This window comes from Oppia nitens, unplaced genomic scaffold (genome assembly GCF_028296485.1).
Source record: "Oppia nitens isolate AA-2021 unplaced genomic scaffold, nextdenovo-longstitch-racon4-pilon3 scaffold3_pilon_pilon_pilon, whole genome shotgun sequence".
NCBI lineage: Eukaryota > Metazoa > Arthropoda > Arachnida > Sarcoptiformes > Oppiidae > Oppia > Oppia nitens.
The window spans coordinates 4,805,723-4,871,385 of record NW_026533221.1 but is presented as its reverse complement, the minus strand read 5'-3'; the positions used below and the strand labels follow the sequence as shown (position 1 = coordinate 4,871,385).

At 27.0% G+C, this 65,663-nt stretch overlaps 14 protein-coding genes across 15 annotated transcripts; 5 read left to right on the top strand and 9 right to left on the bottom strand.

The window, feature by feature from the left end:
- Positions 1-8,841: 8,841 nt before the first annotated feature.
- LOC128958382 (cell adhesion molecule 1-like) lies at positions 8,842-13,888 on the bottom strand. The gene is made up of 7 exons (XM_054304230.1): positions 13,806-13,888; positions 13,476-13,750; positions 13,134-13,281; positions 12,739-12,781; positions 12,276-12,298; positions 10,377-10,682; positions 8,842-9,150 (listed from the first exon to the last, which is right to left on the bottom strand). Exons 1-7 carry the CDS (start codon positions 13,840-13,842, stop codon positions 8,936-8,938), a joined length of 1,047 nt encoding a protein of 348 aa, XP_054160205.1. The 5' UTR covers positions 13,843-13,888; the 3' UTR covers positions 8,842-8,935.
- Positions 13,889-24,348: 10,460 nt separating this feature from the next.
- LOC128958376 (serine--tRNA ligase-like) lies at positions 24,349-25,974 on the top strand. The gene has a single exon (XM_054304223.1). It carries the CDS (start codon positions 24,508-24,510, stop codon positions 25,942-25,944), a length of 1,437 nt encoding a protein of 478 aa, XP_054160198.1. The 5' UTR covers positions 24,349-24,507; the 3' UTR covers positions 25,945-25,974.
- LOC128958372 (ATP synthase subunit alpha, mitochondrial-like) lies at positions 25,960-28,363 on the bottom strand. The gene is made up of 7 exons (XM_054304218.1): positions 28,253-28,363; positions 28,035-28,133; positions 27,719-27,970; positions 26,846-27,655; positions 26,618-26,782; positions 26,377-26,521; positions 25,960-26,317 (listed from the first exon to the last, which is right to left on the bottom strand). The coding sequence occupies exons 2-7, from the start codon at positions 28,110-28,112 to the stop codon at positions 26,085-26,087; spliced, it is 1,683 nt and encodes a 560-aa protein (XP_054160193.1). The 5' UTR covers positions 28,113-28,133; positions 28,253-28,363; the 3' UTR covers positions 25,960-26,084.
- A 109-nt stretch (positions 28,364-28,472) lies between these two features.
- LOC128958391 (FGFR1 oncogene partner 2 homolog) lies at positions 28,473-29,260 on the top strand. Its single transcript, XM_054304238.1, has 2 exons — positions 28,473-28,691; positions 28,751-29,260. Exons 1-2 carry the CDS (start codon positions 28,557-28,559, stop codon positions 29,204-29,206), a joined length of 591 nt encoding a protein of 196 aa, XP_054160213.1. The 5' UTR covers positions 28,473-28,556; the 3' UTR covers positions 29,207-29,260.
- Positions 29,261-29,335: 75 nt separating this feature from the next.
- LOC128958380 (stomatin-like protein 2, mitochondrial) lies at positions 29,336-30,831 on the bottom strand. The gene is made up of 4 exons (XM_054304227.1): positions 30,457-30,831; positions 29,848-30,393; positions 29,569-29,777; positions 29,336-29,509 (listed from the first exon to the last, which is right to left on the bottom strand). The coding sequence occupies exons 1-4, from the start codon at positions 30,659-30,661 to the stop codon at positions 29,369-29,371; spliced, it is 1,101 nt and encodes a 366-aa protein (XP_054160202.1). The 5' UTR covers positions 30,662-30,831; the 3' UTR covers positions 29,336-29,368.
- A 305-nt stretch (positions 30,832-31,136) lies between these two features.
- Positions 31,137-34,337, bottom strand: LOC128958366 (ankyrin repeat domain-containing protein 50-like). The gene has a single exon (XM_054304212.1). It carries the CDS (start codon positions 34,261-34,263, stop codon positions 31,282-31,284), a length of 2,982 nt encoding a protein of 993 aa, XP_054160187.1. The 5' UTR covers positions 34,264-34,337; the 3' UTR covers positions 31,137-31,281.
- A 3-nt stretch (positions 34,338-34,340) lies between these two features.
- Positions 34,341-35,223, bottom strand: LOC128958393 (protein Dr1-like). Its single transcript, XM_054304241.1, has one exon. The coding sequence runs from the start codon at positions 34,888-34,890 to the stop codon at positions 34,399-34,401; it is 492 nt and encodes a 163-aa protein (XP_054160216.1). The 5' UTR covers positions 34,891-35,223; the 3' UTR covers positions 34,341-34,398.
- A 189-nt stretch (positions 35,224-35,412) lies between these two features.
- Positions 35,413-40,333, bottom strand: LOC128958361 (DNA-directed RNA polymerase III subunit RPC1-like). Of its 2 annotated transcripts, none has more exons than XM_054304206.1 (7): positions 40,050-40,333; positions 38,882-39,986; positions 38,676-38,817; positions 38,124-38,601; positions 37,868-38,032; positions 35,758-37,598; positions 35,413-35,699 (listed from the first exon to the last, which is right to left on the bottom strand). In XM_054304206.1, exons 1-7 carry the CDS (start codon positions 40,234-40,236, stop codon positions 35,442-35,444), a joined length of 4,176 nt encoding a protein of 1,391 aa, XP_054160181.1. In that variant the 5' UTR covers positions 40,237-40,333; the 3' UTR covers positions 35,413-35,441. The 2 variants fall into 2 exon arrangements, with proteins under 2 accessions (XP_054160181.1, XP_054160182.1); XM_054304207.1 differs by lacking the exon at positions 40,050-40,333 and having other exon boundaries at positions 38,882-39,382; positions 39,595-39,644.
- Positions 40,334-40,620: 287 nt separating this feature from the next.
- LOC128957894 (O-glucosyltransferase rumi homolog) lies at positions 40,621-41,754 on the top strand. Its single transcript, XM_054303708.1, has one exon. The coding sequence runs from the start codon at positions 40,621-40,623 to the stop codon at positions 41,752-41,754; it is 1,134 nt and encodes a 377-aa protein (XP_054159683.1).
- A 36-nt stretch (positions 41,755-41,790) lies between these two features.
- Positions 41,791-42,603, bottom strand: LOC128958390 (uncharacterized). Its single transcript, XM_054304237.1, has 2 exons — positions 42,047-42,603; positions 41,791-41,981 (listed from the first exon to the last, which is right to left on the bottom strand). Exons 1-2 carry the CDS (start codon positions 42,499-42,501, stop codon positions 41,825-41,827), a joined length of 612 nt encoding a protein of 203 aa, XP_054160212.1. The 5' UTR covers positions 42,502-42,603; the 3' UTR covers positions 41,791-41,824.
- Positions 42,376-43,733, top strand: LOC128958394 (uncharacterized). The gene is made up of 3 exons (XM_054304242.1): positions 42,376-42,410; positions 42,982-43,408; positions 43,491-43,733. Exons 2-3 carry the CDS (start codon positions 43,158-43,160, stop codon positions 43,720-43,722), a joined length of 483 nt encoding a protein of 160 aa, XP_054160217.1. The 5' UTR covers positions 42,376-42,410; positions 42,982-43,157; the 3' UTR covers positions 43,723-43,733.
- On the bottom strand, positions 43,733-46,375 carry LOC128958368 (small G protein signaling modulator 3 homolog). The gene is made up of 2 exons (XM_054304214.1): positions 43,959-46,375; positions 43,733-43,885 (listed from the first exon to the last, which is right to left on the bottom strand). Exons 1-2 carry the CDS (start codon positions 46,184-46,186, stop codon positions 43,750-43,752), a joined length of 2,364 nt encoding a protein of 787 aa, XP_054160189.1. The 5' UTR covers positions 46,187-46,375; the 3' UTR covers positions 43,733-43,749.
- Positions 46,376-49,637: 3,262 nt separating this feature from the next.
- Positions 49,638-61,450, top strand: LOC128957892 (lachesin-like). The gene is made up of 12 exons (XM_054303707.1): positions 49,638-50,283; positions 50,493-50,650; positions 50,926-51,133; positions 51,217-51,393; positions 51,785-51,841; positions 53,739-53,766; positions 54,523-54,566; positions 57,004-57,202; positions 59,504-59,548; positions 59,627-59,805; positions 59,879-60,067; positions 61,317-61,450. Exons 1-12 carry the CDS (start codon positions 50,181-50,183, stop codon positions 61,448-61,450), a joined length of 1,521 nt encoding a protein of 506 aa, XP_054159682.1. The 5' UTR covers positions 49,638-50,180.
- Positions 61,451-63,266: 1,816 nt separating this feature from the next.
- Positions 63,267-65,033, bottom strand: LOC128957891 (neurotrimin-like). The gene is made up of 9 exons (XM_054303706.1): positions 64,950-65,033; positions 64,765-64,808; positions 64,660-64,693; positions 64,476-64,588; positions 64,263-64,366; positions 64,052-64,158; positions 63,907-63,970; positions 63,655-63,780; positions 63,267-63,583 (listed from the first exon to the last, which is right to left on the bottom strand). The coding sequence occupies exons 1-9, from the start codon at positions 65,031-65,033 to the stop codon at positions 63,267-63,269; spliced, it is 993 nt and encodes a 330-aa protein (XP_054159681.1).
- Positions 65,034-65,663: the final 630 nt, after the last annotated feature.

The window sequence follows — 65,663 nt, the reverse complement described above, 5'->3', positions numbered from 1 at the left end:
TATTTATCATAAATATCATATAATATTAATATGATATTGTCATTTTTTGACAATTACAGTTATATTGAGATGCTATTTTTGTTTATCTAGAAACAAATTTATAAATGTTTAAATGTATAAATGCATAAAATAATAGTGTATAGATTAGTTTTGACTGATTTAAGTCATTTTATCTAAACATTGTTTTAAATATTTACAGTAAAAATAAAGAAAAAATATTTAAGGCTGTTTAAGACTAAAAGATTTAGCTAAATATTATTTTTTAAAATTTGAAATAAAACATATTTTAAATTTAATAAAAAATACTTAATTTATTAAAATTTTTTCATAAAACAAAATTCCATATTATATTATAGATTAATTATACAAATATTAACCCTAAACTATAATTACACATTTGACACATTTAGGTATTATTGCAATTCAGTAGTAAATTAATAAGTTTTACATATTGCATTAAAGATATTAATAAATTCTATGTTAATACTGTTTATATTAATTATATTTATATACTGTACTTTATATACATTACATTATTTAACAATCATTTAATAATAGTCTTTTATAGCATAAATGTGATATACTATATGTGCAAATATTTTCACTCTAAAATAATAAAATATAATACACTACTGATGAATGATAATAAAGTAAAATTTTGATTTACTGCTAATATTAACATAATATATTATTTTTTGCTATAAATACAGAATTATTTCATATAACATCAAATAGATATCTTAACAAATGTATAAACAAGTGAAGTGAAGCACAATTTTTAATTATGATTCATATGCCGTAATCATAAAGTTTTTAATAGAGTTACTAAAGATGTTATCATTTGTTTTATAAAATAGTTTCATATAAATAGTTTTATATGTAATATATATATACTGTATATAAATCTAAAATGAAAATCTAATAACAATCAAGTTTGTGATAAATCTGGTGACTATTTTTGTCATTTTTTTATGAAATATTAATATAACATTTAACATAATATTTTTGTTTTGAAGACATTCGTATGGAAGAAATGCTTTCTCCAAATGTAACACTTGTTTATAAAAACAAATGTCATTTATGTCTACTATAGTGACATCCGAACTGTGGTGTTATGTCATCCAAAAAACGACAAAAAACAACATATTGTGTTTCAGTTAATATTTATTTATATGATTGCATTGTATCACATCTCCAATGTTTAATGCATTTTTATAAATATCCTATTAATATAATGTAAATAATAAAATAAAACAATATATTTATTATTTTTAAAATTTTAATATTTCATTAAAATTGTAAATATATAATATAATATTAAAATGGGATCAATTATTTCTTAATGATATTTATATAATAAATTGATTGACTAAAAACAATCCCATTAAACGTTATATTATTATTTGACAAATAATCTAATGAGAAACTATTAAATATTATATATATATATAGACATTACAATATTTTTATTATTAATAATTAATAATTTGATAAATTTGTATTATTTAACATTATTATAAAACTTTAATCAAAGAATTATTTTATAGATTTTATAGATATTTCGTAATATAACACATATTAAAGAGTGTTTTGTTTTATAGCATTGAACCCATCGAAGTAAAGAATCAATATTTTTGCTTTATTTAAAAAAGTGTATAAACATAACAAAACAGTCAAACTTAAGACGGGATGGGTTAGGACGGGTTGGGAAAAAATTACAAAAAATCTAATGTTATTTTTATTTAACAATTTATTTGTTTGTTTTCTCTATTAGTATAACTTTTAAGATTATATTTTGCGAGTAAATCCGTGTGAATATATAGTGAAAAGCCTTTTTTGAAAATGACTTTTTTTGGTAAATCTATAAACAATACATACAATAAAACAAACAGTTTTCATGTCCTGTATTTGACCTCTTTATGGTCACATATCTATATGCGACAAAACTATCCATTGTTTGTTGTTTTTCTTTAAATGTCATTATATATGTAGTTTATCTAAAATGTTTCAATATATAAATAAGATTTACTCGTTTAAAAACTCAGTCAACTGTAAACCTCCACTTTAAAACTCAATTGATTTTTATTTGTTTTGTCTGTAAATATTGAATTTTAAATAGTTATTTAGTAGAAGAATGTGAACGGAGAGACAGTACCGGTATATACATACAGAATATTCTGTGACAATGAAGACCACGGTTTAGTTACAGTATATTCAAGTGATTCCAAGTCTCCATTCAATTTAGTTAATTCAAACACATAATATGTACTGTATTTTTACTCTTTTGTTGTTTATTTTTTGATATTATAAACATTACATCAATAAATTTTATATAACTACTAATAATTCAAATATTTATATTTATTAATACTTTTAATTAAGATACTCAATATTATTAAAGATGTTTTGCCATTTATTAATAATCTATAGATTAAATATATAGCTCTGATATCTTGACTACTCCTTGCATTGTGTGTGTACAGTGTAAACACATACTATTACTGTTATGTTTTATATCAACTTTGTAATTAAGTTTCATAATTGAAATGTAATTTAATAGAAAGTTTAAAAATATTGCATTTTAATTATATACGAGTTTATGTTAGCACAAAATATAAGACTAAAACATTATATAATTTAATAAAAAAGAAGAAATGTTTACATTATTTGGCCACATGTGGACTAATATAATATATTTGATATTAACACTTAGTTTTCTACTATATTGTAATCATTAACTATTCGTGAATTGATTATTGAATTAATGAATAGCTTTCTATTGAAGTTCAGTTATAGTTTGGCTTACATTATAATCAATATACTATAATATCTATAAATATAATGTCTATAAATATAATGTCTATAATGTTATAATAATGTTTATGAGGGAGAAGTGATAAGACCTGATCTGACACTCAGCTCTGACACAAGTTTCTCATGAGTTTGACTTGTCTTAAGTTAAGTTGAGTTGAGTTGTTGTGTTGTATTAAATATATAGTTATATAGTTGGATGACATGAGCTGATGGCCGGCAAAGCAAATGTATTTGAAGGCAAACAAAGCAATCTGTGGTACAATTCCTACGAAAAGAATTATAGATTTGTTTCTTTATGTACTAAAAGATATGACTCAATGATTACAAGTGAAACAGTCCTCAAAAATACGGCACAAAATACTTTTTCCTTTACTATACTATTGCTTAGAAAATGTCATATGATTTACAATACAAACAAATATTGTTTTATTTCTTAGCCATAAAACTTCTACAATATTTGTAAAATTCATTTTTCATTTCTTTGCCATTAATTGTATGACTAATAAGGAAATAGATTGAACACATTATTTAGTGGGTTATTAACATTATAATTATTATCAACCATTAAAAATGTTTTTTTTTTATATTTTCAGTCGAAAATTAATACAGATTAATATCAGTTTAGTCATGAAAATATTAAAGTTATTTAATGAAAATATAAATTGGTGTAAATAACATAAAATGATACGATAATATACACCATAAATAATAACCGGTACAATTTAATATTTTTAATAGTTATATAAAAATATTTCAACCAAAATTAGCAGTGGCTTTATGTGATTATTATTTTTAAAAAATCAATTTAATGTTTATATGTTGTAAAAATAGTTAATAAAATGTGAAACTATTTTGTAGCGAAATATTTATCTCAGTAGCAAAATAACAATCATATATAACTATTTAATTATAAATAAATATTTCAATTAGACTTCAAAATATAATAATTTACGATAAAAAAAATGTAATTAATTTAATTAACTATTATATTATTTGAAATGATTTTATCCACAAACATAATTTTCGTAAAATAAATGGATAATCTTTTCAAATAATAATATAAATTAAATAAATTCAAATCTTATCTTATAATTTTATAAATTTATAAATCACAATAATATCTTAAAATGTAAATTAGTTTTTATATAAAATACCTTAATTTTAATTGAAAAAAAACATTTTTTATTTCAATTAATTTCAATAATTTGCATTATTTATTTTGTAAATCATTAGTAATAGATTTTATTTGTAACTAATTAACTTTAATATATTTTGTTTTAACTCCTAACACAAGAATATAAATATAATTAAAACCATATACTGTACATACAGTATATACAGTATATTTGTATTATATTAATACAAATAAACATAAGCACACACACGACTGCACACAAATGAGAGTTTTTATAAAAAGAAAGGATGCTTTTTATATAATAAATATAAATTTTTTTTTATTATTTTGATGTTGAAATTAAATTTTTGTTTATATATACTAAACTAAAAAGCGAAATTCAAAACTGGAATATTTTCCACTATAGGCATAATTTGAAGACAAAATAAACATTAAAATAATAGGTTTTCATGAATTTTGACTGTTTTTATGGCATTTGTATTATACAATTCCGTCAATTATATAATGAATATTCAATCTTAAGAAAACAACAAAGTTTTTAGTGATACACCAATTACTATATTTTGTGTGTTTGAGTGCAAATGTGTTTTTATATAATTAATATACAGTATTTTTGTTTATTAGACATATCTCTGTTTAGAGTGTGAGTTATATAAATGAAATAAAAATAACAGATTTTCAATACATAATATATACAGTATATATATATATATATATATATTTATATTGTTGATATAAGTATAAACTGTACTATTATATGATATACTGTACTCTTCTCTATCCCTTTCACACAATGATATCAATCGTGAAGTTTACTTTATGAGTGCTAAGACAAATGCAGACAACAATTGCACACAAATATCTCAACATAACATTAAATAAAAGGGAAAATGAGAAATATTTTTATCTAAAAATATATAAAAATAATAATATATATAAACCTATAAAATGTACACAAAAAATATTCTATTATTTAAAATAATATAGCGTTAAAGCATAGAAAAGAAAATTTAATATTATTATTTATAATGCTATTCTCTATAGTATATAATATATATAAATATATACTTACAAAATAAATATCAAAATAAAACTTCAAAATTAAGTCTTAGTTTATTTATTTTTTTGCTGTTTATAAAGTTGAGTCTTAGTCAACAATATAATGATTGGAGTCTACAAATGTTTCAATACAATCAGTATATTTGTGACTCCAATAAACAATTTTAAAACACAAATACTATATATTATATTTTCTTATATAACATATAAAATTTTGTTGAATTCAATTTACATTATCTTTTAGAACATTTAATAACACTGTTAGATAAATGTTTAAAAATTATAATGTTTTAAAAATAAATTACATAATTTACGACATCATATGTATATAAGTGTTGTATGAAATATATATTAGAGTACAATACATAGTTAAAAACATATTCAACATTTTTTGCTCACATTTTTGCAGTGATATAAATACAAATTAAATACTCAAAATTACGATTAAAGTTTTTAAAAAATTATTATTTATTTATAACTACTTTTATTATATTTAGTGGTATTGTTTTTATTTAATTTATTTACATTATTAAATCTATGTAATAATATATATGTATATTGATAATAATAAAGTTTGTTATCATTAAATGTAATATCAATATAAATAATTTAATTTATTAATAGTAAATAAAAATAAAAAAATGACCATAAAACACATAATAAAAAATAAATTGTAAATAATATGATATATTTTATTATAGACTGTATGCCAATGCATTAGAAAACAATCAATATTTTGAATTAATAAATAAACATTTGATAGATTGTTGTGGTCAACAATTTATATGAATTGAAAGATATTAGGAAAAAACTATTTAAATGCATTCATATGTTATATATTTATAAGTCATATATTATATTGAAATTAATGAATGATATGAATGGCAGACTATAAAAGATATGAGCGTTGGATGAGTTGCAACAAAAGCCGCATTTATTTAGTTGTGAATCCTTAGAGTTTTGACGATAATTGCATCGAATAAGAGAAATGAAGAATTCCTAACACAAATGCTTTCATATTCTTTGCCATACATTCTCTCGATATATATATTTGTTTATGTTTTCGATATACTTACGTATAAACCATATAAATATATATATATTATATATACCAGTGCTGTACCGTATATTCCCTATAATATGGAAAAACAAAATTTATGTCACTTTCACCAAAGGTTTCTATTTTGTGTGACAATCAATAAAAATAAAATCAAATAAAAAAAAGTAGAAAATGTTTTGACAAAAGAGCTGAAGTCGAGTCTGAAAATGTTGTGAATGTGTTGTATAGGAATTAAATTACTTTTAAAACAAATTTCTCATTCAATTACATTACATAAATGTGAGATATTTTTTATACACTTCTATTACATCATTATTATTTGTCTCATTATATTAGTTTTTGAATTAATTCTATTAATATTTAAAAATAATTAAAATAACTTGATGAATTAAAATAATTTGATTAATATAACTATAATAATTATAACAAATTTAAAATTAATAAATATTATTAATAAAAAAATATCTGTTAATTTTCTTTTGTATTTAATTAATTATTAAAATATTTTGAAACAAAAATATATTTTAATTTAATTCAAAACTACAAAAAAATAATTTTCTTATAAAAATGTTTGAAAGTTTTAAATTTGATAATCATTTTAAGTAAAAATAGGCACTATTTTGTAAAAAGATGTCATTAATTGTGAGTCTTGTTTTTGAAACGCAAAACAAATGTATTATTTGAGTCGTGATTTTGGTCTAAAAAGCCGAGAGTTTGGTCTCAAATACCAATAGATTCTGCGCTTCAAATGTTACCAAAAAATATATTACTTTCTGAGAGAAGATATACTGACAACAATTACAATGAATGTTACCATAAATTGTAAGAAGAATTCTATGGCAAACAGTTCCCAAAGTTCTTGTAACACAAGTTATCATTGATTTTGGTTTCATTTTATAGCTTATATTCATCCGATTTGGTGTGAAAAGTGCGTTAACGTCAATCTATACCCCAAAAGAGTGCTAAATATTAAAAATTGTATGACTTTTGAAAGACAAATAACCAATGAAAAAGTTAGGGAATGGGAGCTCTGTTTGTAATATATTTAAGTGAAAACATCAAAACATGTGAACATAGTTTCAAAATTTAATTTAACTTTAATATTATGTCTACAATGGATTAGTGTAGTTATGAGCCTAAAAGCCAATTGACAAATGCATTCATTCACTGCAAACAGAGACCCCTTAGTTCTACAGTATTGTACAGCTATTCAGTATAATATTATATAACATAACAGTGCTTAGAGTAGTGCCGCTGAGCTCATTGCGATTCACACTTTCCCTCTTTGCCTGTCTTTACTTTATATTATATGTTAGAACTATAGGTATGGATAATGAGCCCAACAAATGCATATTTGGCACGAATTTAATGCATTTTCACTAAATGACACAATAATAACATTTTTACATTCATTTCATTCAATTTACTTTAATCATCAAAAATGTAATCAATATTCAAATCTATGAATATTATATGAAATCGTTTAAAAATAACTATTTTCCACAATCTATTTAATATTAAATATAAAAACAAATAAAGATTCATAAAATTATTATAATTTGCTATATTTATAAAAATAAACCATTTCAAAACTTTTCAATTTTGTTATTAGATTCATAAAATTGATAATAAAATTAAATTAAACTTTGAATAAAACTTTAGTTTTTTTAAATGCATTTTTGGAAATCTTAAAAAACATTAGAAACATTATAATGAATAACTTATTGATTAAAATAAGTTATAAACAAACGTTTTTCTATATGTATTCTATACGTTGTTATATGTTTGAAAATAGTTGAAATCTATTTAAAGTTTCAATTTATTTGAATCATTAAAACTTGTAGTAATAGTAGTATTGAGAGTTAGTTTTAGTGACGGGAAGTAAATTAATATTAACTCCAATTTCTGTTGATTTATTATATTTAGTGTAAATCGTTTGATAACAAGTTAGGGGATTGTAAAGCAATTTACTGCTAAAACTTAATTTTAATTTATATATATTTTTTGTAAAACTAAATAATAGTAATTAACCAGTTTAAACATGCAAATTAAAAATGCGTGTACTTATATAAAACATTGATTTTTATTTAAAGATTTTAAATAACTTAATAATAATTTTATAATATATAATTCATGATCATAAAACATTTGTTCAATTATTTAAAAGATATTTATGATTAAAATTTATTATTGGAAGTAAATGATATATTCATATTAATCAATAGATAATTTTGAGATTCATTTCACACTTTTGAATATTTAATAATATGATATAAATTGCATATATTTTCCATATAACGATCAAAATTAATCTATTATTTATAAATAAGAAATCATTTATATGTATATTTTATTATATTTATAAATAAACTTAATTATAAACTAAATATATTTATATATACAAATATTTATATATACAAAGCAAATAAAAACAAGAAAATAAATTGAGTCCTCAATAATGTGTTTTATATTTACTATATATTATATACACAATAATAACTAATCAAAGATAATCAGAGAGAAAGCGAGCAAATGTTATGAACTCATATATTGTATTATATTATTATATATTATTTTACAATCAGTTATAATAAATCCAAATACAGGCAAATGTCAATTCAATTTAATGCCTCACTAGACATATGAGAGTATTATTTGCCGCTTCTTTATAATACCTTTCCAATGGAATGATACCAATATATAGATATCTATTTATATCGTATATTATATAATATAAACAAAAGTAAGTATAAGTAATATCAATGAATCCGATGATAGAGAGGATAGAGTTTGTGAGATATAATGATTTCGATGTTGAGATTAACTGTTGGTTAGACATCACATCACATGCTAGTTGTGACCACTTTTCATGTATGTCTCACTAAATTAGTTGCTGTTGTATACGGCAGTGATTGCATTGTATTGAATGCAGCCATCAATAGGCTAAACATTGTGATAGCAATAATGGTTGGTCTGAGTTGAGTGTTTGGTTGGCTTCTGGTTCTGCCAGCACTGGCATCACTAGAGGTCTGGTCGATGAATGGCTGGTCGTTCTGTATTCTACTCGATAATCGCTTCTCTCCTATGATATACCAAATATATAACAATAATTTATAATATGTATTATATAACGATATAAAACAATAAACTTGATTAATATGATTGCACACAACCATTTCGGTTCAGTTATTTGAAAAACATTTGTAAAACTAAATTATCTGCACTTAAATTGCTTTCTGTTGTCTATTATGTTTGTTATGTTTGTTTAAAAAACAGTTTACTGTTAAATGTTTTTTTTAAAATCTTTAAACGTTTATATTTCTCATCCCATCTGCTTTACCGTTTACTGGAATTAAAGAAAAGCAAATAAAAAATAAATCAATTGATTTTTATTTTGCTAAAACTAATTCCCGTTTATTTAGACTCCAATTTGCTAATCATATCATTTATATTAATAGTAATATATATTATTTAATAAAATTTAATAAACCACAAAAATACTAAAATTAAGTCTCATATTAATATGAAAAGTTTTTGTGTGATTATACAAATAACCCATCATTTTGATTATGGTTTAGTTGTTTATTATGTTTTGTTTTATTATTATTGAAAGACAAACATTTTCATTATTATAATGTCAAATAATCTGTAAATATATCGTTTGTGTGCTATTATATAACCCAATGTTAGATAATAGCAAAAGAAAGTATAATAGAGTTTATGTAAAGGGATTAATCCTATTATGACTTTGATATGTAATACGATTATAGTTTTGCAAAGCATTCACTTTATGAAAAGTTAATACAATATTAAGATACAACTCATAGATGATATTGTCTGAGATAAAAACATAACCATTAGAGACAATGTTGTATTTATTTGGCATAAATGGAAAGGGGGTTGAATTAGGGTTGAGTTAGGGTTGAGTTAGGGTTGAGTTAGGGTTGTTAGATGTCCTTAAAACAGATGATTTTCTCAAACTTAGGCTCAAATTCAATACAACATTTTAGTACATCCATCGGAAAATAATATAATGCTATGACATTTTGAAAAATTATAAAAATATTCTAGTACTATTTATTTTATTTTTATTTTAGAACTTAGCAAAAAAAATTAATATAAAATTATTTTTTTAAAATATTTTGAAATATTTGACATAATTAAAAAATTAATTAAATAAATATAAATATTTATACTCTTGTTCCTCCCATTTCTATATTAATACAATGTCCTCCTAATTGAAAATATCATTTAGCAATCCTTAAGTTGGATATATGTGTAAAAATATACATTAGTAGTGATACATACCCTGTAAAACGTGAACATATAGTGAAGTTGGCTGAGCATTACTGGCAGCACACGTATAATTGCCGCTATCGTGCAATTTGGCCGATCGTATGACAAGACGTGAGACAACTGAATCACTTTTGGACGAGTCTTTTTGGATGGTTATGTCACCCCTTCCTACTGAATCATAATTTATCATACGTTGGTTGTGATACCAGAAAACATAAGCTGGCGTTTCAGGTGAACGTGATATAACACACGTCAAGTTTATTGTGGCACCGGTACGTACAAACACATCGGGCTGACCAATCATCTCAGCCACCGGTACTATAATAAAGTATATCACATAAGATATTGTTTTATACTATATATACAGTATATTCAGTAAATAAATTATATATAACTAGTTATATATTATACAGTATATACTAAACATTAATGCACCAATTAGTTATATAATAATAAATTGCTAAATAAACATATTCTTTACTAAACATTAATCTAAGTTATATTCCTTATATTTAATACAATTCATATAAACTAAAAAATATAAAACTAATTACAATTTACTAACTAAATGATTATTTACAATATAAATACTATATATATAAATACAGAATGTTTCACTTTTTAAGTTATCTCAAATATACTGTCATCAGTAATAGTTTAGCCATTCATCTTAGACATATCAATTGAAATATGTTTGACATAAATGTTTATATGAAACAGCATATAAACATGGTTAAGCAAGGTTTTGGATTTTAGAGGGGGGTAGACCGGGGTAAAATTTACAAAATTCTCGAAAAATCTTGGGGGAGGGGGTATTGGGTGGGGTAAGATTTTTATTGCATTTTTAAACGGCATTTTTTTCAAAAATCCAAAATCAAGGGGGGGGTCAAGAGAAAATTCCCTAAAAATTCCTTAAGTTCCCGAATATTCCCATGTAAATTCAATAAAATTTCCAAAAATATAAAAAAAACTTAAAAATTAACAAAAACTTAAATTTCAACAAAAAATTAATTTTTTTTTTAAAAATTTTAAAAATTAATAAAAACTTAAATTTTAACAAAAAATAAAATAATGTATTTAAGATTTAAAAATAGTTGATAAAAGCATTAATGATACACTATGAGTTATTTTTAGTATTTTAATAATTTTTAACTTTTAACATAATTAATTTTTTAAATAATACTTAATGTTCATAGTTTATAGATATATAATTTTATTTTTTAATGTTATTTTTATATAAATAGTGACTGAATACTAATTATTAAATTCAAAATTTTAAAGATTTTTTAGTTTAATATTTTAATTAAAATTATGTTATTTTTTCATGAGTTTTAACGTTATTTTAACTATTTTATTTATTTTTAATCAATAATTAGATTCATATAAATTTTAAAAACATATAAACACCTAAAAAAACTAAAATTAAAATTTTTAAACTTCAAAAAAATTTCGGCGCCGAAATTTTAGGGGGGGTCATTTCTCCTCGTTTTTAAGCGACAATTTTTCCCATTTGGTCAAAAAGTCTGGGGGGTAAAATCCCAAAATCTCGATCCTAGGGGGGTATTTTGGCCTTACCCCCTACCCCCTTACTTAACCCTGCATATAAACTACATATCTAAATCAAGTGTAAGCCTTGGGTCACAATTATTGTTAGCTTTTGTATACTATATTTCTAACTATTGTACTGTAATTCCGTGCCATAAATCCAAATGTTTTGTGCAAAATTTGACTAATTTCCCTCAAAAAATATATTATACAGAATATGAGAATATGTTACATATTAAAGAATATTTATATACAGTATTATATATATATATATTCAACAACAAAAATATTTTGTAATAGAAAGACATGTAAATTTTAATGTTTTATAAATAACTAATAATAAGTAATTATAAATATTAAACATACCGACAACTTGTAAATTATAATACCTGAAATAGAGTGTAATAATTAGTCTTTTCATTTGAAAAATCATTATAAATAACAATTTAAAGCAAAACAATAAAAAAATATAAGTTTAATTATGGTAATAATGATGTATAGATATTTTTTAAAAACTTGATATCTGGTATGGTATGGTATGGTATGGTATGGTATGGTATGGTATGGTATGGTATGGTATATGTAATATTTTGTACGCTCTCTTAAATGCTTATCAAATCAAATGCCACTAACATTCATAAATAGGGCAAAAAATAATACTAAAAAAAATAAAAGTTGAATCATATATAATATAAGAGACAATTGAAATAAAATACAATAAACTCTACTCTCTTGTGTTGTGAACAATAATAAAGTGTATTTGCAAAATATAATACATTATTATCATATATAGCATATCATATATTATTAAATAATACGATATACTTACTGACTTCGTGGGGGATCTGAGTTGATTTGACATTCATATAGACCTATAAATTAAATATATAAATATATAAACATATAAAATATAAAATATTGTAAAATATACATTACATTTTTCTTTTAATATTTGTTTTGTTAATAAAATCAATAGTAAATTAAAATAAAACAACATATATTATTGTCTGCTCATAATTATAATAATAAGTCAGTATTAAATTATTATTATTGGCTGTTATAAGAAATAAAGTTATATTGAGAGTTATAAATATGAAGTGAAGTGACATATAATAAAACAAAAATGCAATGATTTATTGATGAAGTGTTGAGAAAATTGGGATATATTGTATATACTGTAGTGTAGTGTACTGTAATATATATCAATATTATATAAGTGTATACCTTCATCGGTGGGAACGACATGTTTGATTTGTAGGGCCCAGTCATTAGATTGTAGAGTTCCGTGTCGTATAACAAAGCGGTCGTCAGATATATAAGTGAGAAGACCTACTGTTAGCAAATGGAAATCACGTAAACGAATCCATGAGACCTAAAATTAATTGTTGAATACAGTATTTATCATTTTGTTGATACTATACAATCATTAATGAGATGAACAAATGCAAGTGATGCCAATTCATGACAATCAATGCCTAAACAAATGCATTGCTATCGTAATGCACTAGCAATTGATTGCCATTAAATGGCTCAATGAGTGTGATATATCTATAGACTAAGTCTAACCATTTTATCGCCTATGGGTTCGACAATACAGTGCAGATACACGGGATGACCGGCCTGTGCGGTCACGTTCTTGGGAACAGCTCTTTCTTCATGCATTCTTAATTGATTTAAGCTATTTAATGGTATGGAATGAGATGATGACAATGACAGTGATGATGATTGTAGTGATAATGACGATGAAGATGATGGCACCGGTAATAATGATTTTCGAGCCGAGTTGTCATTGTCGACGACAAACGGATCGTTTAGTTTTGAAACTCCATTTGGTTGTTGGCCTGCATTTGAATAATGCATTAGAAATATGCAAATAATTTTCCGTTTGACACAAACATGATATTTGTTTGCTTGAAATCAATTTATATGTCATTCTTATCTGTCATAAAATGTTCACTACTTCTATGCCTCAAAAAAAACTACACCAAAACGTCTGATACATTCAACCATAGCTCACACTGTTTTGTTATTATGTTATGTTTGCAAACGTTATATAACTTATATTGATTCAGTGAAATAGAGAGTAAGAGAGAGAGAGAGAGAGAGAGAGAGAGAGAGAGAGAGAGAGAGAGAGAGAGAGAGAGAGCTAATGTAATGTTCCAGTTCTCGCATTTATGCGCCCATTCATACCGTCATTGCTATCGCAATATAAGCTAATATCATACATAAGCCATCCTTTTATATTTAAGGCATCAAAACGACACATCGATCCAAACGACTTATAACAGGACATTGAATGTAATAATATGTGAAACAAAAGCTGATGTATGAAATGATATTTATGCTAATCCGCAATACAATTAAGTGAATGCTATTTGCTGTAACTCTATTGATGACAAACTTTCTTAACTCACGACACCTTTTATAATATCATAGCTTATAATATCAATATAAAGCATATCTTAGGATTTAATATATAATTTAACACTTAATTTCTAACATTTCTTTTAATCGATTAGTGTTTCTCTTGTTTTTTATATTAAATTGAATTTAATTTTCTAAACTTCTTATCTTACTATAGATATATTTAAGTATTTTCGACAAATATAAATGTTTAGAAAATCAATAATTAAAAGAAACTCCTAATTGTTTTGAATTAATTCATAATATAAATGTTTTTATAAGTATAGCCTCTGTCTCTCAAAACCAGTGTTTTATAATAAGAATGAAAAAACTTCTACTTTTTATTTATAAATTATATATCAATGGACTACTCGTATGCATAGCAAAGAGTATTGAAATCGCATGAATTCAATACAATGTCTGTTATTATAACATAAAATCAATAATCGTTTCTCCCGTTTCTTTCCTAACGTTTCTCATTACTCTATAATCGGGTATTGCCTACAAAAATATCAGCCCATTCTTAAAGTCAGAGATTGTATTCACACATAAAGTGTATATTTTTTGCTATTCATTTCCTAAAGATTTCATAAATCTTTTTGAAATTTGTTTAAAGTTTTATTTAAAAATTTTATTTTTATTGCATTACTAGAGATAAGAAAAAGCTCTGAAAAAATAATTGACAAAAAATATTCCAAATTTTTTCAGACAAAAATTTAAGACCTATTTTTGCAAATAAAAAACAAAATTATTTTGAATTCGAGATTAGTGACAGTCATTCATAAATTTACCAGTTATTGGAAAATCTCAATATTTTGTGATAAGTTTTCTCATTTAATCTATTATTACTTATTTGTGAATTACATAACAAACGCCTCTTAGAAAGGAAAGGGTAGAGAAAGAGACCACTCATTTGCACTGAAAGAATGTATTCATATAAGCAATTGTTTGGTTAGAAAGTGAACTCTCATCTTATAAATTGACTGAAATTGCTGTCAACTCAGTTGGTTTACCCCACACTCTATGACAGACAATAACAGACATTTATAGACAATGTTTGGATGTTTGGACATTCATTTAAAAAGCAATAAGATTCACATATTAATAGACTATTACTATAGATATAATGTAATGTTAGTATTTGTGAGTGTTTGAGTGAGTGAGTGAGTGTGTGTGTGTGTGAGTGAGTGAGTGAGTGAGTGAGTGAGTGAGTGAGTGAGTGAGTGAGTGAGTGGGTGAGTGTGTGAGTATGTGCTTTCAAAACAGTAATAAGAAATAAACTTAATATTTAGTTAAGAAATGGTATGACAAGAATGTGATTCCAGTTTTGCAATTAAACCTAAATTGTTATCTCATTCTTGTCTCTAATCAATAATCAGCTCTTAATTCCGATTCTTAGCATTCAATCACTTAATATAATTTCTTTGATTAAAGTTTTAATTTTTGTTTCTTCTCTTTGTTTATGTTTTTATTTCATTAAATTAATTGCTGATAAAAGCAATACTATTCTAATCAAATAAAGTAAAAACATTTCAATTTATTTGAAAACAATAATTGGTAAAAAATGTTGTTATATAAATTTTAAAAAGTGTTATATTGAATTTATATATCAAAAAAAAAAGTTTTATATTAATATATTATAACATAAAAATATTTAATGCTTAATATACATGTAAGTTATACTGTATAATGTAAGATATTATTATTAATACATTAAGTAATGTTAAAATTTATAAGTCAAAATGTTTAATAAAATTATTTTCTCATAGATATGCGTCAGTATTTCATTTATCACATTTGTTAAAAACTTTTTAAAATAATTACATTTTTAAACAAGGTAAAATTATATATTAATAATGAATTTGATGATTTATAAAAAATAAATGGTGTATATGTATTTGGTATGATTATAATACTCATTAACCAAACTAATACAATATAATCTATTATTACTTACAATTTTATGACCTATTAATAGTAACACTTACTAATTTATAACTTTATATAAAATTGATTAATACATTTTCTAATTATTTAAATAATTATAACAAATTTGGCTTTTTGTGTTCACTTTGAAACATAAGCGACACTTTAATATTATAGTGAATGTGTTATATTTAAATGTGTTATAGTATGACAGTAATGGTATTCAAACCAATTTGAATGATGTAAACAAAACTAAAAATTAATTTTCAACATTTACTGGTCTTTTATCTCATGAATATTCAACTGAAGCCTTCAAACCCGGGATCTAATTATCAAAATTATGATTTATAGTGTTTTAATGTTTACAGTGTTTATAAACTCAATTAAAGTCAACATTTATTGTAAACCAATTAATAAATTTCTAATTAATTTAGGAGTATTTATATAAAATAGTCTTATTTTTTATATTTATCATAAATTTAAAATCTCGATCATGAAATTTTGGTTTTCTATATTTTTAACATTAGTAAAAAAGGTTAAATATTTTTTTTAATTTTCCAAACAACAACAAACAATACAATACTTGTCTAATTAGACTAATAACAACAATAGCTACTAAAATATCATACAATGAAAGTCGTTAAAGTAATTTCAAATGATTTCTGTGTTTCGGCACTTTTGCTCAACTAATGGCTTTTTCCTTTGCAAATGACTGTCCAAACATTTATTATTGATTTTTTAATTTTATTTTTTTAATAATTCACTTAATTTAAGTTACAATATAATTTAAATTAATATCTACATATAAAGTTTACAATATATATTTTCTATATACATATTTCATTATAATAGTAGAATAAGTAAAAATACATTATTAAACTTTAATTTACAAATTAATCAAATTAAGAGAAAATTATTAATTTATTCTTATTTGTAGCTATAATTAAAAATAAAGCATTAATAAAGTAAAAACATACCTTAAAAAATAAAAATTAACATTAAATTAATATCATTCATGGAAACATAAAGATATTATTTATCTTTAATATATTTAAATAAATTATAATATAAAGAATAATGTACTATATATGTACAGTATATATACTATATATTTACCAGTATACTTAAAACTAATTTTAAATTTCAGTGCAAATTTTCACATAAACGATAATATATATATATATATTCTTTTAGATTCTCATATATACTATATTATAGTAACTATAATATTTTAAATTTAAATAAACTTAATATTATGAAAATCTAGAAAAAATATATTGAAAATGACAAAAAATTACCAAACAATTTACAAAATTTGTATTTTACTCAACACGATTAATATAACAATATTTATTTGAATATTACAATCTGACTTTATTTAAATTTATGTCTTATAACTAAGTATTATATTACATGTTTGCCAAAATAGTTTTAAGAAAATTTGAAATATTCAGAAAATAGTAATTCTGCAATAAATATGAAACTAATATAGTTATGCACACAATGTTTGCTATTAAATGCAATGTTTATGGCTTTTGAAATATAAACACACAAAAGGAATACAAATATAAAAAATATGTATTTATATGAAGTTATATTAGATAAGTATAGAATATATCATCAAATAAAGCGATGTCTTATCATTTAAATGGATATATCTATATCTTTATATAAAATTGTATTTTTCAACTATTTAAAGTTATTTTGAAGATAATTAACATTTTATCAATGCTTACAATGCAATCATATGCCACTATTTACTTAAATTCTATACTCTATCGTCAAATCGATCAAATGATGTGTATTTATTGAATAAATTGAATATAAGATGACATAAATATTTAGAGAAGTGTTGGTTAATGGAGAGCACATCAGCCTTTAGAGAGATTCATAAATTTTAATAAATTCATTTGATTATATAAAATGCATTAAAATAAAGTTATTCTCTATACTATATAAAAAACTAGTGAGAAAAGCATTCATTATTGATACGACAGTGTATTTTTACTTTATGTATACAATGTATAGTTTATAGTTCAGTACAAGTACTCTATAACTGTAGTCACTATTTTGAGAAAATTTCAACAAAAACACATCAAACACATACAAAACATTGAGAAATAAATGACAAATTATTTAAGACATAGAATATTCTGAGCACGTGTTTATCAGATTATACTTTTGTTGCAAAAATACTAATATATAAATGATATCCATTTTGAGGTAATAGGATGTGTATCAGCTATACTGTAATTTATGTGTACAATATTTCCTATATTTTCAGTAATCTATCAAATTCAACAATGAATATTAAGGTCATATTTTTTTATTTAAATATAGAGTCTATTTGTTTGTAATTTATCTGAAACTTTTAATATTATTAAAAATAATTTTATTTCAATTCAAGCATTTTATATTATTGTCATTTTCGATAGTAAATAAGTTATTCAATATTTTATGTAAATTATTTATATAAGAAAGTTCATTATCTCTAAACTATTATTATATATTTATCAATTTTTACTAATATTATTTTTATTATATTATACCGGTATATTTTAAAATTTTTTACTGATTATGTGCTGATCGTAAATAACTTTTTTATGTCAAAAAACAAATATTATTTTATATGAATATTTAAAATATTAATATAAGAGCTTTCATCTGCTTATTTCGTGAAAAACATACAAAAATGATATAAATTTAAGAATTTTATTTAAATTGTAATTTTCTGTAGTTTTTTCAACAAAAAAATCTAATTCTGAAAATTATTTAATAATAATAATATCTATATATAATTCCTGACAATTTGACTTAAATAAATATTTTTAGATTTTCCGATATTTGTTAATTTAAATTATATCTTAACAAGTAGTGATTCTCATCGATATATTTATATGTCATGGCATACAATATTGTATACAAGTATTTTTTAAAATATATATATTGATAACAAATGTTTAATTTGTTGACAAAGATGATAAAATTTGCGATATACAGTAATGTCTCTATCAAATTATCAAAAAATATATATTATATTTTTTGATTGAAATTTTTATTTAATTCAAAAATTAAATTTTTCAAAAGTTTCAAATTACAGATAATAAAAGATAAATATCACATAAAAATTTCTTTGCGAAGCGTTTAGAAAAATTGATTATACTTTTGATGGTTTAAAGCCAAAAAAATATAAAGTCTATCTCATCTCGACTTAAAAATTAGAAATTTTTTAAATTCAAAACCTTATTTTGTAAACCATTTTTCATCATAAAGTTTTCTCCAAAAAAATACACCAAATAATCTAATGAGAAATAAAAATAAGAAAACAATAACTCATATGTGCTTCGATAACAAGAATATAATATAATGACTAAATTCACTATAAAAATAAGTCATTTTTTATAGGATTTTAAAGTTTTGTTAAACTATGTTATTGATAAATCAGTACCAAATACTGTAATTGGTTATAATATATGTATTTGATATATACAGGATATTATATATATTAAATTTAAGTTAGGTTTATATATATTTTTTAATTAAATTTATTAAGGTTATGTATATTTATAGTATCAAATTTATCATAATATATATATATATTCAATTATACTATAATAAGAATAAACATTGATTATAATGATAATGATAATAATACACTACTATTAGCATATTTTGTTGTTACACTCAAATAACATATGGTAAAGTTATATAAAATAATTTGCATCCACTCAAACATCACATTATTATTTTCCTAACATACTGTACATGTACTATACATAAATATATATAACAAATAATATTAGATAAATAATAGGTGGTAATGCCATAAATACTTGATCAAAGCTAATAAAAAATTAAGTATTTATCTGAATTTGAGTAAACTTTTGTATAACTAATAAGAAAATAGTATATTTCTAAAACATAGTTTTTATAATATAATGTATAGTATAGACTGTATATATCATATATAGTATGATGAAAGGAAACGGCCATTTGATGGTTTATTATATATATATATTGGGTCTTATTTTTTCGTAAAAATGCATTTAAAGGGAATTCTTAGTGATTATCCAATACATTGAGTCAATGGGCTATCATTTCTTTGTTATATAAGTTAAATGAACCTAAATATTAAAGACACGATAAAAGCTGAAAATAAGAGAAAACAATTCATCCCTTTGAATAGCAAAAGCTTTTATGTCAATCATTTTGAACATTGATTTTCACGCAAAACCTTTTATCAAAATATTATATATAAAACACATTCACTATTGAAAAGGAAAATCTATTTTAATTGATTCAAATATTTTGTTTAAGACACGTATTGTCTTAAGTAATGTATTTAAATAACGATTGAGATTCATGTCGTAGACTTGTCATTAATTATTAGACAATAATTAAGTTGTTTTATTTGATTAAAATCATAAAAAGCTGTATTTCTATGTATCACTTAGTCATCCATTTATATACAGTACATAAAAAATATATATAATGTGATTTCTATTACATTGATTTGTATTAAAAAACATTGATTGGTTTGACATTATCTCTGTAATGGGTTGGTCTCTATCGACCCTTTAGTAACACCAAATGAAGTCAAGCGACACATTATTTCTTTAATAGTAATTTTCAATCAAAAAGTCTATTGCATGTCTTTAATCCATTGTATCCATTGTGTCAACTAATTGATAGGTCCGACCACAGTATAGAAGAGGTCATCCGATTGATGGGACCATTGAATTAAAAGATATATATTTAGTTAAGTTCTTCAAACTATTATTTTGTGAAGGAATGGCGTGAAAATGAGAGGTCATTGAAGAAAAGGACAATTAATCTACTTTTGCTTTAACTGAGAAATGATATGATTTAATATATTAATGAATTGATTATAATAAAAACAGATCTCATTTAAACGCACTTTAATACATAGATTAACTTTTCTGGCTATTTTACGTTTGTATACAAATAAATAATATTTATTGATTTTTACAATAAATAATTTTTTGCACGTATCTAACTGGAAAACCAAACTTTATGAAAACCAAATAAATAAATGAAATAAAATCAAAGCTTAATAACTTTAATAAAATCAATCAATCAAAACTCAAATACTATAAAATATAATACAATTTTTTAATTTATTTAAAAAAGTAATTCAATTTACTATATAATACAACACTAATAAGTCTATTGTTAAAAATCAATTTAAGCAATAAAAACAATAAAAATTATCCTATTTTTAAATCTCTCTCTCTATTCCTATTCACAGTATTTGCCTGTCTGTCGATTTCCTTTTGATTATTTTTTTTGCAAAACAAACTCATAAAATAAGTTAATATATATTATAAAGATCATAAAACATTAAATGGTTAAACAAATCACAAAATCATAATTCAATCACATAATAATATAAAATTAATATAATTTAAATAAAAAATAATATAGATTTGACTATTAAACTATATGAATATTACATATATATAATTATAAGGTATATTTATAACTATTTATATTAATTAGATTTTTAAATAAATTCTTAAATACTTTTGTTAGTAATTTATAACAAAATGTAAGCATTTATTAAATAGTAAAACACATACTGATATCCAGATATGGGAATTAGTCAACAATTTGATTCCCAAATGTGTTGTCATTTATTTGTATAACAGAGTACTATTGTATATAAACAATAAATTGACTATTTGTTTGCTAAGAAAGTTACAAACATATGTTATATAACAACACAATTAATATTAGATTTAAAGTCAAATTGTCGATCAAGTTATTTGTTAATTATTAAAAATATTAGACAAATACGAAAGCATTAAAAATTAGTGTTTTAGTGCTAAACAAATGCATAAAAGCAGTTCACAAATAAGTTGAGTCTAAATATAGCCGATTTGGTTAACTGTTCACTCAATCTCCCATCTCTTTCGCAAACACTGTCTTTATAACAATTTTTATGCCTATCTATTGAAGGGAACGACGTCTCCATTTAGGAGCTACTGTACTGTCCTATGAAAAAGTCATTTATGAAACTCAAAACTCACACAAAATATAGTTTTTTATAGATTTATATTATCAAATAAAAATGACTTTGAAATCATAAAAATTAAACATTTAATCGATTTTACTACACTTATTATAAATATATTTAGCAAACAAATATCAGATTTAATGAGTTTAGCAATTAATTGCTTATTTTTATTAGTAATTATATGTAAACAAATAAAAAAAATGCTTAATTTAGTTGAACTTACCGCTTGAAGTGATATGACAACATATTAAGGACATAATAATAAAAATTAAATTTTTATTTATAATGTATATATTCATAATAAAATTAGTTCACTGTAGTTGTAAATCATTATTATATTATTGTTGGCCACAAATTATTTTTTAAAAATCAAACGTTTATTGAGTTCTATAAATATTAAATAATGCAATATATATATTGTAATGATTTAAACATCAATTTTAAAGTTGGGTAACACATACATACACAGAGACACTAACTTTGTTAACACATTTAATATTGATAATGATTTTTATGGTGTTAATAGTATAGTCACTCTTCAATATTTGTAAATATATAAACTGAAAAACTTAAGTGAGAAGAGAGCGACTCTAAGAGGGATAGCATTGGATTATCAGATGATGTGATATATCTGTGGTAAAGGGCATCACATCTTACTATAAGTACATGAGTTTGTATAGCGTTTAGAGCACAGACTCGGGACTCTAGTTTCACTTTACATCACAACTCAGGCAACGCTTGCTATGTATTGAATGGCACAGACATGCTATGAGGCGACGCCACACACTATTAGCTATATATTCACTAGTATTGTATATTACAGTACACTATATGAGATAAGAGGCATCTCCAGGGACTAAATATGTGTCTCCCAGTGTGTGAGTCAGCTCAGTTAGCCTGAACTCAGGCTGACTCAGCTTAACCACAGCTTTTTTGGCTCCAAATGATAGCATTCGCCTATAATTTACTTTATATCATATCATATCATAATAAGCACTGTTTAGTTAGCATTTAAAACAAACCCCAATACAACTGTATTGTTGTGAATCAAAACATTTGGCACTTTAGAGACAAAACAACTGATGAATAAATAGTTTTTATGTTTTATTTTGATAAACAAATAATTCAATTTATAACTTAATCATATAATTATCTCATAAATTATATATTAGATTTTATTTTCTCTAAATTATTTATTTATTACAGATATAAATCTGGAGTTTGTGGTGACCACAGAATTTAATTTTTTAAAATATTGTTTCGTTTGAATTTTATTTTTTTCATACAAACAATGATAGAGGAAATGCTTTTTTGTCATAATTTAACAAACATTAAATTCAGCGAAAAAAATGTTAAACTCATGAAAAATTAGTAAAACGGATGCTATGAAAGTCTGTAGACATGAGACTAATGAAAGTCAATGAGTGTCTATACTTGTCGTCAAATATTTACTTTATAATCAAATAAATTTAACAAAACAAAAAAGTTTTTTGCACTAAAAATTTTACAGTTAACTACAGTATATGTTATAGACTTTCATTTATTTTAATCATTATTTTATTAACAATAAAAGCAGAGTTATGTGTAACTTTTGTGTGTATATAAAAACTATTAACTGTAAGTTTAATACTGTTTTATACTGTAGTTTCAAATATTTGAGTAGATTTTTTCCCTATTATTACTTACAGTTACTTAAATAAGAGAGTTAAGAGAGAGAGAGAGAGAGAGAGAGAGAGAGAGAGAGAGAGAGAGAGAGAGAGAGAGAGAGAGAGAGAGAGAGAGAGAGAGAGAGAGAGAGAGAGAGAGAGAGAGAGAGAGAGAGAGAGAGAGAGAGAGAGAGAGAGAGAGAGAGAGAGAGAGAGAGAGAGAGAGAGAGAGAGAGAGACTTATTATATGGTCTGAAAATAAAAACATTTTGCGATATAATAATAATAATGGTATTTATGTAATCCTATTATAGATATTGTGGTTTTGAATGAAACTTCAAATTAATTAATAATATTATTACTAAAGAGTATTACAAAAGAATTTGATGTAAATTATAGTCAATGTGTTAGTCATTGTCGACGACAGATGTGGACACAGATCAGTCTCAACAATGCATTACAACATTTGAGACAACATTTGAATGACTTGTTTGTCGTCACAAATCGTAATTATCGGTCATTTCGGTGACACTTCTGGACCATTCAAGTGATATTATTTGATATTATAGTGAATATCTCTTGATTCATGCATTTATTAGTCTTTAAAAGATTAGTTTCTTGTATTGGTGTTGTTAGCGGATCAGCTCACAAATTGATGACAACATTGATGAGGACAATGACAACAACTGAATACACTGACCATCAACTGAAGGATACGATAAATGATCGCATTTTTTCATATCTTTATGTCAGTCCTCGTGTCGGACACATTGTCTACAATGTATTGCAACCCAAATATGATAACAAATACTTGAATAATGTTTTACATAAATTATCTGATATTCAACACAATTGTCACCGAAGAGGACTCGATTGTCATTGGGATTACACACGTCTGGAGAATGATTTAAAGGAAATAATTGAATTGAAGACACAATTGGAGCAAAAATTACAAACAAAACTCAAATTACAGAATAAAATACAATCAAAGAAACGACAAAATAAAGTGATTTCCGATGAATTACAACAACAATACAATACTATTAGTGATGTCATGAAAGATATCTACGAAAAAATTAATGTTTTAGAAGAAGTAGTTATTAAGTTTGTTCTGCAAATACCAAATGACATCAGAAATGATGTAAAACAAGAGTATGAAGTGATCTCCAGTTATGAACCCAAAGACAAAAACATTAAATTATATAAAGTTTTGAATTACATTCAATTGTCATATATTAACAAATGTTTGTTTAATTCAATCATTGGTCCGAAATCTGTTTATTTGAATACAATTGGGACACAAATGAATGACTCGATAATTGAGTTTTTTGGTCAAAGTTTGCGTTGCAATCAATTTGTTGATATATCTGGTATTGATTTTGTTAAGACAGCAGTCATTGAAGCGACACATTATAAAGAGTTGTCTGACTATAAATCAGACAAATTGCAGATCAATGCCAAACATAAGTCAACACACAATCAACAGCTGAATCAAGGCTTGCATTTTGTCGGCAATTCGTCATTTGAGTCCATCTGTGCATTCATTAGTAAAAGACAATTCAATTGGACTCAAGATATTAATGCAATTAAACTGTTATCGATTGGACAAGAATATCAACAATGCTTTACTCAAAATAACTCATTAAATGCAACGATTATTACAAAACCTGATGAAAACTTATCAAACTATCAAATGAATGAATTGAATCAGTTATTATGGAAATGTTTGACACAATTAGACATTAAATGTCGTTCAATACGTACCGGTGCTCAACAGTTAGAAATAAGTCAATTCTCTGGTATAGACTTTCAAGTTTGGCTGAGATCTAAAAATCAATGGTTAACTGTTTGCCAAATAACCCATTATAAAGACTATATTTCTATACGATTGGGTGCTCCAGAAAGTCATATTATAAATGCTTGTTTACACTTATATCCAATTATTATATCAATCATTGAACAAAATCAAACAATTGATGGTAATGTAGAAATACCTCAAATTTTAAACAAATTCTTAATTTAAAACAAAAAGTAGAATAAAAGTTCATTTATTACTGCATTCAATGATATCAATGACTGCAAAATCGCATCTAATTATTTGAAGAACTAAAACAATTTTTATATTTAATTACATTATTATTAAATATTAATTATTGGTAGCCATTAGGCCTGAAATGTTGCCATAAAATCTATTACTATTTTCTTGAGTTTAGCGTCGGTTTCGTCACTAATTTTGCCTTCGTTTGCAATTGTATTCAACATATCCTGATGTGAAGTCTTGATGTGTTGTAAGAACTCTTTCTCGAACTGACCAATCTTTGACGGATCCATTTTATCCAAATAACCTCTTACTCCGGTGTAGATAACCGACACCTGGTCTTCGATAGGCATCGGGACTATAAAGTCAACAATTTATAAGAAATGGCTATAAATTAATTGAGATTCAGTTTCAAACCGTATTGTCCTTGTTTTAGAAGTTCTGTGAGTCGAACACCTCTATTAAGAAGTTGTTGAGTGGCGGCGTCCAAATCTGAGCCGAATTGGGCAAAAGCGGCCACTTCTCGATATTGAGCTAACTCAAGCTTCATTGAACCGGCCACCTATTAACATATATTTATATATTAATATATTAATACATTAATATATTAATACATTAATATATTAATACATTAATACATTAAACAAACTTAAAATACCTGTTTCATAGCTCTGGTCTGAGCAGCAGATCCGACACGACTGACAGATAGACCGACATTAATAGCCGGACGAATACCCTTATAGAAGAGCTCAGTTTCTAAGAAGATTTGTCCGTCGGTGATGGAGATGACATTTGTTGGAATATATGCCGACACGTCTCCGGCCTTAACACATATTTATCATCAATTTTACCACTATTTGTAAATTAAATTTATTTATATTTTTACCTGAGTTTCAATTACGGGGAGAGCTGTCAACGATCCGCCTCCGAATGAGTCATTCATTTTGGCGGCTCTTTCGAGTAATCGGGAGTGAAGATAGAATACATCTCCGGGATAAGCCTCACGACCCGGTGGTCGACGCAAAAGTAAAGACATTTGACGATAAGCTACGGCTTGTTTGGAAAGATCGTCGTAAATGATAAGCGCGTGCTTTCCGTTATCTCTGAAGAACTCTCCCATTGCACAACCAGAATATGGAGCCAAATATTGAAGAGGCGCCGCATCGGAGGCGGTGGCACAGACTACGACTGTGTACTTCATTGCATCGGAATCTGCAAGTCGTTTGACAATCTGAGCCACTGTTGATCTCTTCTGTCCGATTGCAACGTACACACAAAACAACTTCTTTTTATCATCGGTTCCATCATTGAATCGTTTTTGGTTAATAATAGTGTCGATAGCAATAGCAGTTTTACCAGTTTGTCGATCACCAATAATCAATTCTCGCTGTCCTCTACCAATCGGTACTAAGCTGTCCACAGCCTTCATACCTGTAAGCATAGGCTCTTTGACACTAATCCTGGGAATAATACCCGGAGCTTTAAGACCGACACGAGCTCTCTTTGTTGTTTTAATTGGTCCCTTGCCATCAATAGCGTTACCCAAAGCATCGACAACACGTCCCAATAACTCTATACCAATGGGTACGTCTACGATAGCACCGGTTCTCTTAACAATATCTCCTTCTTTGATAAGCTTGTCGTTACCGAAGACCACAATACCGACGTTATCGGGTTCTAAATTAAGAGCCATTCCCTTTGGTGACAAATTGTGAATATTACATATCATTCAAACTTCAAATAATTTGTCAAAACATACCTTAAGACCACTTGAAAATTCCACCATTTCTTCGGCCTGAATATTCTTAAGGCCGTAAACGCGAGCAATACCGTCACCGATGGACAATACTCGTCCGGTCTCATCTAAATTAGCTGAAGCTGTTTGTCCTAAAATTCTCTCCTCCAAAATGGACGATACTTCGGCTCCCGAGGCCTGCAGTTTGGCGGTCGTTGAAATGCACCGCAAAGTATTCATGGCATTCAAGCCAACCGGCGAATAGGCCTTTGATAGCTATTCAATAGAAAATCATTAGTTAAAACTCATATATTATAACAATATATTAATTAAATCTTACATTTTTAAGAAATGAAACCTTTGAGGTCGCACTTCGGCTCAAATTCATAGATCTGACGGCAAATGAACTCAACGCCATTTTGTTGTCCTTCTGGCAAATCTAAGGTTATAACAATTCATTTGTCTATTAATTAGTCGTTTAACAAGTAATAGGTATTTAATAATTGCAATAAATATTAAATCAATGAAATGTGTATCAAATTAAAGTATAATACCGACCAATGTTTCGGTTAATGAATTCAATTAATGGTTAAATCACTTTCAATACAACCAATGCTTACATTCATTGATTGTATGCTTAATGTGAGTCTCAATGCATTCAAAGTGTGACTGAGTCTGCGCTCAACTCAACTAAACCTCAATTAATGTGTTTTGCAATCAATTGAATGAACTATCAATTGATCACTTGATTCATGTCTTGTATTTGCTATCACTTGTGATGACCTATTAATTGATTTCATCTGTCATTTGAGGGTACATTAGACTCAAAACTGATATACTATTTATGTGATTACTAAATGAGATGGCAGTTAGTATGAATCAGCTGTTAAGTGACGCCAAGAAATTGGTGACAAAACTTAAAGAATATGATCACAAAACCGATCATTTGATGTCCAAAAGTCAAACACTTAATAATGCCGTCGAAAACATGAAACAAGTATTGATTTTATTGACTGATTGACAAAATTTATATATTTTTTTTTAATTAACGATTAGTATCACGAAGAAGTACTACAAATGAGTTCCCAATCGACGTCCAGCCAAAGGAACTCCATTATAGTAACCATTCAGAGAGAGAGCAAACAGTTACGTAAATTAGAGACCGAGAACCGGGAGCTCAAGCTTGCTCTCGAAGATTACCAATGGGTTCTGGAGCTCATTATGAGTAAATACAGACAACACACCAATCAATTGATTAAATTGGAAAAAGTTGAGACTCAATGTCTTAACAATCAAACTAATAATTCAAATGAAGTAATTACACGATTAATGAATCAAATCTGTGAAATGGCTTCAGTTATGAATGAATCGATACTAATGGATGATAAAAATTCGCTCAAAGAACAGGAACTAATCGCCAAACTAAAGACAGAAAATAAAGCTCTTCGTGAGTTACTTCAAATCGCAAGAGCTAACGGTTCCCTCAATAAGATATCAAATGAGATGTCTTAGTCATTCACTTTATGTCCATTTATTGCCTGTATATTCATATATAAAACTCATCGTTTTAATGTAAATTGTTTTTATAGTATAATTTATAAGATTTAGTAAAAGACTATTTATTATAAAAAAAAATTAAATGACTATTATATTAATAAATTAGACAAATAAATCCTATTGTCTTTTATTGTCTAAATCGCTGTAATACTCGAATTGATTCTCAACTCTAGACTTTTCTTCTGTATTTTTTTCATCAATTTTACCACCGATTATATCACTATCAGATGTTTTAAGAGTTCGAAACACTTGTAAAGCCTGTCATTTGAAGTGTAAAAAAGTTATCAATACTTAAAAGTTTTAAAAGTTAGTCATACCTGAGCTGTCATTTTGGCCACATCTGAGGCATCGTTAGATAAAATAATAGTATTGTTAGTTTTGGCCAATTGTGAGAAGGCTTTTACATATTGTTCGGCAACATTAAGTGCGGCTGCATTTTCACCCGAACTTGTTTTAATCATTTCACCGATCATTTTGATGCCACTGGCTTTTGCCTGTGCCCGAGCTATGATTGCTTTGGCCTCACCTATAGTTCAAAATTGAATTTATTTAGTTTTTGTCATAATATTTAATAATTAAATAATAATCCGTCAAACCTTCTGCACTATTGATTTGTTCCAATTTAAGCGCTTCTGAGGCCAAAATACGGGCCCTTTTGAGACCTTCAGCTATATTAATATCTGCTTCCCGTTTGCCTTCAGACTCGAGAATTGCAGCCCGTTTTTTACGTTCTGCCTCCACCTGCATCTGCATCGCCTCTGCAACTCTTGAAGGAAGAGATATGTCTCTGATCTCATACCTCATACATGTCAGACCCCATGTTTTACCGGCCGTATTGATTGACTCAACAATTGCAATGTTAAGAGATTCCCTCTCTTTAAATACTGAATCCAATGTTATTTTACCGATCTCTGACCTCATCGTCGTTTGAGCCAATTGTGTGATTGCAAACTCGGGATCTTCGACACCATAAGAAGCAGCGTATGGATCGACAACACGAAGATAGAGAACACCATCGATGTTGAGAACAACGTTATCTGCGGTAACCGCTGATTGTTGCGGGATATCAATGGCTAATTCTTTAAGACTTTGAACATAACTAATCTGATCGACGACTGGTATTAAAAAGTTAACTCCGGGATCTGATGTCAAACATACGAGACAATGGTAATCATCTGAATCATGTAATGCTTGTGTAGTATTACCTAATATCCTATGAAACCTTCCCATCCTTTCGACAATCCATGACTCCTGTTGCGGCACAAACACCACAGATGTGTTGATTCTCGCCGAATGTCGCCATCGGACTGCCATTTCTTGTGGTAATATCAACTCATGTCTTAATAACTGAAACTCATTATAAGCGCCAACTTTGGCAAACTTTTGGGTCAATCGGCGAAATGCAAACATTGTGTATAACTGTTAACGACAGCAAAAGTGATACAACAAAATGATTAATCAATTTAACAATTAATTTGGTTTAGTCTTTAGTGACAATCACTGCAAACTTATTGTCAATCAATTCAAACACATGTTATTTGTTGGACATTCAGTTGCCGTTCAATACAATTGTTTTGACACTCAATAGAGTGCTCTCATTCGTCAATAAATTCAATAAAATAATAATCGCTTTATCGCTAAGTTTGCTATTAAAAGCATATTCAGTATATAATTTAATTACCAATTTTTAAATATAATTATCAATATTTATTATTTCAATATTAATTAAATAATTAAATTGACTAATTAATCAATACTCTGTAATCAACAATCAATCTGTAAATTAAACAACTAATTAGCAATCAATCAATTACCGTAATCATTAAATGTAATCATACATATGGTTTAGGTTTATCTAATAGATGATATTATTTTTATATATTTTTTACTTATGATACATTTCAAAATATTTTTTAATTATTAGTAAATTAATATTAAACTCAAATTGAAATCTGATGTTATAATGGAGTAAGAAATAAGAAAACAAAAAAAGTTAATTAAACTAATTATGAAATTAAGTAATTGTATTATTAGTGCAACAGTTTTGTCAATTTGCTTATTGACATCACTTTCTTGTGTTTGCGTGAACTCTGACTTTTGTTGAGACAATCAGGCGATGTCTTAATCTTTGATTGGGTTGAGCTCTGCAACAAAGCCTCGATTTCAGCGATAGCCGCCGTCTCAGCGGTTGATGCATGACTTGAAAGGGTTGGACACTGTTCTTCAACTTTCGACATATAAGACTCTAACAAAATAACAATATCTCGATGACCACAATTATTGGCCACATCTTTAGCATTGCGACCATAAAAGTCTATATGTGAGACATCTGCGCCGACATTTAAAAGCATTTGACAGGTCTCGATGTGTCCCTGTTGTGCAGCTATGAGTAAAGGTGTGGCGCCCTGTGTTGTCGACACTTGATTTAGTTGAGCGCCGGCTTCTATTAGAAGAGTAATGATCTCTGTGTGTCCATTCCAGGCACACATATGTAGGGCAGTGCGACCTTCGTTGTCCAATGAGTTGACATCAGATCCAAATTCAAGAAGTATTTGCACCACATGAGTGATTCCCTGCCAGGCGGACACGTGTAAAGGAGTACGTCCTTCAAGATCTTTAATTTCAAGATCTGCACCTAATTTAATCAAATGTTGCAGAATATCGATGACCTTAAGATCATCGGCAGCACTGCTCGCAACACAATATACTGTAGTTCTTCCGTCGGCATCAATGTAGTTGACGTTTGCATTGTTTTCAATTAATAAAGTCATCAAATCTAAGTATGAATTGAGTGCCGCAAGTCTTAAAGGAGACTTGCCTTCGTGTGACAACACATTTATTGATTCATTAGTTATCAGATGTCTTGCAGTATCAATAAAGCCACCGATGGCACAATCGTGTAATGCGAGCTTCCCATCATTGTCTCTGACCATTAATAGTGTTTCACCTCCAATATCAAGAAGTACTTCTACAATATCAGTATTACCGACAGCAGCGGCCATATGAAGAGATGTTCTTCCGTTATTGTCTTTATGAAGTTCATCGCAACCAACAGCTAAAAGGAGACGAACACATTCCACACAACTCTTAATATCACTTGAGGCCAAACACAGAAGCGATGATCCATTGGCATCGATATAGTCTGTATGCGCCCCCCAAAAGAGCAACAGCTCAATGATTTTAGGCGAACAGTGCTCTAGTATTGCGTGAACTAATGGACTTCTACCCAATGTATCGGACGCATCGACATCAGAGTCATTGTCTAACAATAGTTCACACATTTCCAGTATATTTAAAGAGACGGCAATCATAAGTGGTGTTAAACCACTCTCTATATCACAAACACAGTTAATATCGACTTCAAACTCAATCAAAAGTTCAACGAGAGATATGTTGGCACTATTGATGGCCCAAAATAATGGTGTCTTTTCTTCAATTATATATTGATTTAACATATCTGTCGAGTCATTGGTCAAAATGTCCCGAACAGTAGGTATATCACACTTGAGAAGAGCTTTACTGAATTGATTCACCAAATCTTCATATTCTGTATCACTTTGTTGAGGACTTTCATCGATAACATTGAATTCATTTGAATTTTCAATATTTTCATTTGAAGTATATTTTGGAGAATTTGAATCACATATCGATAGTGATTGAGACATATAATGACTTTCATTCAAAGTATTTCTACATTTTTGTATGAAATGAATGATTGGCGAGTCTTCAATCAATTGAGTTAATGTGTGGACACTAATCGATGTATCGATTGATAACAATAGCCAAAGCGCGTAGTGATGTATTGAAAAGTTAGGAATACAAGAGTTAAAGACATGAAAGTGATGTTCATTAATATTGGGAAGACTATTACAAAGTGCTTGAATTATGTGTCCAAATGATTGGTCGCATAAGAATCTATTGGTGCAGTGCTTGACATCAGTTAACCATTCAATAAGTGTCGTATGTGTCAAACATATCTTATAATTATTATTTATCTCAAGAATAGAGTGCATACATAACTCATCAATTCTGTTGTCTAAGAACTCAATGTCCCAATTAAGACATTTTTCAAGAGCTTCTCTACTCATTGCTAAGTCTGGCGACACAATTATCAATGAGATTATGGATTTGTAGTGAAACTCATAGTCGATATTTGAATCAAATAGTTTTGAACAAAGATAAATATAAAGACCATTAAGTGTGGCACCGATAGTGTCCACTTCACTCGTCTTAATAATACCTCTTTCGAAACAATCGAGGATTAATTTAACATAAAGAAAACAACCGTTACTTTTAATGCCAATTTGATTGAGAGCTTTGCGTCCAGTGGTTCCCAATGGCCGACAATTGATACTTCGGATTCTATGCATTATAAATGCCTTCATGTCGTTAATGACATTTAATTTTCTCATATCGTCGATAACTATCTTTCGGGAACCGCTAAACATTTTAGTAAATCCTTTGCGGCGTTTCGGTCGCGCGCTTATTATTATATGCAACCATTTTGGCAGTAAATGCATGTGATTTGATATGAGTTGACATATATCTGCATTTGTATCAATTGAGTCCAACACTATTATATATCTTTGCTGATCTTTCTCCATATTTTTTGCCTCAAGTAATGGAAATAATATACACTTTTGAAACAAGTCATCGACAGTAAGTACTTCATTGACATCAGTGTTAATATTATTACTTAAATTATTTTCATTATTTAATTTATCCTTCATTTGTGACTCAACTGAATTAATAAAATTTTTAATATTTAACTCTTGAGTGCACTCAACAAATGCCAACAAATAGTCTTTAAATTTTTTAATTTCAATCAATTGTTTGAAAAGAGCTGTTTTACCACTTCCGGCACAACCAAACACTGCGGTTACACAGGTGTTGACATTAAGTTGAGTCCGGAGGTCAAGAGTCTTCTCTAATTTAGCGAAAACCCATTCGCGACCGATATATGACTGGTCATAATCGGGTGACACTATTTCACTCATTATTATAGTAGTCATGTAGTCATTTAACAATTAATATAATAAAAAGGTTTGTTTTTAATACACAAACAGTATTATAATAGTCACTGAAAATGTTTTTAAACAAAATAAAAAATAAAAATAAGACGTCTTTTTATAGAAACACTTCACAGATTAATATTCGTCGTCTTCGTTGGTATTGTTGTTAACAAATTGGTTTTGTTGAGCAATGGCTGCGTTTTGCATTTGGATCCACTCTTGCTGTTCAATAAGTGCTTGTTCTTCACGTGCTTTGGCAAACAATGCCTGTTGTTGTTTAAGAAGTTCTTCTTCAGGAATACCCAAGTGTTCCAATCGAGTGCTTTGTCGTCTTCGCTTACGTTTGCAATCATTAACCACTGATTGTGCTTCTGTTTTATAGTGAGAGAAACCCAATTTGTCTAATGCTGTCAACACGTGTTCGGCGGACATTGTCTTCTTTTGTTGCGATTCACAGATAGTGTTGGCTTCGGAGGTAATGCAATGGATGAACTCTGAACAGCACTGGAGGATGAGTTCGCGTGAATCGTTGGCCACACGAATATCGGGTAACAACTCTTTGATCAATTTATTCATTGCCGCCCTCGGGATTGTCAATTCCTCGTCCTCCTTGTCTGTCGACGCCATCTCAAGACACTACCTAATTAAACAATAGTCAATCAATTGGTCCCACTATTGGTGATACTATTAAACAAAACAAAACAGATGTCTTTTGATTAAAAGACAAAACAAATCACTGAATCAATTGATTAATTGAGTCTTAAGAGGTAAACAATCAAAACAATATAGTCGTGAAATACATGTGACATCACATTGTATTTAATGAATGATAAATAATAACTAAAATAAACAAATCGTTAATCAATGAAATTAAATGAAATGTAAATCAATTCAGTCATCAGTTTTATGAGTCAATCAAAACAAAGTCAAAACAAATCCATAAAAAGTAGTGAAAACTCATTGAATGCCAAACACAACACTAATGGTTGGACTCATACTATATGACAGCCAATCAATGCATTCAATACTAATGTTTTCAATACAAGCGCTTCAATCAAACGTTAGTATCAATCAAATCATTCAGTAGTTAATTAATTTAATTACAAATTTAATTTATAATTTAGGAAACAATAAAAAAATGTATGAACTGTTAAATATTATCACAAATTAATGGTTTACTAAGAGTCTAATTGTGGAGCAAATTGTTCGTCGATATTATAATCAAATTTTATATGAAGACTGTCGTCATCGAAGACCAACTTTCTTGTCTTTAACTCATCGATATCACTGTCTTTTGAAGACTTTTGTAATAAATCAAAGAAACCGGTTCCTAAACGCATTGGCATTCCTGATATAATAGACTCGGAAACACCTAAAATATGATCCACTTGTCCATAATATGCCGCATCAAATAAATGGTCAGCTGTTCGTTCAAACTATAAAAAATTATCATAAGATATAAAACTAATAAAAAAAATTAGAAATTATACGAACCGAAGCCAACATAAGTGATGACTCTTTCATCTTTGCTAAACCAAATCTAGTGATTCCCAACACTTCTCCCTTATAGGTCATAGTGTCTGCTAATAGTTTGAGATGTCTATCATCAATGCTGATGCCGTGGTGCTCCATTGTTGTCTTAATCTCCCTAATGATCATAGTTCTGGCCGCTTCAATGCCCAGTGTGTGCGCCACCTCTAAAATGTTATTAGAAAATGTATGTCTCGGATCAATACCATATGTCGCCATTACATCTCTAAGCCCTTCGCCTTCAATCATAAGATAATATTTATCGTCATTGACACGAATGGCCGCTCGTCTAACTTTATCGATGCCTTTAATAACAACTTTACATAAATTTTCTCTCAAAGTCCAGGTGTCGACATTGGTTGCCGACACCGTTATTATGGATTGGTCGTCGTCGACAATTGATATTTTGTTAATAGCAATTCTCAATTGTTTGGCAATAGATTCTTGTATTGTTTGGGCGTTTACTTCCAGACGAAGTAATTTAATTCTTTCCATATATAGTTTAATGAGAACAAAACAATCATCTCTTGTCACAACTTCCTCGAGATATTCACACACTTCTCCCAAAGTAGTCTTTTCGATACGCATTTTGACAGCTCTGGCCATATCTGGTTCGCTACCATTATGAAGAATAGCACTTATAATAGGCGTTGATATGGTTTTATTTGCGTTTATCAACTCCTTAATTCTAGGAACTCCTTGAGTGATATTCATTGAGGCAACACCAGCAAAATGAAAGGTTTTTAATGTCATTTGAGTGGCCGGTTCTCCAATACTTTGAGCACAGATGGCACCGACAGCTGTTCCGGGTTCAATCTTTGCTCTCAAGTATTTGTCAGCACTGGCCGCCACAAATCTCTCGAGTTGTGTTTGTGTCAATCTATTTATCTCTTTAACGACATCATTATCCACATACTTTGAATAACGTCTTTTAATTTGGTCTAATTGTTCTACAAAAACATCCAAAAATTTGCTTAAATCTTGTTTAAAATTTTCGGAAACATTTATATTCATTTCACTCATTTGTTTCTTTGAAAGTTCATAAATCTCATAACTATTTAGAGGTGATTCATCTTTACATGGATTAACTGCACAAACATGTTGAAGAAGACGATCAAAATTAATAAGTTTAGAACCGTCTTCCATATTGGATGGATCGAGACAATCGTCACCATAAATAAATTGAATGACATCACCACATGAGTTGCGAACAGATCCGTCATAATGTGATACTAAATCTTCAAGAGCTTTAACAAGTCGTCTCTGCATATAACCGGTTTCGGCTGTTTTGACGGCCGTATCCAACAACCCCTCGCGTCCGGCCATTGTATGGAAAAAGAATTCGGTTGTCGTGAGTCCCGAATAAAAACTATTTTCTACAAATCCCTTTGCGAGCGGAGACTTCTCATTGTGGTTGAAATGAGGTAATGTTCGGTCACCAAAACCGTTGGGCACTCTCTCTCCTCTAATAGTTTGCTGACCAACACATGCAACCATTTGTGAGACATTAATAAGTGATCCCTTGGAGCCACACATTGCCATCAAAAGCGGTGCGTTTTTGTTTCCCAACTCCTTAACGCACGCTTTTCCCGCGTGATCTCGAATTTCAGATAACTCTTTATTTATCATCGATTCTAACGTTTCTTCAGCCGATCGTCCGGCCATTGTTTCTAACTTTCCTTCTTTTAGTTTTCCAATATATTCGTCAACTTTTTTATATCCTTTTTCAAAAAGAGATGTCTTGGCTTCTATCAGACCCTTAGTTGGTGTTACATCTTCAATGCCCAATGAAAAGCCTCTTTGGGCTAATAATTAAAATTATAAATCAATCAAATTTTAAAATATAACCATAATATCATAATACCGGTAACTAATAATAACTTATAAATAATAATAATTATTACTATTATCATCATAACAATAGTATCGGTAATTAAAAATATATGAATACTACAGTATAATAGATATTTTGTGAATTATTACTAAAACTTATTAGTCTGACTTACCATAAATGAATACACATTTGACATATGAATTAAAAATTGTAATAAAAGTTATTTTAATTAATATTTACCGATGAAATAACTGGTCACACGAGCCAAACGCCACATAACAAGCCCGGCGTCATCGCCATTATATTCACGTAAAATACAATAAAATATATTATTCTTAGATCCCGAACCTAATGTCGTTTTCTCAACACAACCGCAGAGTAATTGACTGTTTCTTATGATGACATCTATAATAAAAAGTTTATTATAATTATCTAATTGCCAAATACTGTATAATTAATAAATTATATATTAATATTACAATAATATATCACTTACACGAGTCATTGACACATAAATCTTCATCTTTTCCGCTATAATTCTTGCCTTTAGTCTTAAGATTTACATTAACTCTACTATTTTTATTAGGTTTTAAGATCAAACTAAATATCTGTTTACCACTCCATAAAGCACACGGAACTAAAATACAAGGTTTTGGTAAATCTATTATAGTCTTCGAGTCAGATCCAGCCATAATTGATGAAATTATTTGCATAGCTTTTGCGCGATCAAAAAATATATCTTTTTGTGTAAGAAGATAAGCACCAGTAATGAAGTCTTGAATGGCAGCAATCAATGGCTCGCCATTTCTTGGAGTTATTATATTATTTTTAGTTCCCATGAGTACCGATGCCTCAGCTTTTGCTTCTTCAGTTTGTAATAAATGCAGATTCATTTCGTCGCCATCAAAGTCAGCGTTATATGGCGTACAAACACATTCATTGAATTGAAGAGTCCGGTGTTTATGTACTTTCGCCTAATAATTGTCATAAAAATCACATATAAAATTAGTAACAATATTACGGTATATACACTAAAAGTTTAACTAACTTTATGACACATTATACTCAATTTGTGTAGAGATGGCTGTCTGTTAAATAAGACAATATCACCGTCTGATAGATGCCTTTCCACGACATCCCCATTCTTGAGTTTAGACGCAACCGCCTTACGATTGCCATACTTTAAAAACCTATTTATACGACAATAATAAAAATAATTTCTCTTAATTTTTTAAAATTATAATTTATAAATACGTCTTAAGACCAGATGTCTTATCTTCAACAAAGTTAGCTCCGGGGTGTAAATCAGTTCCATTAAGAACTAATTGCCTCATAAGTTCAATGTTGGCCGGAGTGACGCGTTCGGGATATGTTAATATTTTGGCGATGTGTTCGGGAACTCCAACCTCATCGATCTGAAGATTAGGATCGGGACTAATGACACTTCGCGATGAAAAGTCTACACGTTTTCCGCTAAGATTTCCTCTAAACCTTCCGTGTTTTCCTTTTAATCGTTGAACTAATCCACGACTTGGTTTCTTTGGTCTCATATTGAATGGAATCCCTGATATCTCACTATTGATATACAGAGCTAATTGTAACTGAAGAAAATCCCAGTCTTCGACAATCATTCCCATATGTGCACCACTGGACCGACGCTTAGCTATAATGTCGTTAACAAATATTACTTCACTTAGTTTTATAGTCAGATCGTCCTCATTGGTTCCCGTTTCTAATTCACTAATTACCGATGGCCTAATACAAGATGGAGGAACTGTAACTCTGGTTAGAATAAGATCTTCGGGTTTGTGGCTATGAATGACTAGAAGTGAATAATCTTTTTCTGGTATATATTTAAGTAAATCTAAAACGCGTATCGGATCTAATAGTTCTGCTTTAGTTTTCCTTATAAACTCAACGATGTCTTCATTATTAAAAGCAATTTCATTAAAGTTGTCAATCAATACCTCATCGGATTTCTTAGACTTTGAAGTCGTATTTGGTGTACACATGTGTATGATTTTATAAAGTGCCACTTTCTTGACCTGTCCGTTATATGAGCCGCAAAACGGACAGTATTTAACTTTTTTGCATTTGTCAACAATTTCTTTGTGAATGGCTTTCTTCTCGAGAAAATTTAGGTCTGGTTTGCGAAACCTCCAGACATAACGATCTCTTAATTCAATTGGCAAAAGAACTCGCGAACACTTTTTACATATAGTTTGTAGAATAAGAAGAATAAACCGGAAGTATCCGACGTGAAACACGGGTAGAGCTAAGTCAATATAACCGAAATGGCCAACACATTCGGCTAACCCGTGGCCACACGTTTCGCATTTCAGATCCTTCTGACTCGTCCCTAAATATGTGAATAATTCTAGATATCAATAATTGTCTATTAATTTGATGACCAAATCATTACCGAGTCGTGTATCCAAAACTCCATAAAGAGCCGGCTTTCGGGTCTTTCCGGAGTTGGAGTCATAAAGAAGTTTATTAATGCATTGGATGTGACTCTGCTTCCGGAGATCAATGGCATTGGGAATACTGAATGACAACTGACTTAACTTAAGACCAACATTAGTGCCCCTATACTGCTCTTTCTCCATGTCATCGGTGGTCACTAATTATCATCACTTAATCATCAAATATATTGTAAATACCAACACATGTCTTATGTCTTATGTTTTATGCAATCAAATAATGTTTAATATATTCATAACGTTATTCATTTCATTCACTTTCATAACATTAATAGAGTTTTGATTCAAAATGTTTTGCTTTTTTTATTTGTTATTAAAGTTTACTTTGTTTTCAAAATATATTTAATGTTTTCAACCAATCCTTAAGTTTTTTAAAAAACTTTGATTAATTAAATTGATTTTATCGTTAAAATTTAAATATAAATAATAATGTTTTTAACTATAATTATAAAGTTATATATAATTTTTATATACATTTTATTTGATATAAATGGTATAAAATCGGATCAAATGAGTGAAAATCATGAAAAAGCTAAGTATTATCGAAAGACAAATGAAGATTTTGACCACAAATGGCATCACTTTTATGATGCCATTGAAAGAGCCGAAAAAGACTTTAAACACATGGATTCATACGAGTCGACAAACACTTCTTGTGATATTTTTCTTGATTTTCTTAACCAAGACATAAAACATTGGATACAATCGGGAATCACGAAGAGTAGCATTGATAATACCATTCGGCAAAAGCGCGGCGTTCACTATCAGGTCATTAATCATACACTCTATCGGGACATGGATTGTATGTTTCCCTCCCGATGTCAGGGCATCGAGTATTTCATTAAGAAAGCTATTAATCAATTACCAAACATGGATCTCATCATTAATGTCAGAGACTATCCTCAAGTGCACAACAATTGGGATGACTTACCGGTGCTTTCCTTTTCAAAAGACACGACACAATATAATGACATACTATACCCCGCGTGGACATTTTGGGCGGGAGGGCCGGCAATTGATCGATACCCTACAGGAATTGGTAGATGGGATCTAATGAGACAATCTATAACTAAGAGGAATGATGAATGGAAACACAAGTCTTCGAAAGCATTTTTCAGAGGTTCGCGTACTTCATCGTCAAGAGATACTCTAATTTTTTTAAGTCGCGATAAACCAGATCTAATTGACGCCCAATACACGGCAAACCAGGCGTGGAAGTCAGTGGCCGACACATTAGGTCAACAGCCGGTGCCTACAATTTCCTTTGAAGATCAATGCAAATATAAATACCTGATTAACATGAGAGGAGTGGCCGCTTCTTTCAGATATAAACACTTGTTTTTATGTAAATCACTTGTTTTGAATGTCAACTCTAATTGGATTGAGTTCTTTTACCCTCAACTTAAACCATGGATTCATTTTGTTCCCGTAGCTGAAGATATGAATGATTTAGAAGAGAAGATAATGTTTTTAAAATCTAACGACAAAATTGCACAAAAAATAGCCGAAAAAGGCTTTGATTTTATTTGGAAACATTTGACTTTAGAGTCGGTTCAGTGCTATTGGGATATACTTTTGGATAACTATTCAAAGCTTTTAAAATATAAACCAAATCTCAACAAAAATCTCATAATAATTGCATAAAAATAAATACATTTTTAATATTAATAAATAACTTCATAAATAAATAAATAAATAAATTGTTGATAAATGTTTAACCACCGATGGGAACGTCAAGAAAGTTGAATAAAGAAAACGGACATTCCTTATAATGTGCTTTACATCTCTGCTTTTTTGAACCACTTTTACCTATTATTTCTGCCTCTTTATATCTTTTTAATACACCAGTGCTATCAGTTAATAGAGAAGAACTGAAACAAATGAAAATAATAATATTAAAAATTGTCATTTGTTTTGAAATGATAAATATATATACCTTAAGAGCATATCAATTAGCTGTCCAATCAAACCATGTGATGCAGACATGAAAGGCACTTCGGCGACCTCACAGATAGCTCTTAGGAGACAAACTCGACCCAAACGACTGTGTGTTTTCTCTATGGCTCGATATAAGTTGGCTCTCGATGTAACTCTTGTCCGGTTCGAGTCCAACGAAGAAGACATAAAGTCAATGGTATTTCCATTATATAATGTTTGTCTAAAAGACTGAGCGAAGTCAAGAGCACTGGGAAATTGTATAGCAATGGGAAGTCGGAAACTGAATCCTGATTGTATTGAATTGGATGTAACAATTGGCATCTGAACGCTCGGGATTATCCTCAAAGATGACGCCAATGATGGTAATACTAGTCTTTGAACTTTTTCACAGTTATATATATTATATGTCATAACAATTAAGTAGCAAACAATTACCGGTATATTTGACTTCATATTGTGATATAATTAATTGATGATTTGGTTAATAATTTCATTTGAATAACTATTTCTTATATTATTTAAATGTATTTATAGTTTGATGAGAGATATTGTGAATAACAATATACTGTATATTGTAAATGTCGATCAATTATAAGGTCATTAATAATGACATTGCTTTTTGCTAACGATTAGGTCGAGAGGTTTGAATGCTGTCTCATCTATGATGGGAAGTATTTCTTAATTTTAATTTATTTTTAATGCTTTATTTGTTGAATTGCTTTGTCATATGTATAAAAAATATTATTATTTGTGATATAATATTAATAATGTTTTTATTTAATTTATATATTTTCGGTGAACTTCTTATAGTTAATAATTAGTCTATCTATAGAACAGTTGCATAGTCTATGAGTTAATCCGTATTATATAAATATATACTGTATTTTAATATGAAATCAAAATTAAAGACTTTCTTATTATATTATCTTATAGTTATCATATGTACTGTCATTGAATGTGAAGAGTCCACTGAAAGTCACCATAGAGTTCGCCGTTTTGTGCTAACAAAGAATTCAAAGATTTCCTTTGATATTGATCTAAGTATACCAGTGCCAAGTTTAGGTGGTGTTGATGTCCAACTTGATCTATCGTTCCCATTGTCTATAACAATGCTTAATGACACACTTATATTAAATCCAATTACTATTCCGTACGTTGTTATGCCAGAAGCACAGGCAGCAGCCGTTCCACTCAACTATCCGTCATTTTTGCCAAATTACTACAGTTATGATACATACTATGGGACGGCCAATGCTTCGCCATATTTTGCTACACATCAAGCAATTAAGCGAAGTCTTGACGCCGCAGCAGCACAGCATAGATATGATCTCTTCAACTCAATTGGTGACACTCTTGAAAGGTTTGTTTGATTTTAGTACTCTTTTGTTGTTGTATAGTATACTACAGTAAATTACAATACAGTATATTGTATGACAATACAGGTATGGAATCGACGGTCGGAACTGCATTTACAGAGCAATCTGTGAGTTAGCCACTACTCCATTACTTATTGAATCATCACTTCATGAGATATTAGAGCATATATTAGATGTTTCGCGATCTTATGATGAAGAAGGACTTCTTGAGGAACATCTAATGGCTCAACAATATGGCAAAGAAGGCAAAGATTGTGCTCAAAAATACAGTTCTTGTGGTTTTAGTATATTTAAATAAAAATTTAAGATTAACTGTTTGTTGTCTTTAAATATCCCACGAAAATAAGTGATGTTTTACTAACATATCTCTGACGCCATCCTTCGAGACGGGAGACTTGGGTTGAATGCTTTCCGGAAGTTCTACATTTGGGTCCAAATTGAATGAAAATTGTGTCAATAATCTGAAATACAAATATTTTTTTATTTACTTTTTATGCTTTATATTGTAATAAATGACTTTTTATTGAAACCTACTTAAGCTCTGATTTAATCATTTTCCAAACAGGACTACTAAGAAAGCTCCAGTTGTAGTACCACTTGGATATGATGTGCGGTTGATTGGCGCAAATGACAACAAACCATTCATGAAGAATACTTTGGTTTAATGCAATGCATACTAAAGATCTTAGTTTAACATCCATTGCCTCATTTTCATGGGTATGGTTTATATGAGCTATACTTCTGTATAAAAGCTCTGAAGGAGTCAAAACTCTTGCAAATTCGTCCAAATGATATGTTCGGGTCAACACTAGTCGGGAATAAACTGAATTGAAATCACTTTCAGCACAAGCCTTGGAAATGGATTCTATTATAATCCAGGGATGAGTTGTCATGAATAAAGTCCTCTTCATTCCATAAGTTAATATTGCTTTTAGAGCTAAATATAGTCGACCCCTAACTAAATCATTGATAAAAGGTATGACCCGATCGTCACCAGCTATACTATAGTCTTGATTTCTTTCATCGAGAATTTCGACAAACTTTGCGGGAAACCAACCTCTCAGACCATTCAACTCCCCGACCCAACAGTGTTCATCCCTTTCACTAATTATAGTAATGATATCATTCTTTCTGAATCCCAATTCATCGGAATCGTGTCTTTGAAAATCAATCAAAGCCTTTGCTCTCTTTAATTTCATTTGTTGTCTTCTTTTATTTATTTCTTCGTCTTCGTCATCAATAATATCGATATTTGAATAATCAATAGTTAGATTAGCCTTAAATCCCGGTTCATGAACTTCAAAGTGACGTCCAATAGCTTCGATAGCTTCGTGTAACTCTAAAATAATTGAAGTTTGTCTTATATTTTTGGTTTTTAAGTCTGAGTCAGAGGTTTCTGAATTAAATGATGGCAACTGTAATAATGAAGAATTATTGGAACTACTTTCAGACATCGCATTGCTTTGTATCTGATTTGAAGGTAAATGTTGGACTAACTGTTCACCAGAACTCCAAATTGATAATAAAGATGAATAATCTTTCAAATGTGACGGTAAATCTGATAATGCATTAAAAATATTAGCCGAGTCTTTATTATCACAAATTATGTTGTTTTGAGAAACAAGAAGTCCTAATGTCAACTGAAATATAACAATTGATCCAAAATAGAAGTAAAGATCCCATAAATGGAAGAGAGTTTTTGTGTCGGGAATGAAGGCCGCGAAGAGAGTCGAAAACCAGTGATTTGTTATAAGACTTATTTCAATGTCGTGTTGTTTAAGTATTTCATCAATTTGTGGACAATGAGTGCTAATTAATGAAATGAGTGTTTTTTGATGACTAAATGATTTCAATTCATTGATTATTGAGAGCGTTAGCCAAAAGGCATCTTCTTCTTCACAAACGAGTAACAGATATGCGGCGATAATTGAAAGGTTAACTGATTCCCGACTCATATTGTAAACAGTGGTCCCGTTTTTCTTTAACCATTTGATAACTCGTAATATTCTTCTAAGTCTTTCAATACCTACCGAATTACTTGTCATAAAACACGCGTTTGTCGGCAAAACTTTTGATATTTGTTTGTCTGAAAGGGATGGGACGTGATTGGAAAGGTCACACAATTGTGTATAACTCCAGTTACTGTTTACTTTAAGTGTCATCCCTTTTGATGTCCGCATCCAAATGGCTGATCTTAATGAAGAACAAATACCTTCTTTAATCAATTCAGTTATTACTTTTGTGTGTTTCATCTGAATGTCTACTTGAGACCATTTCATCTGTGGTATGGCTTCTTTGTTGTAATTAAACTCGAGATAACAGATCCATTTAGATCTTAGCTCATCTTCTTTGTGTTTGCAAATCGATGCAAATTTATCTTCATCCAAATCTTGTAATTGATTCTCATTGTGATGTCTTAATTTATCTATAGATTCTGTTATGAATCCATATTCATTGAAATGATGGGGTGGTTGTGAATCTTCTGGTTGTGAAAGAGCTGCTATGATATCTTCAGGCCATATGGATGGATGAAGTGACGAGAAGGGTCCGCCCATCTGTGGTTTATAGTGAGATCCTATACTAGAATTTAAGACCAATTGTGTAATAATAGTCGAGTCATTAATATATGGATTATTTTGATCATTATTTTCGTCTTCAGCATCGCTGACAGTGTCTGGTTGTATGACTTTGTTATCATACCCTTCATCATGAGGTGAACTCTTCAATGTACTCGATATGGACTTAACCAATGACTTAGCCATCGCTTTATAACAAAATTGTAATATTCTTGAGTTACGTCTAAAACATGTCAGATATGTTAACTATAATTGAAAAGAAAGTCAATTCTTGATATATCTATATCTATAAGTGAGTGTCAATGCAATGCTATAGTCATTTGTTCCCAAAATTTAACGACAGCTGTACTACAACAGTGTTAACTCATATTAACATTTCATATGATAGACAATATCCCGTATATTATATAATAGAGTAAACATTTGCTATACAGTACTGTATTATTGTATTACACAATATTCTCAGTCATATTCTGTAACACATTCTCTATGATTATATGAATAACAGTTGTGTCACAACATCTGACATCTATAGTCTTATCCACAATAGTCTCAATACAAGTGTTTTATCAAATTCTTTGCTCATCTCATCCAAAGAGGGGACCATAAGTGCTAACCTTTGAAATCAATGACATTATTTTAAATTAATTAATTAAAATTATTACTGTAATAAAAGTCATATATTATTATTATAAATATACAGTAGTCTTAAGAATAATATCATAAAAATTATTATTATAAATAAATACAAATTTTCACTAACATATTGTATCTCAATTTACTAACTGTCTGATTGTAGAAATTTTTTCAAATTCTAGTTTAAAATCAAATATTACATAAAAACATAAAAGGAATTTCAATGTAAATAACACTTTTATTTCTTAAGAAAGATGTTTTATATTCAGGGTATATATGATTAATGCATAAAAAATATTTAATTTAATATTTTGCGTTTTTAGTACAATATTATTAGATAAAACTGTAATATAACTTATATAATGACTAGTTTTTGCTTATATTTATAGTTTTTAACAAACAATAAATATACAGATAATTCTATAATATAAAAATTAGTAAAAATATTACTTTATGTAAAACTGTAAAAAAGCAATGTTAATGTTCAACAATTGAATGCAATCTATGAGTAAATAATTATATTATTTAGTTATATTAGTAGAAAACAAAATTAAAAGTGTATTTTTACTTAATTTTCTTAATTTTGATGACATTAATTTGAAATATTACATTATTATTATATTAATTGTAATTCAAATAGTTTAAAATAAATTATTAATTATATATTTCAGTTTACTGAAAAATGACAGTATTTTTTGAAAAATAAATAAATATTTTATTAAATATTTTTAATTTTTAAATAAATATTTTTTACGCAATACTATTTACATCCACTTCTACTCATGTCTTTCATCATACCGTATAATAGTAACTATTATTTTAATTACACTATTAGACAATTTGACCCCTTTTTGAACACCTTAACTACCCATAACCCCTAACCATAAATAAACAACAAAAGTTGTAACAAAATAACTATTAATTATTATTTTTATATTTTAAGCAATATTCTGGTCAGAAGTGTGTCTAGTATTGCTAGGCTTAACATTCAAAACTGGTTTGTAATAAAATTAATCTATTTATGATATCTTAGTCTATTTCTTATTGAAATTTTTTTACATATATTTATAATAATATGGATTATAAATAATTCATTAATTTGGAGTCATTTTATTATTAATAGAGTTTTAATTTTATTTTCAATATAATTTATTAATTTTTTATTATAATACATACTAAACATAAAAATATATTACAAGTGTTAACAACTTGATTAATTTGTTATTTATGATTTATTACGATTTTGTTAAAATTTACTCAGAAAATGTGGTTAAATGCAGTACATGTTAAATTAAAATAATTTTGAATATTTATAAATCTTAAAGATTATATTAGAAATAAGTTTGATGGAAATGTCAAAATTTAATAAATCTATAAAAACATTTTTAAAAATTACCAATTTTGGTGCAGCATAATTTCCTGGAAATTGATATCTAATAAACCTATAATTGTATTTTAGATGATTGAACAATATTACTGAACAGTAAATTATATTAATGTATTTTATTAATGTATGTTTAAAAAAAAATGTTTTTTTTAAGAAATTAGTTAATGTTTAGATCAACAGCTATTTTATTTTGGCTAAAAAACCTGTTAATGAATGATTACAATGTAAAGTAATTGGAAGTGAAACTTAATTTCATCCGCTTATGTAATATAAATAATAGCATATAATTTCATTGTCATTATATGTCACTTAACTGTGATATAGAGTTTAATTAGCCTTAAAACTGATGTAAAAGCAAGTGTTGACACAATAAGGATAGTAAATGACTGCAAAATCGCATCGGGAATGCATTGCATGGCATACCCGAGCCATTCAACTATTGTTTAGTTTGTCTTTTATTTTCCTTTAACAACACATGTCTTGTTATATAATGTTATATCATATAACAAAACACTATAAAACAAAACATCATAATATGTACTTTGAATTCAATGGAAATCGTGAAAAGTTTTTATAATCGTTATCATTACTGTTGGACTTTAAATTTTATTGCAAAAAGTTATTTATAAAATTAAGTCCACATTTTTTAATTAGCAAACTTTCTTTAACTAAATTATAGCTTTTGTCAATATAAACAATAGTATATAATAGTATATAATAATAATAATACTATATGAAGTTTGGCATATTAGCAAATTACAATATATTGATAAGTTTGTTGTGTACTATCACTAACACATAGTATATAATTCATAACTTATGATATGATACATAAAAGTTGTTGTGTTGTTGTTGTTGTCTATATTAGAAAGCCTTCGATTCCTATATGAATCACATTTGGCTTTCATTTATTAAAGTGAACATTAAATACGGTATAACTATAACACTAACTATACTGTTATGACTATAACCAATATATTGCTTATATATAACTTATAATATACTATAGTATAGTAACTATACGCTTAATAAACAGATAATAATTAAGGCCGACTTATCTGTATGTAATAAAATATTATTAATTTAATATTATTTTTGGTGCTTTGTATGGCTTCATATTTGTAAAACCAATAGCTTATATATTATATATACTGTATTATAGATAATATAAACTAAAGTTTGTTTTGTTCACAAACGATAAATAAAATGTGACGTGAAATGCAATTTATTTTGAGACAAACTTTTTGTTATACTTTGACTCTAATATGTTTGATATGATTGTTGTGTCGCTTGAATTTTGAGTATAAAACGGATTATCAAATCTTATTGTTTCAAACACTTTATGTAAATAAGAAATTACTGCATAAATATAATAGTCTCTCTCTCTCTCTCTCTCTCTCTCTCTCTCTCTCTCTCGCTCGCACACACAGTCACTCATTCATATGAGTCTTTCTTACAATTGATCGACAATGAGATGATTGGTGTCATATTTCAAGGGGGAAAAGTAGTTACAGTAGAAAGAGAGGCGCATTTGAGCCTAACATGACTGGCATGACTGGCACTGGTAGTGCCTGACTAGCTATGCTCTGGATGTACTACATGTTCAGTACAACTGGGATGTAGTGATGTGCACACAGAGTGAATGAGATGTATAGTTGTAAGGATAGTAAGGATAGTCAGTCACTCTTATCGATCGCATTATTGCAGAGCATTCAGTAAATGCAATCCACAGTAGATATTAGCGTAACTTAAGAAACATAGAAAACGCCAACTTATGGCACTTGTGTTCCACTCCTAACTGACTAACTGTATAACTGTATACCAGTGCCGATCAAACCGAACCAAACGTCATTCCAAGTCCTTCTGGTGTCTTAATTGTGCAAATCATCGCCACTGAGTCTAATCGTTAAACAAATCCAATCAATGGTTGGCTATTAGATGTGTTGACATACTTGAAGACCAGTTGTGCAGCTCTTTAACAAATACTAACAGATCATCGATTTCATCTATCATTTGCTACTCTTAGACCTATCACTGACTATGTGTTTCCATCATTTGACGTCTCGATCGACGCACACCACTAGACATCAGCAAACAAGCAGTGGATAAAAGTCCAGAACAGAGGAGACAAACTAATAGACATTGAGAAAGACTGCGATGAATGGAAAAGTTGGCAAAAGTCAATGCAAACCATCCTTTTCAAACATCATAGGCCTCATGCCTCACAACTATGCCCTCAAACTGTGCGCATATATAACATGTAAGTTAACTGTTTTACACAATAATACACTCAATGGTATAATATGTTACTGTCTTTGCTTGACATCACTCTCTTTTCACTAAATTTAAGCATAACTTATATAATGTAATGAATGACTCATTCAATGAGTGCATACACTGTTATGCTATTATATATAAGAGCATCTCTAAAGTTAACCATCAATCTAATCATTGAACTGCCCTTTTCAGGCACAGTTAGCCTCAGCTTAATACCAGTTATATATGCCAAAGACGTGCAGAGCGACGATTTGCCATATTTTGCAGATCAACTCAATAATATAACGGTTCCCGTCGGTAGAGATGCCACTTTCACATGCATTGTCCACAACTTAAAGAAGGAATATAAAGTAAATCTCATTTAATATAAATCTTTAAAACATTGACAAACATTGCAAATACTTATGACTTTTAACACCATTTTTTGCTGACTTTTGTGTTAAGCAATGCACTAAAGTGTCATTTAAGGACACATGACTTGCTATGAGAATTGTATGATCAAAATGAGCTATTGTTATACATATTATAATAACATTGTTTAGATGGTTATCCCTTAGATTTAGGTGATTGATGGCATGTTATGTGGTGACAGTAAACAGTATTGTGTTGTTTTTTCAATGATTAGGTGGTTTGGTTTCACAAAGACAGGCACATCCTATTAGCCATCAATGATGTTGTCATTTACCGATCCGGTCGATTGTCTGTCAGCACTCACGCGGCAAATACCTTTAATCTTCAAATACGTGATATCAGAGAAGAAGATAGTGGTGAATACATGTGCCAAATAAATACCAATCCTATGATGAGTCAGAGTGGGTTCCTGCAGATTGTTGGTTGGTCTTAGCATTGAATACATTATAAGATAATATTATTCATAACTTTTATATAATATATTATAATTGAATGTCACCACTAGTTCCGCCTCATTTTGTTCATAAGTTGACGTCTTCTGATGAAGAAGTCAGAGAAGACTCATCAGTCAGTTTAAGATGTAGTGCCAATGGCTCTCCTGAACCTCAAATCAAGTGGCGTCGTGAAGATGAACAGCCAATTGATTTATATTCATCTAACGGCACTATGAAAAGTCATAAAGGTAATAGTACTGTAATGATAACATAATAATAATAATAATAATTATAATTATTATTATTATTATTATTATTATTATTATTATTATTATTATTATTATTATTATTATTATTATTATTATTATTATTTATTGATTTTATTATTTCTAAAAATACAGTTTTATTTAGTTATATAGTTTAATTTGTTTAATAAAACTATTTATTTCTTAGTGTTTAGTATGAAAATACCGTTCATAAGAAAGTTTATATAAAAGTTTAAATAGTATTACAGTATTTTTACCATAAATTTAATTTAACTGTTGAGAGACTAATTGGAAGCTCTTTAAGGGAAATAATGTTTGCATAGATTTAAGTGTTTATACAAATTGTTGTAATACTAATGGTTTGTTTTGATAGAAACCGTCATAAATGGAGAGTTTCTCAATATAACGAAAGTTACTCGACTTCATATGGGTTCGTATGTCTTAACTATGTCTTTCCTATTCAAATAAATAAGTTGTTTTAAAACATAATTTTATGCTCTTTTATCTTCTTTTCATATATATATATATATATATTAAATATAATACTTTCTAAAAATCTAAGCTTATTTATTGTGATACACAACTTTCAAGCGGTAACTACATTACAATTTAATGTTACTGTATGTGAATCTCTGGCTTTACAAAGTTAAGCATAGTTTCAATTGAGTCATCTCTTTTTGAAAATTACTTTTTAACACATTTTAAAAGTACTTATTGATATTGATAATAAATGTGTGTATAAAATGTGTGTTTAAACGACAATATATGCAAAAATTATTGAATCGACTCATTTATATTGGCTTTACTAGCAATCGAAAACATTTTGCTAAAGCGTTAATAGATTTAGCATTTATGATATCTAACAAATAATTATTATATCAATATTATACATTAATTTATATAGTTTGCATATAAAACTCAAAAAGATATATTATGCATATTAAATAAATCATACAGTAAACACTCATTTCTTAACATAAATATTGAGAAGTTTAAATAAATAAAATAGATTAATATTTTGACTCTAAAATTAATAGTTATGATAATTTAAATTGAAAATAAATTGAAATTTTAATTATTTGTTTTATTAATATTTAAATTTTTATAAATATTATATATATATATATATAACAAATAATAAAATAAATATTTTATGATAAGATAATCGTTTAAAAATGATAAAAATTATGTTTATATATTAAAACATGGTATACTTACAGTAAAAAAAATTTATTAGAAAAAAACTTCCATTTGATTAAATTTTTACAAATGTTTTGAATAATTTTGCAATAAAACTAATCACCAGTATTATTGTGATTGAAACTCTAATAAAGTTGATAGGATGCTTATAATAAAGTTTTTAATGTTATTTTAGCAAAAAATTATTTTGTCGATATAACAAATCATATGATTACTTATATATATTAAAATGTTTTTATCAAATTACAAAATTGATGAAAATAATGATTAAGATAAGGATAAATAAATTATATTATAAATGTTTGAATAAATTAGCCTAAAATTAATTAATAGTCACAATCTCTTGCCGTTAATTTTGATTGAATACTAAATAGCGTTTTACTTAGTTCTCTGTCTATTGAATTAAATATCTCTTTTTTGGCCTCAATTCTGGTGACACTTTTGGTGAAGTGCTTTCAAATAGCAATTATTTAACATAACTTATTATTATTATTATTATTGTTGAATCTGAGAGTATATTATTATTTATGAAGACTTATAAAATATAATGTCTGTTCTCTAGTGTGGAGAACGCCTCCAATGTATGTAATGGTTATGTGAATACAGTTTACTAAAGAATAGGAGTTATAAGAGGGAAAGACATCTTATAGTATTACCAGTGCTGCAAAATCCCATCTATTTATATGTTATCCTAAATAAAAATATATTATTATATGAATTACAGTAATATTTATATTTACAGAAATATCCTTAACTTTACTTATAATAAACAATTGTTTGAGATTCTGCTCATTGTTTGCATCACTCGAATAGTGAGTCCAAACAATATATGACTCTCTATTGGGCTTAACATTCATTTTGTTCGCATCTTTGCTCTTCTTTTCATATATCATAACATACTGTACACTATATACTACAGTATAATACTATATATATATATATAACAAGTCTTAAAAATTTTCTAAATCTAATATTTCATGAAAAATATAATTGGCTTCACATGTTATGATCTCGTTTTTCGCTGAGTTATATAAAACATATATAAAAGTATTTATATTTGACAATAAAACAAACATAAATAAATTTATTATAAAATTTTTTATATAAATATAATGATTTTTTTGCAGGCGCCTACATATGCATCGCAAAAAACGGGTAAATTTTTTTTTAAATTGAATTAAATTTATATATTTAAAAATAATTTTATTAAACAATTTTCGTTAAGTAAAAAAAACTTTGATTGAATTTATACATTTAGTCTATCGAGTCTTTTATGTTTATTATTAGCAAATATTGTGTTAACAGTTTTGTTGTAATACTACTGTATTGAAGTAATTTTTTATGTATTAAGATTTAAAGGCAAATTATATGTTCATATCTGGGGTTTATTTAAGCGGACACATATTATTTGAACATTTATAACATGTAATAAATAATAGTTATATCTTTTCATTAGGTATTTAGTAATATTGTTGTATTGGTGTGAAACAAAAGGGTTGCCCATAACTGGCTATAACTCGTATGAAAACATATTCTGTGCGGACTTTTATTAATAGCATAACGATTGATAGTCATGTCAGGAGCCGGTAATGACTTAATATAATAGTGGGACATAAAAATCATTATTCAATGATAGGTTTGTTATATTTGACAAACCATTGCGATAGTGTTTCAGACAATGATAGAAAATACACAAAATAATCGATAGAGGAGTGAGAGTTGGGTAACATTAGTTGGGTATTATAGTGTATATATAATATTATATACATAACCACATAAACACAATCATCACTAATATTATGGATATATAATTTTTACGTGATTTCTATAGTAATGAATGCTTGGAATGAGAGTACTTTCATTTAAATCTAATAATGCATTGAATGTTTGATATCTTACAATAATATATAGGATACCACCGGCTGTAAGCAAACGCATCTTTTTAGGAATAAAATGTAAGTCAAATTCAATCAATCAATAAATGGTTTAATCACATAAACAGGTCAATGATATCATTCCCATTGAGACTCATTTCCTACAACTCTTAAACCAAACGAAGACCAGCAGATCAAACAAACAGATCAATAAATGACTTGAAATCTTATTTAGATATACAATCAAATTCAATACATTTTATGCGCTAAATGTCAATATTTTTTGTGAACATCACTTTTTCAAGTTAACTGTTAAATATCTTTATCTATCTCTCTATTTAGTCTCAATTTTGTTGGTCTATTTCATCAATTTGATTGAGATTACATTTTTCAAGATTATAGCAAACAAGTTGTGCTCATTTTGTACAAACATTTTCAAATACCAAACAAATGCCAAAGAGTGGCAAAATTTTTAGCACATTTTAAGTTTGAGTTACAAAATAAATAATATATACAGAATTATATATATATTGTATATAATGTACTATATTATCATATTTATTGTTTGTGTCATTTGTTGTCTTTCTCTTAACTTACATATTATTGTATTTCATTAATCATTGCTTATTGTAATATAAGGATTGAGTTAGAAATCACTTCTTAGCCAATGAATAATATGTTACAATATTTATAAAATCAACTATTTATGTATAGCTTATCTATCTATAGATATATTTCTTGCTATCAATCTATTGATCAGTTGTCTTAATAAGTCGATATTAAGTCCATATGAAAACATTAATATTTATATCAAGTTTACAATCGAAGTAATGATAGATTTGCATCACTAGACATGAAGTTTGTATTGCAGTTAAATAGTTGCGCCAAAAGCCAAAACACGGGTCAGTCTCTCATCTCCTGGTCTTTCAGTGTCAGCTTTCAGTCTCCCTCTCCATCCTCTGTCTGTCTGTCTGTCTGTCTGTCTCTCTCTCTCTCTCTCTCTCTCTCTCTCTCTCTGACTCTCTCTTCTCTTCTCTTTTCTCAGCTTTTATTAAATCTTGTTTTGCTATCTTTTAAGGCTTATTGAAGTCCCAGTGCTCAGTGAAAGGGAAGACTTTTATTATATTTCAGTCATTGTGTGAATACAACAATAGATTATTCGATATTAGATCTTATTCTCTGAGGTTTTTAGTTCACAATTTGAAGTAAACGAAAACAAAACATTATTTTGAGTTAATTCAAGCAAAAACACACCACCGATGAAAAAATATACTTAAATTGACTTTTTTAAATACACTGTATTTATGAAATATGTCATCAAATGATTAACATTTTTATTCAACAAAGTTTCCTAAAATTATAGTCAAAGCAATTCATTTTATGACAACATTATTGATGTTATTTAAGATATTTGATACCCATTTGTATAGATACTGTACTTTACTAAAGTGACACTATTTAAGATGTATTACAATACAATTTAACTATAAATATATTTCATTGACTGTTAATATAAAAATAAATATTAATTAATGAGAAAACTTAGATTCAATATGAAAATTGATTAAATATTGAAAATGTTTTGTGAATTACGGGAAAAATAGTAAAATAATCAGAAAATTAATTTAAAAGCAAAAGCTTTTACTAGTATTAAGTTTTGCCGCAAACCTACTGCTCTTACAAACCATTAACTAAACTATTGTATGACTGTGTGTGTGTCTCTCCCTCTCTCTCCTCTCTCTCCCTCTCTCTCTCTCTCTCTCTCTCTCTCTCTCTCTCTCTCTCTCTCTCTTAGAGGCAATTTATTACCAAAAAAGAGACCAATACTTAAACTCAAAACAAATGCCTATTTTTCACAATTTTCACAAAAATTGAACAAATAGTTAAAGATGTAAACACTAAGAAAACATTTCAAAACCTTTTGTTATTTTGACGTTTTATTTAATAAAAATATAATGTTATTTATATAAATTATGATCCAGGCTCAATTTTTAAATAATGACTTTAGAAAATATTGATCATTTATTAGAAACTAATAGCCAAAAAATAAATTAATTTACCACAAATCAATTTTTTCTATAAAAAAGATCAATATATTCTATCAGTTTATTTTATAACATATACAATATATCTTACTTAAAAAATTTTATTAAAATACTTTAATTTATAAATATTATAGATTTATAGGACGAAAATTTTTACTAAACAAATATATTTAAATTTTTGAAATATAAAAGTTAATAATTTTATTTAACTTATTTTCAGATATTCAGAAAAACATTAATATTATTCAAAAAAAAATTATATAAAATAAATATGAATATTAATGATAACTTAATGATACTCAATATTAAACTTGAGATATTATTCAAACAATTCAACAATAATTGTTATAGCATTATATATAGTATATAATGCTAATAAAAATTGACGGAATAATTAATTGTTAAAAATAAATAATAAATTTTAATAAAATGTCATTTATTTTATATATATTTATAAACTTTGATATAAACAGTTCCGCCATTGATTTGGCCGCCAAACCAATTGATAGGAGTGTCGGTCGGCAGTAGTGTTGTCTTGGAGTGCAATCTTGAATCACATCCGCAATCATTGACATCATGGATACGACACAGCGATCGGACTATTATACACTCAAATGCCAAATATAATACATATGTTGAGACAACAAACAGTCATTATAGGAGTGCAATGAGGTTTGGTTTCATTGAAATTTATGCCCTATTAACTCATTTTATTATTATAACATTTTTGGTTTCAAAATAAAATTATATAGTTTATATAATACTTAATATAATATGAAAATTTATAAGTTATTTATAATTACAAACTCTGTGTTAAACATTTATTATTATTTATTTTTTTGTTAACCAATTAAAGAAATTAAGTTAAACTTTTATTATATTTAATTTTTAGTTAAACATCAGTTCGTCTTATATTTGTATAAAAATTAAATATTGTTTTTAAAAGAAAATGTTTACTAAAACATTGCTAATAATAAAATCAACAATGATTTTTGTATCTAATTTTTTATACAATATTACATAAGATAGTATATGTAATTACTGGTATACATAAAAATTTACAATACATGTATATCTTACTTAAATTTTTTTATTAAAATACTTTAATTTATAAATATTATAGATATATAGGACGTTTGTAAACGTTAATAATTCTATTAATATTTAGAAGACACATAAATTATAACTAATATTTTAATCATGTTTTTTAAATAATTTATAAAACAATCGCTAATTTAGGGTTAAGTTTCTGTTGATCTCAGACAATGATATTACTATTAGAGAGATGTATAATAACAGGGTTAAGCAAGGTTTTGGATTTTAGGGGGGTAGACCGGGGTAAAATTTACAAAATTCTCGAAAAATCTTGGGGGGGGGGGGGGGGGGGGGGGGGGGGGGGGGGGGGGGGGGGGGGGGGGGGGGGGGGGGGGGGGGGGGGGGGGGGGGGGGGGGGGGGGGGGGGGGGGGGGGGGGGGGGGGGGGGGGGGGGTATTGGGTGGGGTAAGATCTTTATTGCATTTTTAAACGGCAATTTTTTCAAAAATCCAAAATCAATGGGGGGTCAAGAGAAAATTCCCTAAAAATTCCTTAAGTTCCCGAATATTCCCATGTAAATTCAATAAAATTCCCATAAGTTCCCGTATAAATTCGCGGGAAAATAGGTAAAATTTGCAAAAATATAAAAAAATGTATTTAGGATTTAAAAATAGTTGATAAAAGCATTAATGATACACTATGAGTTATTTTTAGTATTTTTATAATTTTTAACTTTTAACATAATTAATTTTTTAAATAATACTTAGTTTATAATTTGTTATATATTTTTATTTTTTAAATGTTATTTTTATACAAATACTGACTGAATACTACTTATTTAACTCAAATTTCGTTAAAGTTTAATTATATTAAGTACAAAATTAAAAATATTTTTAAATTTTTTATTTAAAATTTAAAAATTATTAATAAAAAACTTATAATATAAGTATTTATTGTTTTATTAACTCTTAAACTATCTTAAACTTATATTTAAATTGTAATATGATTAATCTTTTCAACAAATAGGTAATTTTTAATTTTTTAGTTTATTTTAATTAAAATAATGTTATTTTTTGATGAGTTTTAACGTTATTTTAAATATTTTTAATCAATAATTAGATTTTTATAAATATTAAAAACATAAAAACACTTACTAAAATAGTATCAACTAAAATTAAAATTTCTATAAATTTCAAAAAAAAATTTCGGCGGGGAAAATTTAGGGAGGGTCATTTCTCGTCGTTTTTAAGCGACAATTTTTCCAATTTGGTCAAAAAGTCTAAGGGTAAAATCCCAATATCTCGATCTTAGGGGGGTATTTTGGCCTTACCCCCTATCCCCTTACTTAAAACTAATACCGTATTATACTTTACACTTGCTTTTACTCAATAGTCTTTAGGTTAAAATCTAAAAACAATTTGAAAATACTTAAGTGAAGTGTTGAAATTTATTTAATTATATAAAAAACTATAAATATATAGAAATGTAAAAATAAACAACTATTTTGTATGATATAATTTAATTAAATTTCTGCTGAAAACTAAATATACATATTTAATAATATTGAATAAAATAGTTTTTTTTTAAATTTAATTAACAGTAAATTAGAATAATTTTTTTTGTTATTTTTTGACAATATTTGTTATTTTTTAAAAAATAACTTAATGTACATAAAAATCTTAATTTGTAATTTGGTTGTAACACTAATATTATTTTATTTTATTTACACAAATTATTTTAATAATTTTGTTAATATGTAATAACAGACATTCTATTAATTGTACACATATTTATAAAATAATGAAAAATATATATATTTTTAACAAATTATTTGTGAAACATTAATTTTCAATATACATAACTAATTTTCAAAATAACTAATGTATTTAATATTTGTTATTATTCTTAATTATAATTAGATTTCTATTTTAATAATAGATTAAAAATCAATGATATAAACCCCACAGACTTTGGTACTTTCATGTAAATACAATATTTTTTAAAAATTAATAATACAAAAATTAATTGATAATATTTTTGATTTGTTTATTATTGATACAGTTGTATGGCTAAGAATATATTGGGCGAAGTGGAGGCCAGTATTAAGTTGTTTGAAATCCCAATGTCTGAGACAAACACCGAATTACAAGCAATTGCTGTCAAAGAATCGAAAACTAAAAAGAAGATTCATTTGAAAGGCAAGAACTCTAATGGTTTAGAAGATAATAAAAGAGATTTTGGTATTAATAGAAAATTATATATTGATATCAATCCATATTAAAACCACTTATATTATTGTTTATCCATATTTAGACACAAACGCCAACAATAGAGTCATAGCTTTGACTGAGTTATTAAACAATGAGATGACTTCAGAGCAAATAACACTTGAAAATGAAGAAAGAGTCACTCTTAAGACAGACAGCGAAAGCACCGATACTTCAAAGGCATTCACTATTCAAATCATACCGACTCTTGTTTTTGTCGTTTTTTATTCAATATGTCATATATTTATTAACAGAATTTAGTTAATATATATATATATATTAGTTATTGATTTATTTACAATCTTTATAACTTTAATTATTATATAATATATTTGTTACGATTGTTTTTGTTTATTATCATTATATATATATATAATTTATATATTATTGTATATAAAAAACTGCAAATATATCACAAAATATATATGAAATAATTTTTTTTAATATATAAACTTATGTTAATTGCAACAAATTAAACAATTTAAAGAATTAATATTACCAGGGTGTGCTTTTTATAAACATTTAATATTAATTATCTACTACTAAATTGTCTTAATACGTGTCAAAATTGGTGCCAAACGTATTAAAAACTAAATTAAAAATTACAGGGCCTTTGTAAATAAATAAATAAATAATTATTATAAATAATTTAATTGAAACTAACTTGATCAATTTTTCAATTTTTCTTTATTCAAATAATAATTTTGTAAAACTTTTTATTGTTATTTTGAAATAGTGAAACACTGTTATAATTATTATTAAATCGTATGTTTATATAATCTATGAATGCAATAAAAGTTTAAATAATCTAATTTTATTTATATAATATTACAATTTATCATTAATTTTATTTTAACTAATATGTTTATTTTATATGTAAATCAAATATATAATTTTACATTTTTATTAGGTAACTTTTGGTTAGAGATGGGCAAATAAAAATTTCTAATAAATTTGCCTGAAAAAAATTCTAGTAAATTTCTCTTTTTTTGCCAACACTACTTTTAGTGTAATTAAATAAGTTATAGGCAATAAGTTATAAATTATCTAAATAGAGACATAATAAACTTTACAATCAAAATTAATTTAATTAAATCTAAGTTACAAACAATAAAATCAATTTACTTAATTATGTTAAAAACTTATATTAAAATTTGAAACTAGAAATAAAAAATGTAAGAAATAACATTTGTTTATATTATATAAAGTCATATTATATAATATTATTAATTAAATACTTTATTATTTAATACTATTAATTTGATATACAAATTGTATATCAAATTGATATTAGTAATGTTAATTTATTTTATATTAAAAATTATTTTAGCAAATAAATAATTAATTAATTTAATAACCATATGTGTATTTATTTATAATAAGTAAACTTTATAGACAAAAAATGTTTAAAAACAAAATTTTATTGTTATTAAATTTTGTACTTTTTTTGGTGTATGTCTTTATGATCATCGATGGCAAAACAGTTTCGTGTTCTCCAGAATTACTGTCACCCGATTCACCAGAAATAGGTCGTTCCTGTGGTATTCGTGGCTTTTATTGTGAATATGACTACCAGTGCTGTTCTCATGTTTGCTATATCGACCGGTGCTCGTTTTGATGGATTAACAATTAATATATTTTATAATAATTAATAACTATTTTATAACAATATATTATATATCAAAATTTAAATATATAAAAAAATCCAATTGTATAACATTTATCCAAATTTAAGTAATACTTTATAATTTTAATTACTAATTGTTAACATAAAATTGTATTAAAATGTATTCAAAAATATATTAAACTGTTTGCTAATTTTGTATCTAATTGATGTGTTTAATTCAACCACTTACACAGTATATTATAATTAGAGATAATTAGGCAAATAGAAAGTTTCTAGAAAATTTATCATGAATAAATTTCTTTAGAAATTTAACATAATTGTTATACTATGGGATCCCCATATCTATAGCTATTGTAATTCTATATTAATAAGACAAAATACTATACATATAATATTATACTATTAAATATAAATTATATTACACTAAAATTGGATACTTCTATATAAATTAATTATAATTATTTAATAATAATCAGTTTTGTAACATTTAATTATATTATATATCATAGTTTAAGATAATTAAATAAATGAATTTTTACTTTAATTAGTAACTAAAATACTAATACTAATATTTAATTATTAATTATAAAAACAATGTATTGATACAAAATAACAAATATCGAGAAAATTAGCAAAAATAATATGAGGATCCCATTGATAGAAGTTTCTCTATTATTTTATAAATTTTTCTTTTTTGCCAAAACTAATATAATTAAGTTATTAAAAAAATATTTGTCTGTCATTTTAACCATGGTCACTAAAAAATAGATATTACTTTTAAAAAATTCTATTTCATATATTATATAATGCTCTATCCAAATCTCAAATCATAATTATAAAATTTTCCAAATATTTGCCATAACAAATAATTGTAGTTTTTTTATCAAATAAATAAAAATTCAAAAATATTTTTAATTAAAAGTAAACTATAATATTTACACAATAAAGCAATAGTTTTAACAAAATTAGTATAGTTTATTTAATTAAGCGTTAGCTGATTTTTAAATTATTATTTATAAAGTATTTAATATTAAAATGTTAATCAGATAAATAAATGAAAATGCATGAACTTTTAAACAAAGTATTGATAGTTTAATAAAAAAATAATGTTAACAAATTTGATATAACTCTACAGTATATTATATATATATATACCGATAATTTAATACTATAATTTAAAAAGATTTTATTAATTAATTTTTGTAATGGATTTCAATAAAATAATTTTTAATAAATATAATTTATCAGTATTTACAAGTTAAATATTTACAATGTATTAATAATAAACAAAATTGAATAAATAATAAAAAGTTATTCAATTTATAAAAACATTGATTAGAGCTAACATTTGGTCGACTTTTTTGTCTTTTATGATAATTTGATTGTGTTTTATGATTAATTGGATGAATCCCTTTAAATATTTGCGCAAACAATACATGAGTTGTATTAATAGTATTTTCTTCAGTTGTCTTTATTTCATAGTAAGGAGTAGTTGTTTGGATGATATATTCATAAACTATAAGAAATAAAATATTTATAATTAAATAATTAAATTTTTTAATATAAATATTTTTGAAATAATTTAATATAAATTATAAACTAGTAATTATTGATTATTATTTACTAAATAGATTTAGTTTTAAAATCTTAAAATATATTCATTTAAATAAATTTCTTTCAATTACTTTAAATATTTACTAAAAACGCATAAAAATGTATTATTGTATAATTTAATAAATTTACATAAAGTTAGTTTGGACTTTAAATTATTTTAGTTTATGAATACATTTGTTTAAATTGATGTGATTTATAATAGACTGACATTACCATCGACAACAATTGAGCTCTTTATAGATCCCAATCTATTAGTTGAAAGACATGTATATCTTCCAGCATTAATATAATCTACATTAATGATTGTCAGTTTGAAGTGAACCTTAAATTTATTTGAATTAATTATTGTAATGATGTAATTGTTTGATTTCATTGGAGTGATTTGATTGCCGGAAACGTCAATCCAAAAGTGTTCAGCTTTTGGATTAGATTCAGTGATACACTCAATGGTAACATTATGTCCAACAAACGATGAAACAATTTTATTGGGGACTCTAATTGTTGGCGAAACTGTTGATTCAAATTGGATTAGTTAAACAAAAATAATAATATATTTTAATTGTTAAATAATTAAGTCATACACTCTATATCTAAAAAAGTCTTTCGTCTGAGAGATGGACTCAATTGGTTGGATGCGATGCACACATAGTAACCAATTACTGAACGATTTATTTCTTGTAAATTAAGAACTTCTGATTCAACCGATTCTATATAATAAAAAATAGTTATTAAAGTTATTAATATTATTTACAGTAAATGTTTATTATTGAAACACTTAAATCTAGTTTATTGAATAAATATTAAATAAACTTTTAATTATTTGAAAATAATACCAGTAACTGATCCATTGCCCAATTGAAGTAACCGTCCATCTTGTCGGCGCCAAGTGATTGTCGGCTAAACAAATTTATTATAACTAATGTTTAATAAATCAATTTTCAATTAGTAATACTACTGTATATATAAATATATCAAAACCTTAGGATTTCCTGTTGCTTTGCAGGTTAGACTCACGTTATGGAGTTCCCTGACTCTGATCACTGAATCACTTTCCACTGAAAATTTGTTATCAAATTGTACCGGTACTTGGGGTGACAATTATATATTTGACAAATTATATTGCATATTATATTTGAAATAATAATATGTGTCATATAAAATTAAATTATAATAATTAAACAACTATTACCAAAAATATTCAAAAATTTAAGCAATCTTATTGGTGGATTTGTATCGATTTGGCAAATATAATAACCAGAATCACTAAGAGTTACATTTCTAATAATTAATGACCTAAAATGTTAAAATTATTATTATATGTGGTATACTATTCGTGTATGTATAATATAAATACATGTAAATTAATTTAAATATAATATTAATGTATGAATTTATGACAAACCAATAAGATATGTCTCCTTTTGATACTTTTTTGAAGCCTATTCTTGGATTATCAGAGATTACATAGTTTTGTACGACTAATAAGGTTTGCTTATCGACAGAATTCCAACTAATCTATTGAGATATTATTTATTTATAATTATTTGCTTTTTTGTGTAACACATGCCATCAAAATCAATACCAACTTTATATTTGCCTAAATTCTTGATTGGACACGACCTACAGTTTGATATAAAATTAAAAAATTTTTGATTTTTTTGTTCAGAAGATTACTATATTTGAATGCATACAAAGTGACATCAGTGCCTACTCCTGGCTTTAACGGTTCACTTAACTATAAAATATAACGTTTGTTATAAATAGTAAATAATTGTATTTCATTTTTTTTTTCATTTTATTCATTTTTAATACAACTACACAAAAAAGCAACAATTGTTGTAATATTAATATACTATATATCATCTAATAAACATACTATTTGTCCGTCAAATTCAGGCAATTTTTCATCATTTGTGTCAGATATTGGTTGAGCTAACAATAAAGGTAGCACTGGTAGCATCAGTAAGGACTGGTATAAAGATGTTAAAAGAATACCTGCAAATAAAATTAGGTTTTAGTGTAGCAAATGAATGAAAAGGAGATATACTTTTGGCTAAAGAATTATTTGAATTATTTGTTGTTAGAGTACATGCATTACATTCCTCATCACTAATTGAATTCTAAGAGTATTATACCGTATATTATAAATATAAATATACACTATATATATGCTCTGCCATTGACTTTAATACTGATAATACAGTACAACACCAAACCTAAACTTTACATCCCGTCATCACTACAATTCATCAGTTATACAGATAGATAAATAGAGTGATAGAAAGAGAGAGAGAGAGAGAGAGAGAGAGAGAGAGAGAGAGAGAGAGAGAGAGAGAGAGAAATATAGTGATGGCATTCGTGCAAAGACATAGTATAAACTGATAAATGAATTCATAACTTGGATACTCAATAAATGTTATTTTTGTCGATATAGAAGCACACACTTGAAAGTAAACCAACAAAAAACTATTTTTATTTATTTTATGTTTTGCTTACATTAAAATTCAAATAGAATTGAGAATTGCATCAAAAATTTATTCATTTTTTCCTTTGATTATTAGTATTATTTTTATTTAACTTTTATATGTTT

What these genes read in the sequence shown, in the direction of transcription:
- LOC128957892 (XM_054303707.1), top strand. Translation starts at nt 50,181, where the DNA reads ATGAATGGAAAAGTTGGCAAAAGTCAATGCAAACCATCCTTTTCAAAC. An exon ending in TGGGTTCCTGCAGATTGTTG is followed by an intron (nt 51,134 to 51,216) that starts GTTGGTCTTAGC and finishes TGTCACCACTAG; the next exon opens with TTCCGCCTCATTTTGTTCAT. An exon ending in ACAGACTTTGGTACTTTCAT is followed by an intron (nt 59,549 to 59,626) that starts GTAAATACAATA and finishes TTATTGATACAG; the next exon opens with TTGTATGGCTAAGAATATAT.
- LOC128958366 (XM_054304212.1), bottom strand. Translation starts at nt 34,263, where the DNA reads ATGACTACTATAATAATGAGTGAAATAGTGTCACCCGATTATGACCAG.
- LOC128958390 (XM_054304237.1), bottom strand. Translation starts at nt 42,501, where the DNA reads ATGAAGTCAAATATACCGGTAATTGTTTGCTACTTAATTGTTATGACA. An exon ending in CTAATTGATATGCTCTTAAG is followed by an intron (nt 41,982 to 42,046) that starts GTATATATATTT and finishes CATTTGTTTCAG; the next exon opens with TTCTTCTCTATTAACTGATA.
- LOC128957894 (XM_054303708.1), top strand. Translation starts at nt 40,621, where the DNA reads ATGAGTGAAAATCATGAAAAAGCTAAGTATTATCGAAAGACAAATGAA.
- LOC128958382 (XM_054304230.1), bottom strand. Translation starts at nt 13,842, where the DNA reads ATGACATATAAATTGATTTCAAGCAAACAAATATCAT. An exon ending in TGTCGTTCCCACCGATGAAG is followed by an intron (nt 12,782 to 13,133) that starts GTATACACTTAT and finishes TTTAATTTATAG; the next exon opens with GTCTATATGAATGTCAAATC. An exon ending in TCAGATCCCCCACGAAGTCA is followed by an intron (nt 12,299 to 12,738) that starts GTAAGTATATCG and finishes ACTCTATTTCAG; the next exon opens with GTATTATAATTTACAAGTTG.
- LOC128958368 (XM_054304214.1), bottom strand. Translation starts at nt 46,186, where the DNA reads ATGGCTAAGTCATTGGTTAAGTCCATATCGAGTACATTGAAGAGTTCA. An exon ending in ATGATTAAATCAGAGCTTAA is followed by an intron (nt 43,886 to 43,958) that starts GTAGGTTTCAAT and finishes TTTGTATTTCAG; the next exon opens with ATTATTGACACAATTTTCAT.
- LOC128958394 (XM_054304242.1), top strand. Translation starts at nt 43,158, where the DNA reads ATGCTTAATGACACACTTATATTAAATCCAATTACTATTCCGTACGTT. An exon ending in ATTGGTGACACTCTTGAAAG is followed by an intron (nt 43,409 to 43,490) that starts GTTTGTTTGATT and finishes ATGACAATACAG; the next exon opens with GTATGGAATCGACGGTCGGA.
- LOC128958380 (XM_054304227.1), bottom strand. Translation starts at nt 30,661, where the DNA reads ATGTTTGCATTTCGCCGATTGACCCAAAAGTTTGCCAAAGTTGGCGCT. An exon ending in AAGGTTTCATAGGATATTAG is followed by an intron (nt 30,394 to 30,456) that starts GTAATACTACAC and finishes GTTTGACATCAG; the next exon opens with ATCCCGGAGTTAACTTTTTA. An exon ending in ACAAATCAATAGTGCAGAAG is followed by an intron (nt 29,778 to 29,847) that starts GTTTGACGGATT and finishes TTTGAACTATAG; the next exon opens with GTGAGGCCAAAGCAATCATA.
- LOC128958376 (XM_054304223.1), top strand. Translation starts at nt 24,508, where the DNA reads ATGCATTTATTAGTCTTTAAAAGATTAGTTTCTTGTATTGGTGTTGTT.
- LOC128957891 (XM_054303706.1), bottom strand. Translation starts at nt 65,033, where the DNA reads ATGCTACCAGTGCTACCTTTATTGTTAGCTCAACCAATATCTGACACA. An exon ending in CTGAATTTGACGGACAAATA is followed by an intron (nt 64,809 to 64,949) that starts GTATGTTTATTA and finishes TATATTTTATAG; the next exon opens with TTAAGTGAACCGTTAAAGCC. An exon ending in GTAGGCACTGATGTCACTTT is followed by an intron (nt 64,694 to 64,764) that starts GTATGCATTCAA and finishes ATCAAACTGTAG; the next exon opens with GTCGTGTCCAATCAAGAATT.
- LOC128958372 (XM_054304218.1), bottom strand. Translation starts at nt 28,112, where the DNA reads ATGGCGTTGAGTTCATTTGCCGTCAGATCTATGAATTTGAGCCGAAGT. An exon ending in AGGTTTCATTTCTTAAAAAT is followed by an intron (nt 27,971 to 28,034) that starts GTAAGATTTAAT and finishes TCTATTGAATAG; the next exon opens with CTATCAAAGGCCTATTCGCC. An exon ending in AGACCAGAGCTATGAAACAG is followed by an intron (nt 26,522 to 26,617) that starts GTATTTTAAGTT and finishes ATATGTTAATAG; the next exon opens with GTGGCCGGTTCAATGAAGCT.
- LOC128958361 (XM_054304206.1), bottom strand. Translation starts at nt 40,236, where the DNA reads ATGGAGAAAGAGCAGTATAGGGGCACTAATGTTGGTCTTAAGTTAAGT. An exon ending in AAGACATCTGGTCTTAAGAC is followed by an intron (nt 38,818 to 38,881) that starts GTATTTATAAAT and finishes TCGTATAAATAG; the next exon opens with GTTTTTAAAGTATGGCAATC. An exon ending in TTTATGTGTCAATGACTCGT is followed by an intron (nt 38,033 to 38,123) that starts GTAAGTGATATA and finishes TTTTTATTATAG; the next exon opens with ATGTCATCATAAGAAACAGT.
- LOC128958391 (XM_054304238.1), top strand. Translation starts at nt 28,557, where the DNA reads ATGGCAGTTAGTATGAATCAGCTGTTAAGTGACGCCAAGAAATTGGTG. An exon ending in CCGTCGAAAACATGAAACAA is followed by an intron (nt 28,692 to 28,750) that starts GTATTGATTTTA and finishes ATTAACGATTAG; the next exon opens with TATCACGAAGAAGTACTACA.
- LOC128958393 (XM_054304241.1), bottom strand. Translation starts at nt 34,890, where the DNA reads ATGGCGTCGACAGACAAGGAGGACGAGGAATTGACAATCCCGAGGGCG.